The 63,884-nt window shown below is 32.2% G+C and overlaps 7 protein-coding genes across 9 annotated transcripts in view; 1 reads left to right on the top strand and 6 right to left on the bottom strand.

Moving 5' to 3' along the window:
- Nucleotides 1–1,957, bottom strand: part of LOC137838173 (serine/threonine-protein kinase VPS15) — a 9,988-nt gene extending 8,031 nt beyond the window's left edge. For both annotated transcript variants that reach the window (XM_068647421.1, XM_068647422.1), the window contains exons 1-4: nucleotides 1,486–1,957; nucleotides 559–681; nucleotides 412–457; nucleotides 89–249 (exon numbers count right to left, since the gene is read on the bottom strand). In XM_068647421.1, the coding sequence (XP_068503522.1) occupies nucleotides 89–249; nucleotides 412–457; nucleotides 559–681; nucleotides 1,486–1,758 (603 nt within the window). In that variant the 5' untranslated portion in view covers nucleotides 1,759–1,957. The remainder of the gene's footprint in view (nucleotides 1–88; nucleotides 250–411; nucleotides 458–558; nucleotides 682–1,485) is intronic.
- Nucleotides 1,958–3,314: 1,357 nt separating this feature from the next.
- LOC137838172 (DNA-directed RNA polymerase III subunit 2) lies at nucleotides 3,315–20,682 on the bottom strand. The gene is made up of 38 exons (XM_068647420.1): nucleotides 20,541–20,682; nucleotides 20,098–20,209; nucleotides 19,875–19,996; nucleotides 19,664–19,756; nucleotides 19,438–19,510; nucleotides 19,272–19,362; nucleotides 19,103–19,155; nucleotides 18,877–18,941; nucleotides 17,124–17,229; nucleotides 16,916–17,026; nucleotides 16,668–16,727; nucleotides 16,177–16,215; nucleotides 15,996–16,046; nucleotides 14,495–14,593; nucleotides 14,053–14,112; nucleotides 13,852–13,944; nucleotides 12,350–12,457; nucleotides 12,107–12,217; nucleotides 11,757–11,873; nucleotides 10,082–10,198; nucleotides 9,903–9,983; nucleotides 9,597–9,701; nucleotides 9,445–9,525; nucleotides 9,213–9,344; nucleotides 9,059–9,103; nucleotides 8,692–8,769; nucleotides 8,489–8,628; nucleotides 8,294–8,384; nucleotides 7,095–7,222; nucleotides 6,887–7,016; nucleotides 6,674–6,804; nucleotides 6,284–6,409; nucleotides 6,147–6,202; nucleotides 5,403–5,473; nucleotides 4,616–4,700; nucleotides 4,433–4,536; nucleotides 4,021–4,149; nucleotides 3,315–3,655 (listed from the first exon to the last, which is right to left on the bottom strand). Exons 1-38 carry the CDS (start codon nucleotides 20,579–20,581, stop codon nucleotides 3,605–3,607), a joined length of 3,486 nt encoding a protein of 1,161 aa, XP_068503521.1. The 5' UTR covers nucleotides 20,582–20,682; the 3' UTR covers nucleotides 3,315–3,604.
- A 2,627-nt stretch (nucleotides 20,683–23,309) lies between these two features.
- Nucleotides 23,310–31,101, bottom strand: LOC137838171 (arginine--tRNA ligase, chloroplastic/mitochondrial-like). The gene is made up of 18 exons (XM_068647419.1): nucleotides 30,861–31,101; nucleotides 30,698–30,753; nucleotides 30,413–30,561; nucleotides 30,184–30,259; nucleotides 29,966–30,067; nucleotides 29,517–29,735; nucleotides 28,838–28,918; nucleotides 28,060–28,143; nucleotides 27,865–27,969; nucleotides 27,079–27,257; nucleotides 26,642–26,726; nucleotides 26,054–26,240; nucleotides 25,788–25,857; nucleotides 25,215–25,284; nucleotides 24,679–24,768; nucleotides 24,251–24,319; nucleotides 23,949–24,050; nucleotides 23,310–23,630 (listed from the first exon to the last, which is right to left on the bottom strand). The coding sequence occupies exons 2-18, from the start codon at nucleotides 30,707–30,709 to the stop codon at nucleotides 23,520–23,522; spliced, it is 1,791 nt and encodes a 596-aa protein (XP_068503520.1). The 5' UTR covers nucleotides 30,710–30,753; nucleotides 30,861–31,101; the 3' UTR covers nucleotides 23,310–23,519.
- Nucleotides 31,102–41,503: 10,402 nt separating this feature from the next.
- Nucleotides 41,504–49,892, top strand: LOC137838170 (arginine--tRNA ligase, chloroplastic/mitochondrial-like). 2 transcript variants are annotated; one of them, XM_068647417.1, is made up of 18 exons: nucleotides 41,504–41,756; nucleotides 41,873–41,970; nucleotides 42,223–42,371; nucleotides 42,749–42,824; nucleotides 42,977–43,078; nucleotides 43,291–43,509; nucleotides 44,090–44,170; nucleotides 45,458–45,541; nucleotides 45,637–45,741; nucleotides 46,334–46,512; nucleotides 46,765–46,849; nucleotides 47,141–47,327; nucleotides 47,495–47,564; nucleotides 48,033–48,102; nucleotides 48,613–48,702; nucleotides 48,977–49,045; nucleotides 49,243–49,344; nucleotides 49,568–49,892. In XM_068647417.1, exons 1-18 carry the CDS (start codon nucleotides 41,672–41,674, stop codon nucleotides 49,676–49,678), a joined length of 1,962 nt encoding a protein of 653 aa, XP_068503518.1. In that variant the 5' UTR covers nucleotides 41,504–41,671; the 3' UTR covers nucleotides 49,679–49,892. The 2 variants fall into 2 exon arrangements, with proteins under 2 accessions (XP_068503518.1, XP_068503519.1); XM_068647418.1 differs by having other exon boundaries at nucleotides 41,593–41,756; nucleotides 41,869–41,970.
- A 1,471-nt stretch (nucleotides 49,893–51,363) lies between these two features.
- On the bottom strand, nucleotides 51,364–52,805 carry LOC137838169 (protein OXIDATIVE STRESS 3-like). The gene is made up of 2 exons (XM_068647415.1): nucleotides 52,385–52,805; nucleotides 51,364–51,940 (listed from the first exon to the last, which is right to left on the bottom strand). Exons 1-2 carry the CDS (start codon nucleotides 52,660–52,662, stop codon nucleotides 51,658–51,660), a joined length of 561 nt encoding a protein of 186 aa, XP_068503516.1. The 5' UTR covers nucleotides 52,663–52,805; the 3' UTR covers nucleotides 51,364–51,657.
- Nucleotides 52,806–57,765: 4,960 nt separating this feature from the next.
- Nucleotides 57,766–61,955, bottom strand: LOC137838168 (mitogen-activated protein kinase kinase 6). Its single transcript, XM_068647414.1, has 8 exons — nucleotides 61,742–61,955; nucleotides 61,284–61,368; nucleotides 60,161–60,295; nucleotides 59,437–59,661; nucleotides 59,145–59,327; nucleotides 58,772–58,995; nucleotides 58,101–58,146; nucleotides 57,766–58,012 (listed from the first exon to the last, which is right to left on the bottom strand). Exons 1-8 carry the CDS (start codon nucleotides 61,813–61,815, stop codon nucleotides 57,920–57,922), a joined length of 1,065 nt encoding a protein of 354 aa, XP_068503515.1. The 5' UTR covers nucleotides 61,816–61,955; the 3' UTR covers nucleotides 57,766–57,919.
- Nucleotides 61,956–63,598: 1,643 nt separating this feature from the next.
- Nucleotides 63,599–63,884, bottom strand: part of LOC137838167 (profilin-4) — a 1,465-nt gene continuing 1,179 nt past the window's right edge. Inside the window, exon 3 of the mRNA XM_068647413.1 lies at nucleotides 63,599–63,884. This exon is cut by the window's right edge and continues 25 nt beyond it. Coding sequence (XP_068503514.1) covers nucleotides 63,775–63,884 — 110 coding nt within the window. The 3' untranslated portion in view covers nucleotides 63,599–63,774.

The following is a 63,884-nucleotide window of genomic DNA, read 5'->3' as shown; positions in this document are numbered from 1 at the left end:
CAAAAAATGCATCTTGGACGAGCAAACAATTCAAATAAGAAATAAAACAAAAAATAAATGAAATAGACAAGAAGGAAAAAGAACAAACCTCAGGTGCAAGATAACATAGTCTTCGTCCACCAGTGTCAAAGAAAAAAGAGAAATCAGATGGGTCATCATACGGAATGTATGTGGGTTTGAAAGATGCAAAGTCAGCAAGGTAAAGCCAATTGGAGGAGGTAATCAGCACATTCTCACACTTGATATCACCTTAAACAAAATACAAATTTATACAAATAACATCAATGCACAGTCAAGACGTGATAAGAGAAGGTCTAATATCATCAGATAATAAGTCCTACTCTAATCTGTCCTCTATTTTTTTATTGTGTACATCTTTACAGGAAGGACTTCAGTTAAATCAAGACTTACCGTGACATACTCCATTCTCGTGGCACTGGTTTACAGCTACAAGCAACTGCACATTGCCCCCAAACAAGTTAACAAAAACAAATCCAACTCCAACTCCATCCAATGCTAACTAAAAGAGTAGACAAGGGAACGAGTGATGAATAATACCTGAAAAGCCAACCATTTCTTCTCAACAAGACTAAGAAAAGGTCGAGTACTTAACCTATCATGCAGATTATGGAAGAAATACTGTCTCAAAAGGTACGCTGCTTTGTCCGTTTCTTGCCAAAACTGCAACACAAGACTCTCACACGCTCAGTTCCAAACAATAGAGCGTGATTTTTGGATGAGTGTCAACAAATTTTATTTTTAACAAAAATAGGTTTTCCAAAATTAATTTTCGTTAAAATTGTTTTTGATGTCTTTATTCTAAAGCAACTTATGTTGGTTGTGTTTAAAGACACTTCAAACTACAAAATGAAGCAGAAGCTAATACTAGCTGTTTATGCTTTGACGCAAACTACTGCAGTTGGATGATAAACCAAACAGAGATAGGGTGTGTTTGAGACAGTTGCAAACATTAAATTACTTATATGTATTTTTCAACAATCGATTATAATAAAACATAATTTTTATTTACGCAAGTTTGCTGAAAGAGGTCGAAAACAATTTCCTTGAACTGCAACAAAAGAATATCAGCTTTTACACAAGAAGAACAAAAACATATAAATTTGAAAAGGAACATACAAATTTTCAGAAGCAAAAACAAAACTATTTTCAGTTTTCTTTTCACAATTTTTTTCCTACAAAGCAGCTGTAAATTTCAGCAGTCACCAAACATAAACTCAGTATATTTGTTTCATTCACGCAAGAGTCACCTAAATCTACTTCAACTCAATCAATTACAGAGTAAAAATCAATCATCAAAGCGGAGCTAAAATTTACATTTACCTAAAATCACATTAGCTAGTACTTCAACGTTATCAACCTGAATTTTTCAGAGCACACTAAATCGAACATTCTAAAACTGAATTAATACATTGATTAATTAAATACAGAAGAGAATTGAATTAATTGGAGAAAGCAGAGGGAGACCTGAAACGGCCAAACGTGAGGATGATCGATGGAGCTGAAAATTTGTTTGATCTGAGAGAGACGGCGTTCGTAGTCGGAGAGATCAAGAAAATCGCCGCGCTTGAAATAGACCTTGACGAGGACCAAACCCTCGTCGTGTTTGCACTGAATGGACTTGAAGAAACGGCCGCGACCTAAGGCCTCCTTGAGAACGAGATTGTAGGTGGACGGGAGGTCGTGGAGGTAGTACTCCGACGCCGAAACCTGCGTCGTGCGCGCGATTTTGTTCCCCATCGCGCTTCCGCTTGGCGATTAACTTCTTCTACTGCTTCTTCCCATTGTGATTAAGCGATTCTTCTCAGCTGAACAAATAAATATGTTTGGGATTATTAATGGAAGTGTGTGTTTGGAAGGAACTTCCAATTCCGAATGCAAACGCGCTTCCGATAAAACAGAATCTTTGGCATCGCAGTAAGGTGAAATGATTCTTTACCTATGTAACTTACATACATAGACTCGCATACGGATACGAATAAAAAATACGTATATTTTTTAAAATATAAGACATTAAATAAGAATTTATATATTATATAATTATAAATTATATAAATTAATAATAAAAATTTGTTTATATTTATATATAAAAAGATTTTTCATTTTAATCATTACTTATATATAAAAAAATTGTTTTTTGTTATACAGATATTTGTTTTTATTCTATCCTTATATCAATATTTTATTTTATTTTATTTTTTTATTATTTTATTATTTTATAATTACTTAAATTTAAAAAAAATATATATTTAATATTATATTTGAAAGAAACTGTTTGCATTACATTTATTTAAAAAGGATGAGTCAAATAAAAATTTAAATTGAATTGTAAAAAGTGACTCAAACAGAAAAAAGAATAAAAAGAAAAAGAAATATTAAAAAATTTAAACCACAAAAACTTACTTTGTTTTCATTCCCGCTAATTTAAAGATATTTCTATTATAATTTATTTAAAAAGGATGAGTCAAATAAAAATTTAAATTGAATTGTAAAAAGTGACTCAAACAGAAAAAAGAATAAAAAGAAAAAGAAATATTAAAAAATTTAAACCACAAAAACTTACTAGCTAATTTAAAGATATTTCTATTATAGTTTACTTTGTTCTGATCAATCAATATGAGTGGTATAAATTCTGATTGTTTAATTGTTAATATTCCTTGTTCTTATTTCTTTTACTCTTATTTTTTTACAGCAAGTGAAAGCAAAAGAAGATAAAGAAGAAGAATATCCCAAACCGTTTAATTAAATATAAAACATTCAGATTTTTTTACAGTCGACGACGAAAAAGATAGATGCCTTCTAAATACAACATTCTTACGGATTAAATCAATATTAGTGATTTAAAATATTGATATGTTAACATATAACTCAACTCTTAGAAAATTACTTGAGTTGGTAAAATTAATTTGTAAGTTAAGAGATTTTCGGATGAAAACATGTTTTAATCTATACCTATATATATAAAAAGAGAATTTTCTATTATAACTATTTTTTATAAATACAAATTTATTTCTATTTTATTCTTTTATTTTATTATTCTATTTTGATTATACTTTCATTTTATGAGTAATTATTAAAGAATGACCATTGAACAATTATATTTTTTTTTTAAATGACAGGAAAAATGAAATATATCTTGAATACCAATATTTATTTATTTCGTGTCTTAGAATTTATTATGGCAAAACCATGAAATTGTAAATTACTGCTTTGTTATTTAGAATATATATATATTAGAATGTCATTTGAGAAAGAGATACTGCATTAACTAATGTCTATTTTTTATTCTAAAGTACTTTCTTTACAAACAATTCTCAAATATTGATCAATTTTAACTTAGAAATTGACACTTGAACAGTACACAATAGCTTTACAAAATGTTTTTAAACTAAAAAAAAAACATAAATAAACAGGTCCTAAGATTTACAATTTTTTCAGTGTAAAGAAAGGGAGGGTTGAGCAAAATTGAACAGAAGAATATACAAAAGAATTAGCAGAAGTTCATGAACAGTTGTCAATGGCAATTTTTCTGCACTGTAATTTACCCAAACAGTGATATCTGTGCATTCTCAATAATTGGATCATCTCAAGCATCTGCCAGTTTTAAACGGGGAACAATATTCATCGATTGGAGTTCCTGGAAATTGAGAATCAAATCAAATTGATCAAGAACAAAAGAAGTAAGACAAAATCAACAAATCAAATAAAATGCAAATTGCTTGGCATGAGAAATTTTGTAAATTTCAGACAACATTGGCAGCTAAAACAAAGCTTCATTGAACATTAAAAGTAATTTTTTTATGTTAACATATCTACCAGCCTGCTAATCAGATTGTGGAATGGTTTCAATTCGAATTTGAGAGCAATTTCAAATTTACAGTAAGTAGAATCATATAAAGTATGGCTCTCAATATATATGTATATTAGTATAATTACAATGATTCATTCCTAATTATTAAGATGTACTATCCTAAAATAGGTTCTACCAATGATGCATTATACCTGAATCATGAGTTTGCATGCATATGGCAGCTTCATGGTGGAAATCTTGTCTCCATTCTTACAATATGAACAGATACCAGTTTTCAGCTTATGGTTGTAATATCCTAACAACCCACATGCTGTACATACCTGTGTAAAAAGGAAATTATAATCATCAGTAAGTTTGATCTTAAAGTTACTCGAGGTGCCAGCCTAGCTGAAATGTCAAGTTTCGTAGTGATGTCTAACATGAGAGTTTTTATAAAAAGTTTCAGAAACTGAAGAGTTTCCCATCAAAAGAAAAGAAGGTATTTAGTTGAGGCAAGCCACCCCAAATGTGATGGCAAAACTTCCCATTCAATAATATTCATTTTCAAATGAAACAAAACTGGTAGTTGCAGTGATAGTAAGATAAAGTCCACCAGATTATTACCTGAACTTCAAAAGGATCACTAGACAACATAAGTCGCTCATAAATTAACATACTAGCACCATATGCAATCAAGCAATCGCGTTCCATTTCTCCAACACGAAGACCTGAAATAATTATAAGAAAAGAATGATGTGAATCATGAAATAAATTCTAAAACTCATCAAAAAAGTATAAATAGTATACCTCCATTTCTAGCTCTCCCTTCTGTAGGCTGCCTTGTTAGCATGACACGAGGACCGCTGCCGCGAGCATGCATCTTATCAAGAACCTGATTAACACCACAGCTGTTGCTTCAGGAACTAATACAGACAAGTTACAACTTATAAAGAAAAAATATTACTTTGTCCAAGCATTTATACAGGTTAAATTAAAAATAAGTAACAAGTCAATTTTGTTCTCTATGCATAAAAAATATAACAAATCAATTGTTATAACAGTGTTGGAAAAAATGGTGTCTTGTATTAACTGATTTACATGTAAGAACCAAAACTGTAAGTTTCTTGTTGAATTGTTCAAATTGAAAAACAGAGTTTAGCCATAAATTTTTAATTTAACCTATTGTTAACCAAGAATGACAACTCCAGGTCTCTTACTAATAGAAATATTCTACAACACTAATTCACACTAGGAACAGAAGATTCTAATTGTTTAAGAACAATTATACCTAAATAGTGAGATAGTGCTTAAGTATTGTGGGAAATATTGTTGAGATATTTGTTAGAAAATTGTTAATTTATGTAATTACGGGAATTATGCTCTCTTTAATTTCATGCTTCATGAAACAAGCCAATGGTAGTTCATTGTTTCCTAAATAATCAAAGGAGAACAACTACATAATAATATAAAGAAATGGACCAGACACATATTTTGAAACCCTTGTCTGCAAACTGGAACATGGTATATCAGTATTTTATTAGTTTTTTGTGGTAGGTACTCAAGAGAAAGTATTCTTTGAAAGGACTTCACTAACCATATGTTTTAATTTTTGGTAGTAAATTGGACCCATGAAAATATATGCTTGCAGTGGACACCCAGTAATACCTGAAAAAAGAAAATTAGCACCCATATAAGAGGGTAAATAGCATTTCTTGTGTAAAACTTAATGTAGCATTGAAAACTAGAGTACAAACCTTACCCTTATTCTTGTCAAAATATAAATAATTAATATTTTATTAGAAATTTCAAACTCTCACCACTATTTTATAATGCACATATACAACATGTGTATCCAAATGATACATATTGGATACTGCCATACAAATATTTCAAAACATATGATGTGTAAGATACATGTTTAGATATGTAGAAATTCATATAACATAAAAAAATGTATTATTGCAATTTCGCAAATTTAAATTGAGAACATACTTCTTAGAAGTTACTAAAACCAATAAAAACTAAAAATCATTGTCAACATAAATCACTCTCTATTATCTACAAAGAATGATAGTATCAATCTCATTTCTTTCTTGAATTCATCAACAGACAATATTTCTATATTATATATCTTCTAGGCCTCGTATGTTAGTTGTATTGGATTTTTCATTTTTAGAAACTTAGATACTCCACAAATATATTTCGGTGAAGTATCTAAAAGTACCAGTATCAAATACATTACGTAAAGTAAACTGAAGTATTGGTGTTTGATGATGATATTTGCCATAAATACATTGCATACAAATCCAATAGTAATATGAAATAAGAAAATAAAAACCTGAATAAATGAAATCTTTCCCACTGTAGCTGAAGCCTTTACTCACAAGAGTTTCACTGTAAAAGCATGAAACTATTAGAATATAGATATATAGATAAATCAATGAATGTCGTACAAAAAATAATCAAGACAGATACCTTATGGCTTCAACCTTGTCAGCATGTCCACTTCTTTCCCCGAAAGCACTGCCATAATGAAACCTACCACATGAAACCCCAGCTTTTCCTCCAAGAAGCTCTATCATCTTTCCAACCGTCATTCGACTGATACCATTAAAAAAAATAAGTTCCCATCTTAAAACATGTTATATTATATATTTATTCATTTAAAAATAAATTTGTTTCTACTCAATAAGGACGAGAGATGGTAAGTTTTTTGACTAATACTCTGATCTGTGCCAAATAGGCTATCAAATCTAGATAAGTATTCTTACAACAGTTGTAACAATAATCTTTAAATATACTTACTGTTGTGTTCCCTACCTACATAACACGAGGAAAAATGACATGTAAAATGAGTTATAGTACCTTGGGAAACCATGAGGATTCATGATCAGATCAGGACAAATGCCTTTCTCAGAAAATGGAAAGTCTTCTTGCTGGACAATAGTTCCACAAACACCTTTTTGTCCATGTCTGCTGCTAAATTTATCACCAAGCTAATGCAACAAATTCAAACTAGAAATGAATACACTTTCTAACCAATAACACTAAATCATGATAAACCATAAACGACTTTACCTCAGGCCTACGAGTGTGTCGAATCAGAAATTTGATACACATGTTTTTATCCTTATCAGAGCATAGAACCACCCTATCAACTACTTCTCCTCCATGACCCTTGAATGATTGTGAATTCGACCGATATGCACTGCATAAAAGGAAACAATAGAAAAAATGTGAACCAAGAATAGTTAAACCCATATTTAAAAAAAAAAAACAAACAAACCTATCGGGCAAATTTCCAGCAGCTCCTGTTCTGGGAGTCCGTGTATCAATTGGTGATTGTTTATTTATATAGATGTCAAAAGGCTTAAGAATTTCCCCAGGAGCAGCAATACCATCATCATCAAGTATCTACAGGGAGCAGGAAAATACCCAGTGGCATAGAAAACAATTTCAGAAAACTATATAATTTGAATCAATAATAACAGGTAAAAGAGTACAAGGAATTGTGTGGTGTGTTAACACAGTAATCTGGTTTCCGCATATCAGAAGAACATAATTATAGTAATCATAACACTACATATCGACACTTTCATATATGTTATAAATTACAATACTTCAAGAAAGATATACAAATACAATGTAAACAAGAAGCATAAGTAGCATGTGATTAATTCAACCATTCCCACTCAAGATGGGGCATAAATGTTTTATCCATCCTTGCTATTTATAAAACCAACTCAAGGTCATCTAAGACATTAAATATAATAAATACTTATGATTAGTGGCACACGATAAATCTGTACCATAATGACATACAACATTTATATTCAGTACTTAAAACTTGACCAACAAGACATAACAGCTCTGATAAATCAGCCCCTAAAACTACTGCTGAGACCTTGATATCGCATGATAAGTATTATATAATGTGTATTTTGCCTGTTACTTTGTGAGTACAGATCTCACTTCTGTGCTCGATTGAAATCTTGCTAGCCCAACTATTGCTGCCACTAAGGAGGCCTTTTACCACTTTTGTGACAGGGAGTGTGTTAGGAGTCCCACATTAAGATAAAAAATAATTAGATTTTTCCTAGCTTTAACCTCCACTTATATTTTGTTTAAGTACTTAGATCCATTTAAGGGCAGGCATCTCCCAGCAGATGTTTTTCCATACATACAATTACAAACCAGAGATCGTATCCCTGGCCACATGCTTAAGAAACAAAGTTATCTACCAACCATTTAAATTGTATGCAATTTTGTAAACTTGATATACTTTATAAACCTTTAAGTTTAACAATTAGATTTATAAAATTTACTTTTAAGAAAAACAGTTAGTAAAGTGTCACTTTACTAAGTTTAATACCTAGTAATGTCACATTATCCAATGGTTTATAAGATAAATTAAAACAAATTTTAAGCAAATGACTGTAGTAAAATGAAATAATAATTAATTTGGATTCACTATGAAGACATTACCCGCATTCGTCCTGCAGTGTCTGCAGCTCTATTAGGCCTAAGTATTCGATCTGATGTGTCATTCGAATGCTTCTGAATGACCGCACTATACCTATATATATGGGAACATCAAGGTCAAAAGTGCTACCTTAAAAAGCTTAGACAATAAAATATGCTGCAACCGAAAACAGAAAAACACCAAATAAAATTGCATACTTCTTCATAACTATACAACGACCAAACCCGCGGTCAAGAGATGCCTTGTTCATGACAATCGCATCTTCTATATCATAACCACTATAGCTCATTACAGCTACCGTGGCATTTTGACCTGCTCCAAGTTTATCATATCCAACCTAAAATGAAATACGTTAGTTAAAGCCCTTCAAATCAGTGAGAAATTAATCAATTATACTCACCAGCTCAATGGTCTTTGTTGTCAGTAAAGGTCGTTGAGGATAAACAAGTAGGTAAAGCAAACTGTCCATCCGGCGCAGCTACATACAACAAGACAGATATAAGCTCATCAATTACGTTCGAGTGAAGAAATATAGTTACCCAACACACCATAAGCATTCATAAATTACTTTAAATCTGATCCTTTGCAAATATTTAGAATTTTAACTCTGGACCCATGTGAACACAAATTTACAGGCTTGTATTTACTTACTTGCACGCATGCATTATGGTCTAAACATGATGGTTTTTTAAAACTGGGAATAATTTCATTAAGTCTATACCTCATGCAATTGCTAAACTCAAGTCATATAAGAGAACTTTACTGACCTGATTAAATGCTATATTTCCCATCGCTTGCTTACCCATAGCACACTACAGTGAGCAAAACAATAGTAATTTCAAGTTGGCAGAGAACCCACTTCATTCATAGAAGAGAAAAATTCAGGAAGTTGTAGATATAGAAGAAAGGAGGAAGGGGAACCTGATATGTGTTTCTAGGTGACTGATTATGATGAGGATATGGAATTAACCCTGCAATAACTCCCAAGATGGTAAAAGGCTCAATCTCAATATGCGTAGTTTCTGATGTGGCATCTCCTTCATATAAAGCAATCTACAGAGGGAAAAGGCAACTGAGGCTATCAGCTGTCAGGAATAAGATAGAATGTCATAGCTGAAAATAAAAAATTAAATGTAATTAGAGTAGAACAAACCAAAGTGTTGTTTTCTTCATTAACATCAAGATACTCAAGCAAGCCATCTCGTAAGAAATCATCAAATGTGCGTACTCCATCCTGAAAAAAGTATAAAATTGAATTTTCACAAGATACTTTCTTTGTTTCCAGGATGAAAGAATACACTTTACCATTAACTCTTTCATATGATGCTGTTTGATTCTTGATATTCCCTTGTCAGCAATGACCAGGGGACGGCAAACTCTACCACCATCAGAAGCTAAGTAGACACAGTTCTGCAAACATATATGTTTTTCCATTGAGACCGTATTCACATATTTTCAGCATTAAAATAGTTGTTGAAGTACAATAAATATTATGATTTAGAGCAAACTGTAGCCCCTAAAAAAGTAAAATACACAAGATCGAAATAGTATAAAACAGAAAAATTACACAAGGGGGTTATGTTGGGAGAAAACAAGAACAGTATTATTCACCTGCTTTTCATGGACGAAGACACTTACAAACTCGCCAATTTTACCACGTCTCCGCAATTTTCTAATTGCAGTAGCAAAACGCTTGAATAAAAGAAAATGATATGGTTAACAAAACATAATAATAATAATAGAATCATGAGCGAATATTTCTTTAGAAATTTAAAAGAGAGAACAAATACCAGTGGCCTCTTATGCTTTCCAAGAATTAAACCATTTAGAATGACAAGAAAGGAATCAGGTGTGTGAAGCTCCTCTGCAGAGAGAAGTTCCAGGTCTTCAACACCCAATGAATAGCACTGTCACAGAAATAATGAAACACTAAACAATGCTATACATCTACACTAAAAAATGAAGTATATGGAAATCTCCTATATTTTAAATCTATATCAAACAATGTACATTGAAATACAAGCACAGTGACTATTCAATAATTTTATGAGAAAAGCTTTTCTGGAAAAAGAGAGAGAGAGAGAGAAACTATAAAGGACACGGTATTCCCAAAACCAAAGGGTGTGACGGGATACTGAAAATTTTTCAGACTTTTTCTGTTCTACCTCTATATAACTGAACATTTTTAATTGTCTTTTTCCGAATCCAAATTTTTAACATAAAAAAATATTTTCATTCATCCGAAACTATGAAAAGAAAATAACAATTTTCAATTTTATCCAAAATGAACCGAATGCACCCTTTATTGAAAAAGTTTCCAAGTAAACTATTTTACATCTTTGAACACGGATAGAAACACGTCTTAAAGCCAATTATTTTTTCTTTTCAGTATTTCCAGTGTCTCCAAGAACATTATAACTTCTAAGTATCGTATTTCTCAAAAAAATTGAGATTTATTTGTGCCTTTATGTACAATACCTAATACTATAAATATGAGGGTCACTACAGTTTATAGTTCATGCAACTACTTTATCTTTCCTTACTCTTTCTCCCTCTCGCTTTCTGCATGGTATCTAGGGTCTAGTGCCATCTTCAACAGCCTTTCTAGAAAACCCAAAAAAAGAAAAACTCACGGCAAAGGAGCCTGACCAAGACTGTTGGGGGACGAAAAATGTCTGTGCCAGCCCAAACATAATGAATCTTGAGGATTGGGGAGATCAAGTTTTTATTGAGGGGTGAGAAGTGCACGAGTTTGGCTGCCGATGGATTTTGTTAGAAATGTCTAAAGATAATATCTTACAATATTTTAGAGTATCTTAGATGATCTATTAGGATCTTGATAATTAGAAATAGATTTATTAGAATATGATTTATAGGCAAATCATATCATATCAAGTATTTATTGTCATCAACTTATATGGAGTGGACCATGTTGTCTGGTCTACATGCAGTTTTCAGCATCTCTTGCATCAAATTTTCTCTCTTTCAACAGGTTTCATTTACCCAACAAGGTAGGGCATTTTTTAGTTGAAAACAAAGCCCAGTGGATCCATGGCTGCAGCAGTTTGGTGGCATTTGGAGGTGTTATAATGTGCCCTATCTGTTTTTTGAGTCCAAACTATTATGCATTGACTGGATGGAGGATTACAGATGTCTAATTGAAGGCAGCTAAAAGAGACCCATTAGTAAAATCATTACAACTTCCTCCAAACTCACAACTGTCAAAACTTCATGGAGACAATGAGAACTACGTGAAACAGAAGTATTTGGTCAAGGTTAGTCTCCAAGGAATGGGTACAGGGTAAAGTATTAGTATGTAACTATTAAATTGAATTTTAACCTCAAAAATTAGAAGATGCCATAAATCCCACTACCTGGATATAACATCTACAAATATTTACATAAGTAGTTACAATGATAAATAATAAAGGAAAATATCTTGACCTGTAATATAACAAAACATACCATAGAAATTAAGGGGCTCTCCTCTTCATCAGTAGTAACATGAGTCATCAAAGCCAAATTCTTTACCAGTCCACAAGACTCGCCTTCAGGGGTATCACAAGGACAAAGCATGCCCCACTATCAAATGGAAGAGATGAGAAAAGAAGGTATAAATATAAGTATATAAGATTTTATAAGTTAAAGTAAAAAGAATAAAAAGCCTAAGCAAAACAAGAATACAACACAAGTCTTTCTATCCACCAAGCAAGGTCGAGTACAAGGATAATACAATCCCTGCTTTTTCTATCCATAACTCAAAAAAACATGAGAACGATCCATCAAAATAGCTACAAAATTAGACTGCATCTCACCTGACTAGGCTGCAAAGCTCTAGGTCCACTTACTTTCCTGGACTTCTCAAACTGTGGTGAGACTCTTGTCATGTGGCCCATAGCACCAATAAATGATAACCTTTGTAACACCTGTGAAAAGAGAAATTTCATTAGAGGGTTATATCATGTGCTAGATAAATCCAAGTTCCTGAGCAAGAGCAGGTGACTTTGTCATAGTGAGTATCAAGAGAAAAAATATTTGAAAGGGAGACAATATACAACCTGTGTCATTCCTTTTCTTTCCATTCTGAATCTTTTAATTTCAAAATTACCAGTGGAGAGAGTTCTTTCCAGGCCTAGAGTGATGATATTCTGAGTCCGATTAAGAAGCTATGAACATTTCCAAAGAAAAAATGTAAATAGAAAATCGGGCATGCTAAGATCAGATTGAAAAGAACAAAGCAATGAACAACAATTCTTAACAAACATGATAAAATGAAAATCATCACCACTTATGGATTTTACATTGATAACACATGAATAAATACAGTTTCAGCTACATTTCAACTTTGAGATTCCCCACAAATCATCACTCCAAGATAAAAATAACATTCTGTTCAGATGCTGATTACTTGTTAGTCAACTTCATATCTGTTGAAAGCAATGAGAAATTGCCCACTTTTATCTCAAATAACAAAATATTTGCACCTAAGAGAGATTGTAATAAGCTGACAACCAAAATTATGTCACAGGATTTTGACTAACCATAGTTGTCAATCTTATATAATGATGGCCGATATTTTATATATTTAATGTTATTGGAGATCCTACATCGACTAGAGATAAAGCCAATTAAAAATATACAAGTGGGGACAATCATGTTTTAAGAGGATGAGTTAGGTTTAAACTCATTTTTTAATATGATATCAGAGTCTATCCTAAAGTGGTTTGTGGGGTATTGCGCCACCTGCTATCCAGCAGCCGTTGAAAAACCTATAAATATCTAGTCTCACACACAAGATGTTCATGCCTCGGTGTGAGGGGGTGTGTTGGAAATAACACATCAACTAGAAATAAGGTCAATTTACAGTATATAAGTGGGAGCAATCTTCTCCTTACAAGCTAGTTTTGTGAGGATAAGTTAAGCTAAAACTCATTTTTTAATACAAAACAAAAAATTTATACTATGTATTAATAATTAAATATTTATAATACATATTACCCAAAATGCATTAAGATATGAGGGATAAATCACAATTTATCCGAAAAAAACCTTATTTCAGCGGTAGAAAATAATTTTTGAACCCTATATCATGATATTGCTGCAAGAGCAACCAAAGAGCTTCTATAGCTGGAAAGAGAAAACCACTCTGCTATATGAATCCCAAGGCTGCTCCGCTATATCACCACTAGTCTGCTATAGTAATCTACTAACTACTGCATCACTAGCTTCGGGCATTTGGGTTAGGAAAACAACCATGCCTATTAGGCATTGATAAGCACCCAAGCAATGGGAAACCCACCCTCAATAGGCAGCTATTATGGGAGGGAAGCCAAAGACTTGAATACACCACCAGCATTCCTTAAAACTTGACGTGGGACTTAGGTACCCCATAATACCAAAGTCCCTATCAGCATCAACTAGGAACAACAAGCCCAAATCAAGAAGAGAGTCGGATAGAAAGAGAACCATATAAAAGAAACTCTTTAAAGTGACAAGCCAGAGATTCAGAACAGCTTTAGTAAGATTAAATTTGACTCAAGAAGATTTAGAGAGTGCTTACAGTAGATATGTCAAAATTCCTAGCCTTGTCCGGCTTATCTAACATTTTGTCTGTCAAATTTTTAACTTCGGTTGCCATTGACTTGAAGAGATCCTGAACCAGAAAGAAGAATGTCAAATAATTCAATTGAAATTAAAAATGTACAAAGTACAGAGTATCTCTGCAAAAGCATGGGACATGTCAAATTAAACACAATAGTACCTCAAAAAGTAGAGATATTAACTGGCCAGATAACTCCAACCGCTTGTTACCCACATAATCCTACAAGTTTAAAGAAACATTAGTAGATGATATATTGTAAAAATAAAAATCAAATTAGAAGATGATTACTAATTTTTCTCTTCATTGTGAATATCTTTCGGAGTCATCAACCCCACATACTATCTTTAGAAGCACCAATATCAGCTCCTAATGGATTGGCTCCAATCATCAGTTACAGCACATATCCATATGTGAGTCACCCAGTCAGGGGGGGGGTCTTAGTTAGATCAACAGACCTTTTTTAAATATTTAACTTTTTTGTTGTTTTTTGGTTAGTTCATGAGAATTTCTTATTATCTTGCATGTGTATCTTTTTCTTCTACAATAATAGTAAATTCTTTGTTTATAAAAAATAAAAAAGGTAGACAGAAATAGATACTACCTTGTCATCCATTGCATCTTTATTCAAAATTGCATCCATTATGCGTCTCATCATAACAGCAACATATATACATTTTGGCCGAAAATTATCTCCATCCACCTATTTATTACAAAAGAAACAACTCAGACCAAACCAAACACAAGTAAGCCGAATTACATATATACTGATGTAGTGAAGTTTAAAAGATCTGGAATTAAATGCAGAGGTACAGTAGTTTTAGTGTACCTTGAGGAAATAGAGTTAACCTTAAGGTAATAGTTTCAATGCACAAAAGTACAATAGTGTCAATGCACAAAAGTACAATAGTTTCAATGTACCACAAGTTACTTCAGAATGAATCCTGAAGATACTTTTATCTTAATAAACCATTATTTACAATACCTCCCCTCAAGTTAGTAAACTAATATCAATTATTTTCAACTTATCTATAAGATCCTAGAATCTGCCGTGAAGAAGCCGTAGTGAAAATGTCCACAATCTAAAGTCTTGGTAGGGACATGGGTTGTAACTACAAGACTTTCTCTAGAAGATGACATCTTGTGTAACAACTCATGTCCTACAAAAATTCAAATAACAAACATTTTCAGTAAGGAGATTCATTATAACAAATTCCAAGATCGTGTAGACAAGTTGGGGATGATTGATATTTATTTACCAACTAGACGGGGAAGTCTTGTAAATAGCAGTTTTTTAAGATAAAATATCTTTAGGATCTCCACATTGATTAGGTTAAATATCTTTAGAATCTTTTTTTTTTATTTCTGCATACTTTTGTTTTCTTATTTCAGCGCAATTGATTGTTACAAATAAAGAATTGAGAATGTAATTGTTGAGATTGTTATCAATGAAACTATTTCCCTTTGTAGTTCAAATAATTACTTGTGAACTAATTTGGTCAAAACGTGTTAAAGAGTTAGAGTTTTTTTAACATTCGAACTATGACACAGTAAGTCAAGATAATCATGTAGCTCATCATATTGCTCCCAACCCAGTTTTCAATTAGCAAACTAAACAAATAGTAGTTGATTTTCAGTTTATTCATGAGAAGATCACTTAGGGAAAAATTAGCACCTTTAGAAAATCAAAATGATCCATTGGCATATTTGTTCACCAAATTTTTTTAATTGTGTCACCAACAATCTGGCTAAAGTTGATCTCTATACTCCATCTAGAACAGGAGTGTTAGCAATATATTCAGAATTAGTGTTCACTTCAGAATAAATGTTCATTGTACAGAATATAGCAGTTCCAATATACATTAGGAGATAGAGTTAACCTTCATTATCCATCTTCCAATTGCATTTAAAATTTGTTAGCCTTGTAATTTTTTTGTGTATTAATATAACATTCTGCTTAGTGCTCAGTGAACTCAAGCATATTCAAAATCATCTGTCCCACATTTTTTTCATACTTTCTCTTGTGTACTGAATAGAATGAAATCAAATTATCCCAAACAAACGCACAAAATTTAAGAGATGCTGAAGTTTGAAAGAAATCTTACAGGAACATTTGCAAGAAATACATCTCTTAGGACAGAAAATGCTCTTCCTTCCTATATAGATGGTTCAAATGAAAAAAGCACAAAATTGAAGAGAAAAAACATAAATTAATATATTATTTTATCCAAAGCATTATAATGTAAAAAAAATCAACTTCACAAGAGAGACAGAGGGCGAAGAAACCTTCTCAGCTGAATTGCTTGAATACATGGAACGTTTTACCTGGTAGGTGCACAAGTCATTAATAAATACAGAAGAATAAGAAATTACATGCATCTATCTAAAACTAGAAAGTTGAAGAACATGTATAAATCAAAATCAGAAACTGCCAATATTGTCATTTTTATTATACTACTCAAGTACATCTGTGGGTTGGAAAAAATTTAGAAGAGTACACAACAGCTTTTAACAACTTTTTTCATAACAGAATAGTTCACCTAGGGAAGCCAATCAATATAGAATAGAATAATCCATATAATAAGAAGAACAACGAAACAGAACACTACAAATCTGTTGGAACTAACAATCCTGCCCTGAGAAGGTACCCACACATATATGCTGAGCTCTTCATAATATGGAGACTAACTGGATATTTAAGGAAACTGGATACAATACAACAGACAGATATATTGATGTAGGAAAAAAAAACTCAAATAGTAAATCTGCCAGCTCACCATCTTATCAAGGTACTCCAATGCTTGCTCTTGTGTATATACATTGCATTTTCTACATTCCTGATTGTGAAAAACATATTTCATAATTAATTGATAAATACATAACAATAAAATTTACTTAAGATCACTAAAAATAAACAGAGAAGCATTTAATGTATTGTAGAAGTCCTTTGCTTCTTCAACTCCTATAATTTATTATGGATAGAAGTGTCATAATACTTTAAATAACAAGTATGTACTTTAATTACCTCAAAAGAGGGCAATAGTAGAAAACTATAACGAGGATCTCTTCCAACCATCTGTGTAACTTCTTGATCACTCTCAATCCCCATAGCCTTCATAACTGCCATTAGAGGAACCTATAGAATAATTTTAATGGAAAGAGGAGCTAGTTTTAATGGAAAGAGAGAGCTAAATATAAGCAAATAAGTCATTTAAAATGTACAAAAAGAAAACCTTTTTAGGAAATTGATTCAAATGTAACCAAAGCTTCTCATTTTCCATTACAATAATGGTCTTTGTTTTTATTTTCTCTGTGCTGCTTGTAACAGATGCAGCTATGCTGAAAGCCAAAATAACAAGAAAACATTAGCCCAAAAGAGATATCCATTAGGAAACTCTACACTTTTACCATCATATATCTGTGCTCCAAATCTTCATAATATTCTTTGATTCATGCATATAAAGCATAAAATATAATTAACATTTATGAACTGGTTAGAAAATTTTCGTGCAAAAATCCTTTCTTGTAATTCCTCCCACCTTTCTTAAAGAGTGCTACTTCACTTCATGGTAAACCCTTATGGAGTGCATGAAAGTTTCATGAAAATTTACATAAATGACATGAATGTACAGCCAAATTAGATGTAAAGAATAATAGACAGCTAGGAGAAGAAAAAGATAACATCCAACAACATTTAAGCCTTATGACCTTACCCCATTAAAAAATTAGTTTCAATCTACAAACAAGAATACAAATTCGTTTACTCCAATAAAGATGCAATTAATTGAGTGCTGTGCTACTACTTGTCAAACATATGATCTATTTATTTTGGAGACGGAAGGAAAGAATTCATGGACAGATAGAATGGATCACTGAGTACAAACAAGAACTTAAGGCAATCCACCAATAAAAAAATACATGAAGAAAATATTAGCCTAAAAGAAATTTCCATGAAAAAACTTCATGTTTATACTACTATTGGAGATCCCACATCGACTAAAGATAAAGACATTTCATAGTATATAAGTGGTACAAACCTCACTTTATAAACCAGTTTTATAAAGTTAAGTTAGGCTTAAGACTACTTCCTAATAACTACCATATTTTTGTACTCCAAAACAACACCCTTTCCTTTGATTCGTGTATATATATTCACATTTATGAACTGGTAGAGGGTTTTCATGCAAAAAACTTTATTTTGAATTCCTCGTGCCTTGCTTAATGAGTGCTACTTCACTTAGTCAAAAAAAATACAAGAAAATATTAGCCTAAAAGAGATTTCCATGAAGAAACTTCATGCTTTTACTACCATACTTTTGTACTCAAAACTTCACGGTTTCCTTTGACTCATGTATATACTATTCACATTCATGAACTGGTAGAGATTTCAAGCAAAAAACTTTTTTTGAATTCCTCATGCCTTGCTTAAAGAAGAGTGCTATTTCACTTAATCACTAAATGAGTTTAAAAAAATAGTTACAAAACCTAAAGGGTAAATAATGAAATGAGTTACAAGGCGGTTGATAAAAGGAATCCTCTTTATCTATAGTTATAGATACATATACTAACAACATAGTCTCATCTTGCATAAAATCAGAGAAATAATCTATGATTTAGAATATGAGACCAAAGTCAACTCATTCCATATTTCTTTGTCTCCTAACTGGCAACTGGATGTTCTCCTACAACCTACATAACTGAACTCAGTTAATACCAGAGGAATGAACATAAATGGGAACTGTTTACAACTCCATTGCTTGAAAGACAAGTCTTAGTAGATGTATACTTTAATACATGAACATGAACAAATACAATCATATCCTTTTATTACAGGGAATCAGGGATTACAACTAACAGAATTCAAATTCAAATTATCTGCATAAAGTAAGTATCTATATGACATGTAAACACACCTGTATTTATATGCAAAGGCAGATATCAGAAGGAAAACAACAAGGCACTATCACACCAAGAATGATTACTTACTTTCCTTTTTTGTCCGTGTCTATAATTATTCTATTCTTTGACAGCTGCTCTTGTATCAAAATCACCTGAAATTGATAGATAAAACCATCATTTGAAAAGAAAAAAAGAAAAAATATCTGGATATTACATTATATTTAAAAAATGAAAGTTAGTGTCACGGATCCAGAATTAAAACAACTGAAAGTTTAATATGTCAAATTAAAAATCTTAAAAGTGAGAATATCACCTTCTCGGTCCCTTTTACCACAAAATACCCTCCAGGATCAAGGGGGCACTCACCTGATGAAATGAACAATAAAACAGGTAACATATTTTATATTACAAAAAATACAAGAACAATGGTAAAATATATATATGTGTGTGTATAATCATATGTATTCCAAATTCAAACAAACCGAGTTTAGCAAGTTCAGCTTGATCTCTCCCATACAAGACACAACAACAACTCCGCAGCATAATAGGCATTCTTCCAATTTCAACATTGAGCTATGAAGGAAAAACAAAGCCAAAGTTAATAACACAGATTTTCATCAAAGTCAGATAACAGTAGTTTTCAAATACCCTTTTATGTAGACGAGGGTCATCACGACTTCCATGTGTGTACTCGACATCAACACATATAGGAGCAGCATACCTTTATAACCAATAAGTACATTAGAAAAAAACAATAATTTCATAGAACAAGTGATTGACTAGAATGTATTTGCACATTGAATACTTCTATCAATAGCTAAGAAATATCCAATTAAAAACACTAGATCATGTTTTTTAGTGTAATGAATCTCACGTTTGATCACTTAGACGGCATGTTTGCGGAGTAACGTCATCAGTAACTGATTCGTCCATTATACATGGTTTACGAATTTTGACATTTAAAAACCTGCAGAAGGGACCAAGTAACCAAAAGCAAATAAAGCTTTGAAATAGTAGAGAACAAAAACACAAAAAAGTATAAAACAACAAAATGGACAAAGATATAAGCAAACCACCATCAATACCTCAGATATATATGTGGGTGCCTAGTCGCACTGATCAAATTGTTAGCTCGAACTATTTTTTTTATTTCTGTCCTCACAAAATAGTTAAAGGAATCCAAATGTTGCTTAACCAATCCCCTAACCTACCAAATGCCAAAGTGTCAACAAATTATCGAAAATCAACCAGCAATAGCTACATTACCTAATCCCATGTAATTACAATTCATACTACACAGCAAGATACCTTGAGAAACTCAGGAAGAAGCTGGAACTTGTCAACAGCAGATTTTATAGGAGCAGTTAGAATCCTTTGGTCAAAACCAGAATCATCAGGTTTCTTGTTGCCCCCATTGCTCCTAAGTTCACAAAAACCAGCATTAACACAAAATTTCAATTATACTCTCAGTGCAAAATCCTCTTTCAAAGGAAGAGCAAAAACTTTTACACAGTTAAAACAATTAAAAGGAGAGTGATTGACAGTGCAAAATACAACCCATGCACTGTTTTCTCAAACTATTTTCTGAATGATAAAACTCAACCCCACGTGATGTTTGAGCATGAAAACGCAGAAAAGTTGAAATAACAGCACGGCACAGCAGAAACCAACGACGAAAAATTTGCAACTTTGTGTGGAAGTAATGTGTGAAGTGACGAATAAAGAGAGAAAAGAAGAAGAAAAGTAGTTACTCTGTGGTGGGTCGATGCAAAGGATCGTGATTTCGAGCCATTGCAGTGATGGGTGAGTTGCAGGATTATGGTTTCTTCCTATGAATTCGAAAATTGTTTATACAAGGTGGGGGTTTAGGGATTAAGCCCTGTTTGGCTCGAAAAAACCCCGGAATGAATAAAGGGGAGATAAATAATAATATGAAAAAATATATAATTTCTTTTTTTTTTTCGTGAGTTGTTATATTAATATACTAATAGAAAAACGTATATGAAATAAATTAAGTTGATAAAAAATAAATTTAAAAGTGGAAATATTGGATTTAGGTTTTCTAATAATGGTTATTAGGGATGATGATTTTATTAATACTTATTACTATTATTATTATCTATAACGATATATAAAAGGAAATATTTTTATATATCAATAATTAAGATAGAAAATATAATAGAATAAAAAAATTATGCATCTATATATATTTGATAGTATATGTTTGATGACTAAATTGTTAATTTTCTTATATGTAATAATACAGAATAATTATGTGAAAACGATGAGGAATAATGTTAGCAACTGTTGTCAATGATCCATATAAGTTATATTAACATTAGTAACGAATAAGTTATAAATTAATTAACTATAATTTAAAATTATATATTAATTGATACATGTAAAATATTAAATACAGTGCTTTGTATGTATTTTGAAATGTTTATATTAAATATGTTTGTCACCTCCCTCGTTTTACTACTATCTGAATGGCAAAAAAAATCTATAAATATAAGCATTTATTTTTCAATACAAAAATAATATAAATATAAATATCTTAAACATTGTAAAAATAATGTTAAAGTAAAGTATAAATATATTAAATTATTTTTAAAATTAATGGAAATATACTTACAATAATCAAAGTTACAGAATCGATATGAATAAAATATCAGTACCAATAACAATTTCACAAATATCTCTAAAACAAATAAACAAAATAATTGGACAATTTATTTTTTTCATTATGTTATCACTGCATCAAGTTATTCAAAAGAAAACATTTGTTGCTTTAAAGGTTGACGAATTTTGATATTTTAGAATCATCTTAAACTTAAATAAAATTATATATTATTAACATTTGTAAATTCACCTCATATATTAATTTAATAAAATTATAATTATTATAAACGTATAAGTAAAATATATATATATAACAAAGAAAATACAATAACTTTATTATTATTATTATTACATACAAGATAAAAATGGACCAAAATGACCATTTATAATAGAAAAATGTATACTTATACATTAATTTTTTTTAAAGAGTAAAAAATGCAAATGATAATATTAATCTGACTTATTTGATTCTTTTGAAACACTGATAATATATCATGAATGTATTTGATTTTTTATTAGTGCAATTATTAAAAATAATTTTATCTTTATTTTTCCCTGATTTGATTGTTTTAATTTTAAAATACATGGTAATTTGATTTATTGATTTCTCATATAATTTTTATATATCTAAAATTAACACGATTTGTAAATGTTTTAAAAATTTATTTTTTATCACTCAGTCCAATTAAGATTTTAATATAGCATTTAAAAATAAAGTAAGAAGATAAATTAATTGAAATAACTAATTTCATAAGTTTTGAAATTAGTCAATACTTGACAAAAAAAATGAAGTATATTAGTATTAGAAAAAAAAATACTCAAATATTATTCCCTTTTTAATTGATTTTATCTTTAATTCTCTCTGATATGATTTTAAAATGCACAGTAATTTGATTTATTGACTTCCCATCTAATTTGTTATTCAAATTCAAAATTGACAAGACTTGCGATTTTTTTTAGTTTAATTTGTGTCCCTAAATTAATATGGCATTTAAAAATAATGTAGGAAGATAAATTAACTGAAATAGTTAATCTCTTCCGTTTTAAAATTAATTTTAATCTTAAAATTTGAAATGAGCTAATATTTGGCATAGTATTTTTTAATTTCACAATTTAGAAGATAAAAAAAATGGATAGTGAAAAAGGGTTTTGTTTTAAAAAAATGACTTTTAGATTTAAACATTTTTATTTCTTGATTGCAGAAGTTTTTAGATTGTAAAATTCAAACAAAACAAAGCTTCAAACTATAAAAAGAAAGTGAAAATTTTCACATTTATAAGATCCTGAATGAAAATATGAAGTGTTGGAATAAATACCCAATTTTTTTAAAATAAAAAATCACCTGATAAATAATTTTCAAATTATGTAATCCAAAATAAATAAAAAAGTTGTATAATCTAAAAGATATTTTTAACTTCCAAATTTTACAATAAAAAAAGGATAAAATAGGAACTTTTATGTTCATGGAGATGGTTGTTTGATGAATTGGATTAATAAATAAATTAAAAGAAATACATTGACGTATGCCCAAATGTAACATATTCCTCACTCCCCTTTTCATCGCCCATAGTCCCACGTACTACATCTTCGTTCACGATCTGGAAATTAGGGGCATAAAGAACAGGCATAAAGTTATCTTATAAAAATTAAAGCCAAAAAGTAGAAATAATTTTCTAAAATTATTAGCATTATACAAAATTAAATATAAATCGGCCTAATATGCTGAAAAAATACTTACGAATACAAACCTTAAATGATGTCTAGTGCAGGTTATTTTAGGCTCACAAAAAGCTCGGCAAAACAAAATTTAAGAAAACATGTTGCACAGTTTGAAAATTAGAAAAATAAAAGAGAATTAAAAGAATAACAGAATGAAGTACTAATACAAGACCCAAAAATGAAAGGAAACAACCCGTATAGCATTGAATCAAAATTTAAATAACCTTGTGAGTACAACTACAATCAGTCGTACACTACTTTCCTACTTTCCCTTCATACAATAGACAGAACAGCATGGGGCAGATCATTAGAAAGAACAATCAGTTTCCTAAACCTGCGAAGACAATTAATCTGTTGCAAAAATTTGCATAAAAAGCTCTTCAGATAGGTCATAGCCTGTATACAGGTACGATTCCAAGGAGATGAAAGCACTGCCTCATCACAATTAGCGTTGCTTCACATAGCAAGAGTCTGCTAGTTTCCTCAGGCGACCCCACAACCTGCCAATGGTAAAAAAAAGCTCAGTTGCATGGCTTCAATCTAAACATTATTCTTTCACCGAACTTTCTACTGTGAGACACTCAACAAAGCAACATTTGAGAAAGTTTAAACGTGAACAGAGAAATTTCAGGTGATAACCCACCATCAGCTATTTCACAAAAGAATAACTAAAAGTGTGTCTGTATATATTAACCTATCTCCAACATTTTTGGGGATAAACATACAGATATGCTACTTGGCAGTTTTATGTATACCACTGAAATAGGAATAGGAATTGCGTAGAAAATAGCATAAAGGTTATGACTTTAGAAGTATACCTGGCAATTAGTATAAAACTTTTTTGTAAATATTTCTGTCAAATTATAGAGGTATTCACACAGCACATTAGGCAATAGATTAGTCAGTGACTCCTCGAAAACCTGAAAAATAAAACAACAAAGCCAACATATCAACGCAAGTATCTGATGGATTATAAAACAGTATACAGTAATGTCAGGTCGCATAGCCATGACATACCCTTGGTATAAAGAAAATGGAATGCCAGTAAGAAAATTCAAATCATTACTAGCATGGAAGGGTCTAAAGCACAAGAACAACTTATGTGTTTCATGTGTCCTACCTCAGGAAATTGAATCAAATGAAGCCCCAATGCCCGTTCATCTTCATGATCCAGCACTATCTTCCCATTCTGTCACAAAGTTGTTGAACATAGTAAGAAGCAATGAGCACAATTTAATGAACGATATTTAGTTGAGTGACTATATAAAACACACTTGATATGAAGTCGTATCACAAAGTCGTTGAAACATGACATACGTATGAAGGAATGTACACAAATTAAAGAACAATATTTAGCTGACTAACTATATATAAAGCACATGTGAGACAAATTCATATCACAAATACAATTGATGAGAACAAAATTGACTGGCGTCAAGTCAACCATGACAGAGTGTAAACAAATACAACATTTATTTTGAACTGAATCCGTTTTTCATGGCATTTAATAAAGTGGCAAATCATCACCCCGGGAAAAAAATAACTTACTTTCTTTATTTCTTCAATATCTTTACCAGATTTCCTCATAATAGAACAGATCCTAGCATGTGCATACTGCAAATAAACAGCTGTATTCCCCTGTTTCATAACAAATTTAGAAAGGTGAGACAAGACAAAAATAATGTTCGATAAGTTTATAGGAATGAAAAGTTCAACAAAAGCAAACAGGAGATTCTTCTTAGCAGCTCCAACACCCATTGTTAATAAGGAGCTAACAATTAGAAAAGGCTCCAACTTAAAGGGAAGAAGGATACACTTTAGAGGGACCTCCGGAACTGAACCACTGAAGAGAACATCAAAGGATATGAGTTTTCACACTAACGGACAGTTATCAATATACCCTATATTTTTTTTTATCAAAACCGTAACAGTGACATTTACCACCCACGGATACCAACCACACATTAATCTCGAAAGTTACCCTATACTTCATATGATGCTTGCTACGAGGGAAATAAAAATAGCACAACCAATAATTGTCAATAATCTACATGCTGAGCTACACTAGGACACACTAAATGCACCTTATCATTGAGCATCTGATCAAAGCTGAATGTGTAATTTGTTAATCTGTTGATCCTCAAGTCAGCATACCTGCAAGCAAAAATTGAAGACACTAAAATAAGGTGCTAAAAGCCAACAACTCAATTCTTATTCTCATCACAGGCAAAAGTAAACTGCAAGAGAAAGATTTGTCAAGTCAAAAAGCAATATGTAGAAATTTAAGTTAAATAAAAGAGAACCTAAATAGAATACCTAGCCTATCATTTAGCGGGAAAAATCACAGAATGGCAAGCAAACTCATTACATGTTCTGATTCATTTGAGTTAGCACTTAGCACATACAATCACAAACCCCAGTGAATATTAGTATTCATTAATAGGATTCAGATATTAGTTCAGAATTTAAAGTACCCTATAAAAATACAGCTTAAAAACAAGTCAACAGGAAACCGTTATGTGAGATATATTTGTCTACAATTTGGCACATGATAATGCATCTACAATGGAGCAACTACCAACATCTATAGCCAGGGCAAAATGCTGATTTAGCACATAGAAGTAGAGGAAAAAAGGGATTGAGTTAAAGGAGCTTACTTAACAGCCCCGTAACCAACTGCTTCTGCTGTTTTCTCAATCTCTTCCTCGGACCAATCCTTAACAGCATCTGAAAGTATATAGGATTTGGAAGATTAACCATCAATGTATTCAAGATTCTCACAAAATAAGATTAAATAGGACATGAATTAATACAATTTAATCAAGCACAGACTTGACTTTATTGATGGTTGCACTTCAATTCATTCATGCTTGCATGCAAATAAGGAAAAAGTAAAAATCACACTGGGCAGCAAGTACTTTACCACGTTCAAGAAGGGATGCTTTACAGCGTTTTTTGGCCTCATCAAGCAACTCTACCAATCGAATAGTATCACTGCTGCGACTTCGAAATCGTTTTCCATCTTCCCCAAGAACAAGACCAAAGCCAACATGAGTACATTTGGGGAACTCATTTTCATCCTTTGGCAGCCATCCTGCACGTCTAAATGCCTGAAAGAAAAAATTGGAGGGGATATCAGACATTTTGTCTCATCAGACAAAATGCACAGTTATGTCATGGTCCATGAGTTTTCTCTTTTGAAAAATTGAAAAAAAAATGGTAGGCATTGAACATAAAATTGGAAGTGTTTTTAGAATAATGCACATTAGCGCCAGAAACATGTCATGGGTACATGGCTTTCCTCTTTTAGAAAACTGAAAAATATGAAATGAGCAAGAAAAATATTGGGACAGAATAACTAGCCGAGGGTACTGTAGCCAATCAGCAATACAAAACACTCTTCAATAACAAAGGGCAATTCGACTGGAAAAAGCGTACCAAAGAGTTTTGGTTACAACAAAAAAAGGTGGTAGCCAACACAAACCATAAAAAAACATGAACTGAGATATACCTTAAAAAGCATATCAAAGTGTTGCCACTGCCCAACATCAGTAACATATATATTCCAGTCAAGTTTTTCCACATTTAGACGGTACCTACATGATGAAAGTAGCTCAGATAATCATTACAGTTTACCTTCTGAAGTCAGTAAATTTTGTGATCCACATTCATATTATGTGCAGTTGATAGAGAAACAAAGTTTATATGAAATTAAAGAATGTATGCATACAAAGGGCCAATAAACTTGACACAGTGCATTTTTGAAACATATCAAAATTGTGGATCAAACATTCTTTCTCCGTGACTAATATGTAACATATCCAGAAGCTATTGTAGTGGCTTCTGATGGACAATCAATAATAAATTTTAACCACTGAAGTGAGCCAGTAACACTAACAGTAACTCGGTATGAGTTTGTTTATTCAAAAACTGAAAGTGAAAACTAACCAGAGGGATGCTATATCAGTTGAAGAATAGTTGTAGCCACCATCTCTTTTCACAGCAATAATTGGTATATTTGCACCCTCAACAAAAATCACACGAGCACCGTCATCTTCTTGGATCAGCCCTAATTTATCCAATTTATCCAAAGTTGGAGGGATTATATCGTTATAGTAGCTCTCTCCCTGTAACCAAATATATTATCATTCAGTACACAGTCGAATGTAACAGATATTGAATTAAATAAACACATAATTATTAAAAAAAGAAATCCATTAACTCAATAATCTACTTATTGTTACACTTATTGCACATCAGCACATAATTAGCTTAAACAGAGCCTTTTATGCTGGCATTATTGTTAAATTTAGGCTACAAATGTATTGTAAATGATTAAAAAATGCAGAGAAGTTGTTTTTCATAAAAAGTCCTAATTTCAATCTTAGTTATGAATAAAATTGCAACAGAAAGTTATTATGCAGCTTCTGAGGAGCTAGAAAAAAAATATTCAGTTTTCTTAAGCTAATTTGCGAGAACCCAACTAGAATAGAAAAAAAAAAAAGGAAGAAAACAGACAAAAAAACAGACTTGATAGACAGAATATGGGAGATCTGGCCAAAAGACAGAAGTTAAAGCAAAAAAATTCTAAGCATGAATAGAGTTGGTAGTGTAGCAGTGCTCTTGTAACACAATAACAAAACATCTTAGAATACTCCCTGTGGAAGGTAAAAAGGAATTCAATAGACACTACAGGTGAGCTCAGTAAGTCAAAAAGGAAACTAGAAGCCCTACCATTGCCTCCAATCTAACTCCAAGGCGCTGATAAACCTTTTCAAATTCAGCTTTACTAATATCACAAATTCGCTCCCATGCCTTGCGATAAACCTCATCTCCACCCTGAAGCCAACGTTAAACACACATTAAATTTACAACCAAGGTCGTTAAGATCTTACAAACATACAAGACAAAAAAGAAAACTATCAATACCTGGAGTTGGACCACTGACAGTTGTGCCCTCGTCTTAAACTCAGGTTCATTATCAAACCTCACTTTGGAGGCCTTATAGAATGCCTAAAAATGCACCAAGTCACATGAACTTCAGAATCTCTAATAATAATTCACTTATGCAGTGGAACAAAAAGTGTCATAATAGAAATATATTTGACCAAGTTTAAACTAAGTGACAATTAATGAGAATATTATCCTTCAAGACTTATTATAAACATTTCCTTTCCAAAGTTAAGTGTTCATCAGTTGTAAGAATTGACAAAAGAACAACATAAATAATAAAAAATAACCCAAATAAAACGAGTATTTCTGACTTCACTTTTTTGCTAATTAGATTCTTCTTTCAGTAAAAAAAGAAAGGTATAGAGATATAGAACTGATTTCAATCAGCAGATAGTTATGACCAATTTTTATTCACAAAAAAAAACAGAGAATACAAATTTGAATCAAAGATGCAGATAAAACTGATCACTTTTCTTTCAAGCACTGGTTACTTTTTCTTTCAACATGTGAGAAAAAAAAAACATTGTAATTCCTAGTTAGGGTGAACGACCATCCAAACAAATTAGTTAATTGGAAGGCATAGTTATTACTTCCATTAAGGAATTAGAAATTAATTCAATTATCTAGAACGAGTAAACATCAAATGAACTAAAAAACGTCCGGCCTAAATAAGAAATGCTAACAAAACAATGTATGACTGAACATCTAAATCAAAGTAAATGGAATATAAGTTTGATTTCATATATTTTCTCACCTGGAGATCCCCAATAGCTGTTTCATTGAAATCTTCTGGGTTTGGGAACGTGTCAAAGAGGTGAGCTATTAGCATCCCAAACTGTAAACGAATACATGGACTCTGAGGAGTGATATGATACCAATATAAAACGAGAACTTTCCTGATAGAACAATATTATGATTCAAGAAAATATGCCACATATCCCTGTAAAAATAAGTCAGCGTACATTCCTAATTTAGGGACTAATTGAAATGGTTCAATATCTAACTGATTTCATCTAGGGAGAGGGAGAGATACAGATAGAGAGCAGAGCAGTGATCTTAGGACACTAATTGATTTGGGTTAGTGTAAAACAGAGAAGTGGTACAAAACTTGTATCATACCTTCGTCCAGTTAAGAAGGATATAATGTGTTCATGCACATGAAGACAGCTACAAAAGCAACTTACACAAAACATAGTCCTAAGCATACTTAAAAGTCAAGCCTAGTAATGCTAACAAACATAATCTTATTAAATTGCAGTTGCAATTATGTTACTCAATGCCACAAGTTATCCAAAGGAAGCTAGTGTTTTTTTACAGTGTATGTCAAAGTTTTAGTAACAACACAAGTCACATAAACCATCTCACCTCAGTTCAAACATACAGAATTTTCAATTTCACAACACAAATAGCATTCCATGAAAAGATGATTCTACCTGCGTCCCCCAGTCACCAAGATGATTCCTTCGGATAAGAGTGTCCGCACGAGAAAATTCAAGCATTCGAGATAATGTGTCCCCAATAATGGTAGATCTCAAGTGGCCAACATGCATTTCCTTTGCTATGTTAGGTGAGGAAAAATCAACCAGAACTGTCTTCACTGGAAGTCGTGGTGCCCAGTTATCAATACCATCAATCAACAGCCTCTCTAATCTCTGCAGGATGAGTTTTTTCACTTAAAGGACAATAGAGATTTTGAATAAACTCAATAATCCAAAAAAATAAAAAAAAACCATTAGAATCTTATTATAGCACCCTTCCAATAAATGGACAAAATGTCTCGGATACACCCCACCCTCCCCAAAAAAATAAAAACAGACTCGAACAATATCCACATGACATCTCTTGCTCAAAAATTAGAAGATAGAAAAGAAAATGCAATCACCTCTGCTATCCACTTCTTCGACAAAACAATATTCACAAACCCAGGACCAGCTACAGAGCACGATTCTATCATTTCAGACGGCGGAAGATTTTTAACTATTGCCTACACAAACAAAACACACATAAATGATCCTCTTCCAACAACAAGTCAACTTCAATACTCAGAAAGTGAAAAACGCAAAAAGAAAAAGAAACGGAATTAACCACGTCTTCCTATACCTGTCCAACGGCAGGGGGACCCCTGAATCCTGACTGCTTTCCTTTTATCTTAGCAAATATACCCATCGCATTATTACTGCACCATAAACGAAAACATTGACAAGCTAAGCTAGCCTCAAAAAGCACCGGGAGTGCAATTACGTTGCAAACATGCATCCTAATAACGACATACAAGGCGCAACCAAAATTAAAACCCTAAATTCGTTTCCACAGTTCACACGCAACAAACCATTGGTAATCAGCGAATTTGACACCGGATTTGGCAGCGCAGGCATCAACTGAAGGCGAAACCTCGGGTTCATCCGGCACCGTTGTCTTCAGAGACACCTCGAACACCTTCGCCAACTGTTTCTTAACACTCGCCGGACAATCTAATTCCTGCAAGCCATTCCAAACAAACACTCGAGCTAATTAAGACGAAAAGTAAAACGACTCATGCAAAATGAAGCTGAATAGATAATAATTAATCGATTCACTGATTAATTGGAAAATTGAAGAAGCTAGGTTAACTCACGATGTACGCCATGGAATTGGATTGCGGCGTCAAACGGCGACGTTGGTGGAGTTAATCTGTTTGGAAAAGAACGAAGAATTGAAGGAAACTACGTAGTGTTAGCGATTCATGGAAGTGTGAAAATGAAAGGAGAAAAAGAGAGGTGAATTGAAGATGAACGAACCTGAGAGTGATGCTGGAGAAGAAGCTGAGAAGGGAAGAGAAGAGTGAGAGTGTGTTGAGAGAAATGAAATGGGAGCACGATAACGGCGCGAGTGAGCCTTTTTTTTCAACTTCCAGAACAGCCCTAGCCCTAACCCACACTTGCCGGTGGCTGGTGACGTGGACCAATTATGTTTGGCCGTGTTCGTCACGCGGTTACTTGGCCGTCAAGACTTTGACGGTTTCCGGTTAAAAAAGAGGACAAAAACTTAACATTGGTACCATATATTATAGGGTTTCTTTCATTGTATGGAAAATAACACACATGTAGAATATCAAACTTATATGTAATATTATTATGCTTATTCTTCTTTTTACTTTGGCTAGATAGAAAAAAAGTATGAAAAGGTAATAACTTTTATAATGAATTTCAAATATTTTATGGTAAAATATATTTATTTTTTAAATAAAAATAAATAAATTTTATAGTTTATTAAATTAGTTAAAATATTTAAGATTATATTAGTTTAATTTTAAATTTTAAATAAAAAGTGAGAATTTTATTTTGTGATTAAATTATTATGATTACGGATTCATCACTTAATTCATCTATTGATCATTTTATTTTACTTATTTTATTTTATTTAATTGTGTGAATTAGGCTTTAGAGATTAGATTTTGAGGGCTTATGATTTAAGGTTTAGAGTTTTACTCTTGTGACTTATAGGTTATAATTTGAAATTTAAATAAATGTGACTTATTTTTATCTTGTTAACAATATTTATACTTTTGTCTTGTACTCCTTTATAAAAAAAATCAATTATATATGAGCATTCTAAAAGTCAAACGATATGTTTTCACTAATTTTTGTTGCGAAACCATGACAAACTCAAAACACTTAATTTTTTTACTTCATAAGTCACATTTTTTTCTTCTAATAATTATACCATTTTGAGTTCTCATGGTGCTTCAAGCAATAAATTCACATTGCTATATTCTTTTTGATAAAAATGTTTTCAATTTTTCTTGTATTTTTCATCAATACATATTTCATGCTTTGAAGCAAAACTACTACCCAAACCATTTTACAACTTTTTTAGGATGAAAACTATGTGAGAATGAATTGTTAATGTTCACAGAAAAAATGACAACATTACTACATGGAGAGTTGAAAACCCCAACTCCAAAAGCTATCATAACGTAATAGTATTTTTGTGTCTTATTATGTAAAATTAATATTAAGTTTACAAAAGAGAAGACAAAAAATGAGAGAGATAAAAAGAGAATAGAATAAATTGGTGACATAAATAGTAATTTTGACCAAGTTGTTCATAACAATTAATGATAACTAATTCAATAGATATCATAATAATAATATTATCATTAGTACTATAATAACGTTAAAAATGACTATAATAAAAATTCTAGACTAAATAATGATACTAATATAAACAATAATATGCAATACAATAAAATAAAGCAATAAGATAACATAAAATTTGTTTAGGGTTTAAGGTTGAAGTTATTCATAACAAATGATAATTAATTCAATATATATCACATTTATAATAATAATAATAATAATATCATTAGTCCTATAATAACGTTAAAAATGATTGTAACAAAAGTTCTAGACTAAATAATGATACTAATATAAACAATAATGAAAATGATAGCAATACAATAAAATAAAGCAATAAGATAACATAAAATTTGATTTATTCCAATTAAATTTCCATTTGACAAACAAGATATACATTAGGATAATTGTAAGAATCTGAATCAAGTACCGAGAGTGTCGAATATTAAAAAATGATTTGAGGAAGAAGAGGAGTGGTCTCATTGGGTGGATGAATATGTAACCCATATAAATATATTAAAATGACATGGAAATATTTTAAAAATACACTTTTAAAAAGAAATCAATTAAATACTGTGAAACAAATTTAAACATGTGTTTTTTCAAAAACTTTTTAAGAAGGTAAACTTTTGAAAGATCTAAAATTACTTTTTGAAAAGTGATACTAATAGAGAATCTATTAATTTTTTAACAGATAATGAATAAATTATTAATCATCCATAAAATTAAACAGATGAGTTTACATGATTTTTTTTTTTGAAATGGAATAATGAAATAAATTTAAAATTGTAAAACAAAACGATAGATAAATAGATTTGTTGCCACCTACTTACAATATCTATATTCACATAACTTGTGTACTATGATATATTCATATTATTTGAAAAACTTAAAATCTGTGTAGTTGTAGTCTATTAAAATACATACGATTTTGTTAAAGTAAAAATTCTCTTACTCAAATCTAAAAACTCAAACCAGAACAACACTGTTTATGAGTTTCATCAATGAATCTCACAAAAATAATTACTATAAGATCTAGTTTCTGCATACCAAAATAGGTTGTTAAGTTATTAAAATTCCTCTATGAACAAAGTTAAAGCTGTTCTAACGAATTATCATACGAAAAAGTGTTAAGTGAAACACTTAAACTTGAAAATTAAAATCAAATTCTCGTTATGAGAAGCTCGTGGAAGCATGAAATCGCGAATGCGAGAATCACTGCACTCCGAGGATCATATATTTACAACAACAACAAAAGTGCCATGCTACTACGAAATACGACAGATCTATAACAGTCAATAATCGAAAACGCTTCTCCTTCGACTAACTTCACATTATTGAATTAGAAAACCAAGTCTATCGCCAACTATGTACAGATCTGGTCACCGGAAACCACGGCGATCACACGACGGCAATCTCCGCCGGATCCTCGAAGTTCGGATCCTTGGCGTCCATGGCGATCTCAACATGTTCGTAGCCGTTGCCGATCCACGTGAACTTCCCGCCGTGGCCTCCTTTCTTCGGCGATCCGCTCATCCCCGTCGCCGACTTCCGGTCCTTCCGAGCCTCCGGCGACAGCTTTCCGTTCGCCTTGTGGCTCTTTCCGGCGTCCTTCATGCTTTCTCTTGAACGGTGATTTCGCTGTCACAGAGAGTGAGTGAGTGAGTGACTGAAAAACCTCTCTGGTGAGGGCTTTTATATAAAGGAGGTGAGGGTAATAGAGGGATTTCACATGAACAGTTTTAAATTGAATTTTGAGCCTTGTGAATTATACCGTACGTTGAATCTAATCGACAACACGAACACGTGTTGCAATGCGATTGGGAAGTTGCGATCGGATAAGAACGATGGGGGAAGCTTCTGTGCGGCATGGTGCATGGTAGACTATGCGCTAAATTGCAAAACCATTTATTTAGCCCATTGGCCACCCCCATTAATTGAGTTTTTAATTTGACCAAAAACTCTTGGCTTTTGCTTTTGTTCTACAATATTTTGCACCTGTATTGTATAATTTTTTTTTTAAATGTTTAAATTATTTTTGAAATTTTGATTTGAAACAAAGGAGTATAGAGGTTGGTTTATGGTACCCTATTATGTAGTGGAGTTGGAGGCATGACACATTTCAAAAAAGAAAAAATATGAATTCCAGATTTAGAACATGTTACTGGCAATTTTTTTTGTGTTCAATGACTATTTTCTCTTTAAGAACCCAACAATTATCTGATTTGAGCCACCATCGTATTATTGTAATTAGACACATGTTTGGAAATCATTTTATTAAAGTATACTCTACTTAAGAACTAAATCTTGGTATTTAGCATCGAATTAAGTTGTTAATAATTATTTAACTGAAATTGGTAATTCCTATTTCAAGTTAAGGTGCAAAAGGTTGTCTGATTCCACCAATAAATATATTGTAGTCTATTCATTGTTATCCAACCGTCCAAACTTTGTCGTCATATTACACCACCCGGATGCAAGTTTTTACATAGATAAATGACATATGTGACTAACACATATTTCAATTTATAATAAATGAAAATGTAATTATTAATTTCAGTTATCGTTTACGCAATTATTATTTATGCTAAGTAATTTAATTATCAATTAAGTAACACTTAAATAGTAATAAACAATAAATTTCATAAAGTCAAACTAATTGTATATGGTGTCGATGCGTCCTAATGTATACAACCCTTTCTTGAGTCGCTTCTTGGGCTAGTATAAGGGTTATGTGTGTCCTTTCCCATTCAGAGGTACTTTCAACTATATTATCTTTGTCCATTATGAAATGCAACGTCTTTGTAATCCTCCGATGTATATCCAATAACTATGGACAAAATTATATTAAAGTGAAATGAACATATATAAACCATAAATAAATAATGATAAATTCATACCAAAACACGATGTCCAGGATGAGTCTTAAAGGGTCCACTAAGTCTAACATATGCATCTCCATCAGGGGGGTCTCAGTACATCACAATCATCCTCGCGCCATCTGACTTATATATGGATGTTGGAGATCCCACATCGACTAGAGATTAGAGCCTTTCATTGTATATAAGTGGGTGCAAACCTCAACCCTATGAGCCGGTTTTATGGGGTTGAGTTAGGCTTAAAGTCCACTTCGTAATATGGTATCAGAGCTCTTCAAATGAAGAGTTCTGCTGCGCTTTTCTCTGATTTTTATTTCCCTCTTTGTTGTTCTTGGTTATTTTTGTTCTGTTCTCTTTCAAAATCTTGATTGGTTTTAAAAATATTTTAGGCAATGTTTAATGAAAATCCTAGTCTTCATAGTCCTAATAGTAGTCACACTATTACATGCAATTTTTGTGGTAAATATGGTCATACTGAGGCTGTTTGCTTTCACAAAGTGGGTTTTCCTTCTGGTAATGTTAAAACCTCAAAGTTTTCTTTTACTATAAAAGTCTGCACTTTTTGTAATCGTCTTGGCCACATTGTCGACACTTGTTATAAAAAGCATGGGTTCCCTGCTGGCTACAAATTCACCAATTGGACATCTCAAACCAATAATATGATTACTACTGACACTTTTTCTGAGCTTTTTCTTAAAGAACAGGATGTAAAGGGGATTCAACTTACATCACAACAGTGCCAATTCCTTACCAACATTTTGCGTCAACAAAACCTTGAGGATCTTGCCCCTCACACTCAAATTAATCAAGTCGGCACCATCTCTACGGATGAAATCCCCAATACTGAGCATTCTTCAACAGGTAAGTTTCTCTCTTCACTATCTTCTATAAAAGAATCTTGGATTATTGATTCTGGTGCCACTGATCATGTTTGTCACAATTTGAACGTTTTTACTACTTATACTAAAATTAAACCTGTCTAATTAGTCTTCCAAATGGCCAAACCGTTTATGCCACATATTCTGGTTTAGTATGTTTTTCTGATAAGTTTTATTTGTCTGATGTGTTATACGTGCCTCATTTTCAATTAAACTTAATATCTGTTTCCAAACTCACACACCAACTTAAATGCACTTTAACTTTCACTTCAACCCACTGCATTATACAAGACAATCTCACCCAATAGAGGATTGGTACAGTTAAAGCCACCGCTGGCTTATACCTTGTCACTACCTTGCCTGCTTCTAGTCGTTCTAAACCGCATTGTTTTGCTCCTTTTATTAATTGTAATATCACAGACAAAACACTATGGCATTATAGACTAGGACACCCTTCACATGAAAGATTACATGTCTTAAGCAAACAATACTTTTTTATTACTGTTGATACTCATCATGTATGTGACACTTGTAGTCGTGCAAAACAGAGAAAACATCCTTTCACTTTAAGTAATACTGTTACCTCTGCTATTTTTGATCTTGTACACTTTGATATTTGGGGACCATGTTCCATAATTTTTATGCAAGGTTTTCGTTATTTATTGACTATTGTTGATGATTACTCGCGTTATACTTGGGTTATTCTGTTGCATAACAAATCTGAAGTGCGTCAGCACATCATTAACTTCACTGTTTTCGTTCAAAATCATTTCAAAACTAATATCAAAATGATTCGTACTGACAATGGTGTTGAGTTTGCTATGTCAAATTTTTATGCTTCAAAGGGAATTATACATAAAAAATCTTGTGTTGAAACACCACAACAAAATGGCATTGTAGAACGTAAACATCAACACATACTAAATGTAACCCGGGCTTTACTTTTTCAAGCAAACCTTCCTCCTATTTTTTGGGAATTTGCTGTAAATCATGCTGTTTTCTTAATAAATGCTATTCCTACTCCATTATTTAATAACATCACTCCTCATGAAAAGTTGTTTGGAAAACCATATGACATTTCCTTTCTAAAAGTGTTTGGTTGTCTTTGTTATGCTAGTACCATTACTGCACATAGGAAAAAATTAGATGATAGATCTATCAAAGGTATTTTTCTTGGCTTCCCACAAAATACAAAAGGTTATATTATCTTAAATTTAAAGTTTCATAGCATAGAGATATCAAGACATGTAATCTTTCATGAAAACCACTTTCCATATAAATTGGACAGTGACTTGCCTAAGGACCCTAACACTTTATCTCTCCCTATTTCTAATGCATATAATTCTGCTTTTGATTTTTTTTCGGATACTGCACCTCTTGTCGAGCCATGTGCCTCTACTCCTGCATCCAATACTGTCCTTCCACCAACCTCATTATCCTATGATCTTCCAACAAATAGTTCCTCTGCTCCTGCATCCAACATTGCACCTCCATTAGAATTATCACCGCCTGCATCTCCAGGAAGCATCTCACCTCAATTTCCAAGAAGATCAGCTCGTCCTCACCGACAACCTGCCTATCATGCAGATTTCCACACTGCAACCAACACTGTAAGTAGTAGATATCCTATTCATAATTACTTGTCTTACAATTCCTTATCTTCCAATTTTAGAAATGTTATTTCCTCTATCAATTCTCATCCTGAACCTCGGACATATAACGAAGCCTCCAAACATGCTTATTGGCAATCTACCATGCAAGATGAGCTTCAAGCTCTTGTTGCTAACAATACTTGGCAACTTACCCCTCTCCCTCCAGGAAAGAAAACTATTGGTTGTAAATGGATATATAAAATCAAATACTATTCTGATGGCACTGTTGAGTGCCACAAAGCTAAAGTTGTTGCCAAAGGGTTCACCCAACTTGAAGGACTTGATTTCTTAGACACTTTTGCACCTGTTGCTAAACTCACTACCGTCCGCCTTCTCCTTGCTATTGCCACTACCAAAAATTGGATTTTAAAACAACTTGATGTTAATAATGCATTTCTTCATGGTGATCTCCATGAAGAGGTATACATGACTCCCCCGCCTGGCCTCTCTCTTCCTTCTCCCCAACATGTTTGCAAGCTTCAACAGTCTTTGTATGGCCTTCGTCAACCTAGTCGCCAATGATACGCCAAACTTTCTACTTTTCTTTTATCAAATAATTACTCTATTTCTGTTGCTGATCACTCTCTTTTTCTTAAATATAATAATGATAAACTCACTGTTATTCTTGTTTATGTTGATGACTTGGTCTTAACTGGTGATGACACGGAGGAAATCAATACATTAACTGCATCCCTTCACCATCACTTCAAGATAAAAAATTTAGGTAATCTCACTTACTTTTTGGGACTGGAAATTGCTCGCAACAGTACTGGTCTTCATTTAAGTCAACGCAAGTATACTCTTGATCTCCTTCAAGAAACTGGCATGCTTGACTCTGCACCTGTGGCCACTCCTATGACTCACACTTCCCGTCTCTCTCCCGACCAAGGCTCACCTCTCGATGCTGATGCCACTTTCTAATACAGAAGACTCCTTGGACGTCTAATTTACTTAACCAACACGCGACCAGACATCGCTTTCGCTGTCCACAATTTAAGCCAATTCATATCTGCACCCACAACTCATCATTAACAAGCTGTCTCACGTCTTTTGCGTTACCTCAAGGGCACCCCTGGTGAAGGACTATATTTTTCTCACACTAGTTCACTTCACCTCTGTGGTTTTAGTGACTCTGACTGGGCAACATGTCCTACCACACGCAAATCTGTCACTGGATATTCCATCTACTTAGGAGACTCCCTAATATCATGGAAATCAAAGAAGCAACCAACTATCTCCCGCAGCTCCTCTGAAGCCGAGTATAGAGCCCTTGCCACCACCACATGTGAGTTCCTTCAGGATTTACATCTTTCTCTCTCCCAGGCTGCAACCCTGTACTGTGACAACAAATCTGCCCTTCAAATAGCTTCCAATCAAGTTTTTCATGAACGAACCAAGCACATCGAAATTGATTGTCACCTAGTTCGTGAAAAAGTTAACTCTGGTCTCCTCAAACTACTGCCCATTACTTCTGCAATGCAAGTTGCTGACATATTCACCAAGCCCCTTGCTTCCGCACAATTCTCTACTCTCAAACCCAAGCTGGGCCTGACAAATATCTACTCCCCAGCTTGTGGGTGTTAATATATTTAATTTTCTATTTTAAACTATTGGGCTTTGTTTGTTTGGTCCAACTTTCCTTTTCTGTTTCAGCTAGGTCTTAATTTTTTTCTTATATATACATCATGTATTTTACTCTCTAATATACAAGTGAATAAAAGTTTCTTTTATATTTATTTTTCTCTACAATTAGGGTTTATCAAAACCTCTCTTTCTTCATTACGATTACGTGCGATTACGTACGCTACATTAAAGCATCACATCAGACAAGGAATATTCATCTTCATTTACTGTAATATGGTATCAGAGCCATTTTCGAGCCTATTCTAGCGAGTGTTTGTGTTGGGCCTATCGTGCCACCCGCTATCGGGTCGCTATCGGACCACCCATAATATATAGTCCCACGCACGAGTTGGTAGTCTCGACGTGAGGGGGTGTGTTGGAGATCCCACATCGACTAGAGATTAGAGCCTTTCATTGTATATAAGTGGGTGCAAACCTCAACCCTATGAGCCGGTTTTATGGGGTTGAGTTAGGCTTAAAGTCCACTTCGTAATAATGGATGTGATACAAATCAACATCACTCTATATATTATGCAACAAATGCTTTGTGGGATGCAATATGACAACAACATCACGAATAACTTAATCATTAAAATACAACCATAGCTTGTAGACGAATTGCCATTTATGACTACAAATGGGTGTGGAGGTGCCATGTCATCATCGTAAGGAGGTAAATCTCACCTCATATAATCCGATCATATCTAACTGCAACTAAACAAAATCAAGTGATTACTATTGTAAAACTGTATATATTGCAAAACGAAAAACAAAGTGCGATTTTGCGAAACGGAAAAACAAAAAATGTGGCTTTGATTCATGAACCCTAATACAGTTTTGACTCACGAACCTAATGCGGTTTTGATTCACAAACCTAAAATCCAGGGTTCAGCTTCCTTGTTGCACAATTCACAGAAACCCTTGTGCAAGTGTTCCATTTCTCTTCACTCACGATTTGTGCAAGGGCAAATTGTGAGACTCAAACCTTCGAAGACTCCGTTCTTCTCGGGAGGTTGTGCAACTGGGACCTGGAGTAGTGCCGCCAATGGATGAAACGTGGGTTATGGCAGTTTTAGGACTGTTATTTTTTTCCCCTATATAAACAAGGGTTCCCTCTTCCGGAAACACACCTTCTTTGCCTCTCATATTCAGCAACTCAACGTTGCAATCTTTCTTCTTCCTCCCACTTATTCACAATTTTCTCTTTCTCTCTCTTCATTCATTATTTTACTTTATTATATTTATTTTCCTAAGTACATTGGGTTCTTACACTATCAAGAATAACTTGCTAATTCTGATCCTTGGTAATTACCGGGAAGTTCTTGTTGTATCATAAAGGACTTGCACAATACATCGTGGATAAGTCAATTATTCACGCTTCGGATAATCAATTTTGTTTGTGTTTTAAAGCTTATTTTACTACAATTACAACCTACAACATGTTAACTTATGCATCATCAAGGTTCATCTTTCATATACTTAGTTTGCACTATCATATTTATTTATGAGAAATACTCGTATATTAAAGCTTGCAAGTGGTGTTTAAAGATATTAAAAAATATAAATTTATCCCATTTTCGTTTTTTTATTAAAGTTTCCTTATGAAAATGTAGCGCTAAATTAAAATTCTTATTTTACAATTTTGTTAAATAATTATTATAAAAAGTCAATAGTTAAAATGACTATTTATGATTTGGTTATTGTGTAAGAAACTTTTATATGAATATATGTATATTTCCTTAAAATAATATTATACGTATTAATATTTACTGAAGTATTATCTTTTTCAAGTCTTTAACAAAATTCCATGAGAATGAATTTTTTCAATGTAATATACACTTTACACTAATATAAGAGTTTAACTGTCATATATTTTCACATGATTAATCAGAAATAATCATAATTATATATAAATATAAATTTCATTATATAATTATAATTTAGTAAATAATAATATAATTAAATTAAATCATTGATATAAATAAAATACATTTTGAAGTTACGAGATTCGAACACGTCTCTTAACATATCGAATATCAACACTTATAGAAACTGATGAAATATCAAGTTTAAAAAATATTTATTAAATTTATGATAATTTTAGAACAGTTTTAACACTATTTTTAAAAAATTAATTTTTTAAACCACAAATTTATTGTATATTTTTTATTAATTATTTTAAAAAATATTTTTATTAAAAAAAAATTAAAATATAGTTGTGTATAAATTTTTATTCTCAATTTATATAATTATAATATTTTACATAGTTTGAATTTTTAATTTTTTTTGCATTTTTGTAAAATTGGTTTGTTCAGTGGTGGTGGCCCACTGGCTATCTTCAGCGGAGGCCAACACAATGCACACAAAAATGGCTAACACTTAACAATGGTGTTTGGGAAGGTTGGAACCTCAAAGAAGAAGAAGAAGAAGAAGAAGAAGAAATGTTAGGGTTAGGGTTAGGTTGCTTTAATCTCAATCGGTTCTCTCACTTTCCCTCATCTTCCACTCTACCACCTTCTCGTTCCGGTCAGTTAAGCTTCCTCTCTCGTTCTCTTCAATGATACCATCGTAACACTGTTTCAACGCCTGAACTTAATTCACTAACGCGACGTCGTTTCCTTTGAACTTTAATGTGTAGACAGATTTGCTCAAGATTGCGTCTCGGAGATTCGCTTTATCAGTGACCAAGACGCAGCAATCTCCTGTCACCAAGCCACAATCTACGTCCACTGCTGTAACTGTAAGTTCACCAAGTGTGTGTTTGAAGAGTGGTGGCGAAATTGATTTTGAAAGAAGTTAATCGCAGTTCAATTGATTTAGAAGTATGTGATTCATGTTTTTATTATGAAAGCAAGTTGGTACTGGAAGTGCAAGTGTTTTTGTTCAAGGCAAATGAAACCGAATATAAAACTATCTAAACTTTATGTTTATTTATTTGGTTTGGTTTTGTGTGTGTGATATATGGTATTGTATCGTGTTTGGAATGATGTAGGAAATAGATAACCCGGCCAGTGTCAAGAGGCAATTGGCGCAGCTGTTTGAATTGTCTCTGAGGGCTACAGTGCCTGATGAACCAGATGTTGTGCCATTAGTTGATGCTTGTGCTGTTAAAGGTGGTGTGAAGTTTGGAGATTATCAATGGTTGGTTCACTTTTTTTTTCCCTTGTTGTATCCATGTGAAGTGAAAATGAGGTTCTATGACGTGTGGAAAAACTTATCCACAAGCACTTTTAGGAGAGCAAAATAAAAAAGAAATATGAAATAAGTTTTTCTATAAGTTAAAAGTAATCTTTTAGAAAAGTTGAATACTGGAGTACTTTTACAAATTAACTTATGCTTAAGTTTAAGTTAGTTTTGTCTTATGGAAAAATTCGTTTCGTTCTTCCTTATTTCTTTTTCAAGAAGTACTCGTAGAGAAGTGCACTCAAACAAGTCCTTAATTGATTGTGCACAGTTGAAAAGTGGTATTATTGTTATATTTATGCATATGTGAAACAAAGAATATTCTCTTGATGCAGCAATAACGCAATGGGTGTGTGGTCTAAGGTGAAGGGAAAACAGACAGGATTTAGGGGTCCCCCAGCAATTGGGCAGGTATGATCAGAGATAATTCACTCATTTTTTTGGCATTTCTACCAGCTGTGTTTTTTTTTTTCTTTTCTATTCCTCTTTAGTAATTATTTATTTGGAATTAGAGTTGGTTTACTTTTGTTAAAGGTCATCTGTATGTTCTTTTATATGTGTAGGCCATCGTTAACAATCTTCCTCCATCTGAAATGATAGATTCATGCTCTGTAGCTGGTCCAGGATTTGTCAACGTTGTATTGTCAAAGAAGTGGATAGCACAGGTGATGGCATTTTGCATCTTATAATTTTGAATTACAAAAAGTCTGTACTAGTGTCTAAGTCCTTCAACTTTATTTTTCCAGTGGGGGTGGGATCTGAGTTCATTTATGGGAAGGGAGTATATATGCAGAAGTTAAGGTTTTAAATTTGTATGGATGATTGAGCTCTTTCAAACTTCTGTTAGTATTTAAGCCCAAGAAACTTCCTATTGCAGAGGGTACAGAGAATGCTAATTGATGGCATTGATGCATGGGCACCTCAGCTTCCAGTCAAGAGGGCCATGGTTGATTTTTCATCCCCTAACATTGCGAAGGAAATGCATGTTGGCCACTTGAGATCTACCATTATTGGTGATACATTGGCCCGTATGTTTGAATTTTCACGAGTGGAATGTGTAATCCGTAGAAATCACGTTGGTGACTGGGGAACACAGGTAGATTTTAGTTCTAATCTAATGTTATACTGGTTTTGTGCCAAGAGTTTGAAAATAGTGCATGTTTAATCTAATGACAAATGATTTTTACCTTTTCTTGTGGCTACATCTTAGCTATACACTGTCAAAGCTAGGTTTCTTTATATAAGGCACAACTTTGGGTAATTCATTTGGAACAATCATTTAATTTGGCAAGTTTTGTCATCAGCCTTACTGAATGGCTCAAGAACTAAATTTGTTTGAGAAAATAGATGATATAATTTGGCATTTCTAAATTCTAATTGTCTTCATGATCAAGTACATCTACGTCTTTATGTGTGTTTGTTTTCTGTTATTCTTTGTTGAGCAATATTACAAAATTGATGTCCTAAGATACTTCTACCCTTCTTCTCAATATGGGAAAGGCTTTAAGTATTTTTTTGTTTCAATCACTCATCAAATTAGTGTTGTCCACTGATTTCTTATAGGGATATCCATATCCTTATGGCATATTTTCTTGAATAATAAATATTCCATTAGGAAAGTTTTCATTTCAATATTAGTACTATAAAGCTCAAAGGACATGCGTTTTTTTTTGTAGTTCGGAATGCTGATTACATACCTCTTTGAAAATTTTCCTAGCCCAGATGATGTTAGTGAAGCAGCCATTGAAGATCTTCAGGTGAGTAAATATATTAAATTGAATTTAATTCAAATTTTCTTATATTGATATTTATTGTTTTGGTATTTTTTCATTATGATCAGTCAGACATTGTTTTTAATTTATTTGCTGCATGCTCATTGTAATTTGTAGCTGATTTAATTTCAGAATGAGAGTAAAACTATGCATTTAAAAGTTATCTATAAGTTAATTTGCTACAGATGCCATTATAGCTCGGAATAAATTTATATTTTCCCATGGCACATAGCAAAGAGGAGGGGCAAAATATGTAGTGCTGCAAATAACTGTTTTATGCTTTGTTCGTAAATAAACTTTTGATAGGATATATTTGTTGTCTGAAATCAGTTCCATTCTTCTATTGTCACCCTTTTTTCACTGTAGAAAGAAGTAAATCTGAAGCTAAAGATGTGGTTACAACTTACAAGCTTCAAAAACACAACCTTCATTTAAGTAGAAGTTAGACAAAATATATCAAATGTAAGTTTAGAAGGAGACACGTTAATTCTAGCTTTGAGTTGAAGATTAGAGACCATATAATACCACATGCCATACAATTTTATTATCTTGGCCTGTTGTACAGAATGCAAAAATAAAAGATGTAAACCAACTGGGTTGGGTTGAAGGTATAAAATGTATCACTAAAGCGTGTGTGAATTTTTACCACACAGTTATAAGACTTGTGATATTTTATGGGAATAAATGTTGAGCAATAATGAGTCAACGAAAAAGTTATCTCAATGTTGCACAAATGAGATGTCAAGAACTTATGATGAATGAGTGGGTACACAAGTCATCCTAGAATTAGGGATGGATGCATTAAAGAGAAAGTTGGGGGTAATACTTGTTGTGGAAAAGATGGTAGAATCTCACCTTAGGTAGTTCGAGCATGTGTGGGACCTAGAAAAGCTCTTGTAAAGGGAGTTGATGAAGTGGAGGAAAGTTTAATAGTTAGAGGTAGAAGGGACGAAAATAAACTTTAATTTAAGAAGGGTTTTGATTTAAAAGGGGTTGTCATTAGACATGACATATCAATTTTCCATGTAGCTAAGGATTTTCTTTTTCCTTTTGTTTCTAGTCAATGGAAAGAAACAAAGGAGTGAGGTTAGAAAATGTGTGTATTTGGTTATGGATATTGCATTTTGTCAACTCTTATAAATGATCCATCAACTATAAGGGATTATGATCTCATTAATTTTCACTTAGTTTCCCATTATGGTGATGATGAAGCATTTGTTTTCTTACTGAAAAAGTTATGTATTGACCTTGTATGATTTGGTGCAATTTTAGGCTTTGTATAAGGCTTCAAAAGTGAGGTTTGATAGTGATCCTGAGTTTAAGTTGAGGGCACAACAGGCAGTGGTCCGGCTCCAGGTAAAATATATGTTACGATTTTGTATTTTGCTCCCTATTTGTAAGATCATTGGGAAATTGGTTAAATTTTATGTATGTCTTAATTTTTATTTCAGAGTGGAGAAATCAAGTATCGTAAGGCATGGAAACAAATTTGTGACGTGAGTAGGGCTGAATTTGATAAAGTTTATCAACGCCTTGGAATTCAATTGGAGGAAATGGTTAGGTCTAGTTTCCTTTTTAACTGGCTCTTTGGAGTTTAAGTTGTTAAACAATTGTATTATTTTGTACCTTCCAGGAGGAGTCTCTAAGATGTTGTTTCAAGGCATTGTTAGACCACTAAGAATTCTATGAAAGTATGCATTTGTTAATATTTTTTAGTCCAAGTCAACGTGCAGTTTCTGTGATCTTTATTCGATTTACAATGTAGCATATATTCTGTATTTTAACCAGATCTGCCTAATTTGTCTAGTAAAGCTTTTGTCTCTCTTTTCTGTTCTTCTGTGATCAAAAGTTGATTGTTTTGCTCAAATAATGTTAGGAACCTTGTAATTTCTCTTTGGGAACTTTGTTGAAATTAGGGTTTAGGGTATCAGGAACTTTGTTGTAATTTCTCAACTAGGATTACTATCACGATTTTGTAGTGATGATTATCAATATCACAGATGAAAATGCCTGTTTTCTGGCCAACAGTCTTATATATTATGATGTGTATAAAGTTTATCAATAAATTGATTACGGATATGTAATTTATGTTGCAGTAATTGCGAATGGTTTTACTTATATCAGTAACGAGCATTTTTTTTAATCCAGGGAGAGAGCTTCTATAATCCATATATTCCTGGGGTTTTGGATAAACTGGACAATTTGGGACTGATTGAAGAGAGTGATGGTGCACGTGTGATTTATGTAGAGGGTGTAAACATACCACTTATTGCTGTGAAGAGAGATGGTGGCTACAACTATTTTTCGACTGATCTAGCATCACTTTGGTTAGTTTTACTCTTTTAGTTTTTTCAGCCATACTTTGTAAAATTCTGTCAGAGTTGCTGGCTCACATGAGTACCAAACTTGTTATCAATTCTTATGTCAAATTTATTTATATTGCATGTTTATATACTCTTCCTTTCATGTAAAATCTGGGATACCTATTTTTTTCTGTCTGCATTTTTGTCTGAGCATGCAACAGGAAAAATGAGGAGAACAGGCTGTTTTGTCATCTGAAATATACTTGAACCATGTAGGTATCGTCTAAATGAAGAAAAACTTGAGTGGATTGTATATGTTACAGATATTGGGCAGCAGCAACACTTTGATATGCTATTTAAGGTATATTTCAAATGATATTTTCATGGTATCTTATGGTTACTACATTTAGTTGTTGCCAGAACCATTTTTCTACTTGTTTATGCCGGTATCAATTTTACTTGCACCTTGGGTATTGACTTATCTATGTTTTCTGATATTTAAGTCCAAAATGTTTTTCTATAATTGCTCATTTCATATTATTTTTTTGACTTTTAAAGGAGAAATCTTGAACTAAGATATATTTATCGGCCTACTGCTGCCAATATTCCAGTGAGTTAAAATGTCAAACTTCTCCTTTAATTTTCCTTTCAGGCCTATAGACGTGCAGGTTGGTTACCAAAGGATGATAATGCATATCCAAAATGTACCCATGTAGGTTTTGGTCTTGTCCTTGGGGAAGACGGAAAACGATTTCGGACTCGCAGTAGTGAGGTTGTTCGGTTGGTTGATTTACTTGATGAAGCTAAAAGGCGCTGTAGAACTTCCATTCTTGAACGTGGTAAAGCACCTAAGCTCTTTTTACCTGTTCCTTCTCCGCATGCAAGCATCCATGAGTGAATTTTTTGCTTGATTAAGATTCATTAATGCTGGCACCCATTTTAAATTTCATTTAGTGGAAATACTTGGGACTAGACAGTTAATTTTCCAGATACTATGTTCCTTTAGATTCAGCTAAAGATTGGTCTGAGGAGGAGATTGAGAAAACATCTGAGGCAATTGGTTATGGAGCTGTTAAGTAAGCTCCTTAAACTCAATAATGTCCCCCTATTTTTAAGCAAAATCAACATTTTGTTCATTCATGTAAAGTTTGTTGTTAGCTTTTTTGTGAGCATATTTTTGTGTTAATATATACAGATTATTTTGCTACAAATTCCTGTTGACTGAATTTTAAAAATACTGGGTGTTTTATATTCTGAGCAAATGCTCTTAATCCTGTTGACGTGTATTCGTTTTCATTTCACTCTGAGGTTTCTGATTAAAAATGCTCACTGTGACTGATGAATAGAATAAATCCCAAGTAAAGCATTGCATTTTGCTTAGTCTAGGTTAACATTTTTGTAGTTTTAGGACATGGTTTTGCTTTTACTCGATATCCCTTTCCCTTTCAGTTTGCTTTAGTGGTTATGCCTGTGTTGAGAACACTAAATGAGTTGTAGTCTTGTATTGTAGCCCTTTATATGCTTATATCCGTTTGTTTTTGCAGGTATGCTGATTTGAAGATCAACAGATTTACAAATTACACATTCAACTTTGACCAGATGCTTAATGATAAGGTCATTAACTGTATTCAAATTGAGTGTATGATTGTAAGGTTACAGTAAAGAAGCTAGTATAGACATTATCTATGTGTCCTGTCCTGCATTTATTTCACCCCTTAACAAATATCCTCTGAAGTACAAGGTAACTTCCTGGAGTAGTCTGTGGTAGATAACCATGGATGGAAAATATCACTGTTCTTGACTTTGTTGAAATACAAGAAGAACATGGTAATAAACCATTCGTTTGAATTGTCTCCCTATGGTGTTCTCTTTAGTTTTTATCACTAGTCGTTGACTCTGAAGTGAAACCATCACTTTAAGAGTCAGATCCTTTTTTTAGTTTAAACTACACCTAATAAGCCTTTTTTGAGTCAGATCCTTTTTCATTGTAACAATTTCTGCAAAACAGCTAAGAAGTTATGCATATGAAACTTATGTTGGCATTTGTCGAACTCTTCAATCTCGACTTAAATAACTGATCTAAAGTAATTTATGTCTCACCTTCCTATGCTTGTTGTGAAACAGGGGAATACTGCTGTTTATTTGCAGTATGCACATGCTAGGATCTGTTCTATCATCAGGAAATCTGGTAGAGACATAGAAGAAGTAAAGAGAGTAAGTTTACCTTTCCTTCCCAGGAAGACAACTCACTAGTTTATTATACTTTTATTCTTAAAAAAATAATATTCGATATTTTTTTTTGTATCATATACATAGTTTTACAAGGTACAAGAGTCTATGCCTAGGTTCATCAGGGTTGGCTTGATTCAGCACTAATCTATTATAAATGTGATGACTCAGTGATCATGTGCTTATAGTCATCAGTTAGCTGAATATTGACTTGTGCACATTTCTTACGGTCTATTTCATGTTTATCAACTATTAACAGAATGGGAAAATAGTGTTGGATCATGAAGATGAACGTGCTCTGGGGCTCCATTTGCTACAGTTTCCCGAGGTGGGATATGTGAATAGTATATGTTGTTGTTGAGCTTTAGACTTTCGTATACTAGTAATTTTTAAGACTTTGTTATTGGGGCTCCATTTCTTTGAACAAAAAACCGAGATATTAAAGCGGGTGAGATTCCTGCATATTATTTTCTAATCCAAACGATTCTTACCTTATACAAGGCCGTGTTCTGTTTTATTTGTCAGGTTTTTGAGGAGGCATGCACCAATTTGTTGCCGAATTTGTTGTGTGAATACCTTTACAATTTAGCGGAAATCTTTACCAAAAAATTTTACTCTAATTGTCAGGTATACCTTTAAAGGCATTAACTTACGCTATATAATATTTACATTTCTACACTTTTCCCATTCTTTTTTCGTAGTATGCTACTGCAAGAAGATTTTTTATATTTACTGTGACATGTTAGTAGTAAGGTACTATATATCCCTTGAGAATTGCATCCTAGGTAAGTTTGGTGAAAGAATAATGTTTGGATTGAGGCCATGCTATTGAACTTCGTACATTTGGCAGGTTGTGGGGTCGCCTGAGGAAACTAGTAGACTCTTGCTGTGTGAAGCAACGGTAATTGTGATGAGACATTGCTTTTATCTCCTTGGAATTGAACCTGTATACAGGCTATGACCTATACGAAGAGGAGCTTCATATGCAAAGTTCTTCATCATATTTTTTTTTGTGATATACTAGTGTAGGAATCTTCGCCATTGAAAATTGTTCAGGCAAATAATTATCTGTTTTTTATAACCTCTTTCCCTCTCCCATTTTGTTAATTGTATGAGTTGTAACTTGTAAGAAGGAAAAGCAAATAATTTATAGCAATATTGTTGACCCCTTGAAATTTATTTCGATTCTTGATATTTACTTCGATGAGTCATATGGTTTAACTTGTGTTCCGAGAGAAATAACAAGAAAATGAACGTTTTTCCATTGTACTTTTTGTACTATAGAAAAATACAACTCTATCCGTCATTGTGCTCTCTCAATGACATTGACAGTTACAGAACTATTTTTAGGTTTGGGTGGCTAAATACAAAGATAATTTATCTGTGAGCAATGGATGAAGTGAAACAACAAAACATGTTCACATAATAATGCACCACTAATAATCTATGAATCGATTTGTAAAACGCTTGTAAGATTTTTTTCGAGAAACTACAAGAACTTACTGCAGCAACTAAGAAAGAAGCTCCTATCATAAAGCTTTCAATTTTTTGTAACTGAAATGAAGTTACTATTTCACTTTACTCAACGGGTACGGTTGGATTGAACAATTACACTGGAAGCAGTGAGGTCTGTATATAAAACAATTACATATCAAAGTACTACTTTGATATGATGCTGATAATTTATTTTCTAAAAAACCTCCAATTATGATGATTGTTTATTTTTAAATGATTTTATATTATGATATGATGTGATGATGGTTTATATTTAAGCATTTTTTATTTGATTTTATGATGGTTTATTTTTAAAAGCCTTTTATTTTCAAACGACTTTATCATATGATTCAATGTGATAATTGTTAATTTTCAAACAACTTTGGATTATGGTAGTAGCTTATTTTTAAACATTTTTGTACTTGAGTGTGATGATTGTTTATTTTCAAAATGATTACAAATGATGGTAACTCATTTTCAAGTGACTTTGTGTATGATCCGATGTAGTAACAATTTATTTTTAAACAATTTTGACTTGTGATGATTGTTTTATTTTTCAAACTAATGTATTGCTTTGACGATTATGATAGTTGTTTTGATTTTCAAATGACTATATTACTTTGATCTGATGTACCGATCATTGATAACTTTGTTTTTCTTTATGTGATCTGATGATCATGTATTTTCATACATTCTCAAACGATTATAGATGTAATTTCTTAAATATGAAAAAAAATAATATTTCAAAGTTGTGACTCATTAAAAAAAGTTGTTTGAAAAAACTCCTTGAAAACAAAACACTAAGTTAAGAAAAAAAAAATACATCGTTCTTTTATTATGTTTCAACTCTACTTTTGTTAAGTACAATAAAATTTATGATCTCTGAAAACAACTTCATCCACATTACACAGTCGGCATCAAATATTCTTATAAAAAAAGTGCTAACTCTTCCAAAACGAAAAGAGTGATATTCTTTACTTTATCATTCAATCAAAATTATTATACAGTTGGATTTTATATTATTTTATAGTTAAAATTGAATTTTACGATTATTATTATTATTATGTAGTTATAGTTTTAAAACCCTATGATATCATATTTTCTTCGGTGTCTAAGAGCTAACAGTACACATTAAAAAGTTAAGAGATGGTATGTGAGAGATCCCCTTAAATTTATGAAAAATTATATACAAGTAACTGAAGTATATACAAATTGCAGAAAAGAGAAAACCTAAAGTTTGATCTCAAAAAGGATTTGGTGTCAATTGAATTAAGGTAATAACTTGGGATCATTGATGACTGCAAGAGGCAAGGATCGATGACACCACTATGAAAAACAAAGCAAAAATGAAACAAATATGGCTTTCACTCAATAAGATGAAGCTTCAAACTCAAAATTTTCCGGATTTTGTACACGAAATAAGCAAGAACTCCAACATGCTGAAATTCAGAAGTTTTTATGAACAGCAATGGAGGGTCTAGACCCTCCTAGGAAACTCCCTCTTTTGCTTAATGCAGATGCAAAAGACCCTCTTGATGCTTTCTTTGAAATTGTGGCCTTTGGAGTGTACAATATTTTGTGACTATCTAAGCCTCCCCCAAAACTTTTGCATGATTTCATTCTCTTGCTATAAGGTGTGCCTTTCTTCTGAAGATCTTCTATGCTTTCCACCCTTGCTAAAGAAGTGAAAGACTGTGCCTTCCCTTGATAGAACATAGATAACCCTCTCCTGCACAAGTCATGAATAACCACTTAGTTAACACAACAAATTAGATACACCAAGGTTGGTCATGATGATGAGTTATGTAATATAGACACTAATACGGACTGATATAAGATGATCTGTATGCTATGTAGTATAGACACTGATTCGAATTGATACAGACACGGATAGATGGCGGATACAACATGAAAATAGATACGTATAATCTCTAAAATGTAGGAAATTGACAATAAAGTATCTATTCTTTTTAAAATTGTGAACACTTCACGGATACGTGTTCTACTACTAGTGTCTTATGAATTTCAACACCATTATCCGAGGCTACTTGTAAACCAGAGAAATATCTTGAAATTGAATCTGAAACTATTGACTAAACTGATATGCAGATGCATTGGTAAATGGAAAATGAAGAAAATTCAGAAAGGCATGAGGTTAAGGTTAGATGCTTACTTGATAGGAAGATGGTTCATGAGGTCTGATAACTCATACAAGGGTCCATTTGAATGAGTTGATGAGGAAGATGTTAAAGAGGATGCATCCTCAGTCAACTCTGATGAAGAAGAAGAAGAACACACAGAGTCCATTGAGTCTTCTTCTGACACGAGTCCAATGGAGGACGAATCATTGCTATGTTCATCATCTTCCTTGATGACCCAATTGGTGTTCCCACCTCCATGACCATCCATGATCCTCTCCACACAAAAAGCCTGTGCCTTTCTCTGATTCATTGGAAAAAAATGATACCCAAGAGGCCAAGAAATGAAGCAGCTATGGTGAAGTGATAAAATATTAGACCCTTATATATGTAAGATGAGGAAGAAGAAGATTTGGATAACATTGACCAGTTTTATTGTTTTCTATATATTATGTATATTAATAGTAGTGAGTATGAAATGAAGTTATATATGGTGAGAAATTGATAAGTTGTAAGAGACAGCTAAGATAAAAGATAAGGTCTAATTTTGAAGAGATCTAATCCATGTTGTGACTCACCGTCTTAGCTTTGTTTATTATTTTTGGAGGCAGAAAGTGAGGTCCACATCTCCCCAACTTTGCTTCTTAAAGCCATGACAGATAACTATATTCCCACCTTTTTCATCACTCTCTGTCATACCAATGTATATCTAAAGGTTAAAACCCAAATCAACACTCTTTTGGGCATGGAATGGATTCATCTATTAGTGGTAAAAAAAAGTCTCATTTGTTTGTTCACATAAGAGTCATAAACTATATAACATACATAGATATACACCTACGACACGAATACGGGTATAGAAATATATCTATAAAATATAGTATAAAATGTAGAGATATAAAATGTAGAGATATAAAATGTAGAGATGAAGGTACAAATCTATATATTATATAATTATGAATATGCACAAGTATATTTTAGTTTTTTTTAAGCAAAAAGATGTTTCTCTGGTGAGTTTGAAATGATTTGTTCTTTATTTTTATAATCATATTAAAATTTTATACAATAAATTTGAATTTTTAAAAAATTAATGTATTTTTCATTTTTAAAATTGTATTATAATCATGTTAAAATTGTTAGATATAATAAATATTTTTAAATTAAACACTTCTAATACACGTTTTACGTGTGTGTCATACGAGTGTCAGTATACTGTTGATGAAAGTGTAAAACATTCTCTTTGATAATTAATAACCAAGAAAGCTTCTTCTTCTTTTACTTCAAAGTACAACTTTTGTAACATTACAAATACATTGTAGCTAGCAAAGAATTGTATTTAAAAATGTTTGTTTTTTTTGGAAAAAAGTTGCTGTTGTCATAGGTTGCTTGCTAAAATATTCCAGCCACGTAATTGGAGGAAATAAATGGGATTGGAAATGTGTGGGCACTCTGCAATTGGTTTGAAGGTGATGCATTCATTCCTCACCCATTCATGCATCTCCCTCTATTCTTCATCTCTACATACTTTTATGTTCCCTCACATCATTAAAAAGAGAAAAATTAAATTTTTGCATATATCATCTAAACTCCACCTCTTCTTTTATCATTCCGATTCAATGAATTGATATAACATCATTAAATTAGATAATCATATATGAGATACCGTTTAGATTCAAGTTCATTGAGATAACATCATTAAACTAGATAATCATATAGAGATATTATTCGTTTTGTAGTTCAAAATTTCGTCACAGTATTATTTTTGAAAATCATTTTAGTGGATTAAGAGATAAATATGTATATAACATGTCGTTGATCTCAACTCTTTATCAATACGAGACTATATTAGACGTACTATGATATTTTATTTAGAAGAATTATTATTTTTTAATTATATTATTTTTTTAAAGTTTGGTGTGTTAGAATATTTGCATACTTTGTTAGGTAGGTTGATTTGTAGCAAGGATCCATGATGTGTAATTCTTTATTGAAACAATCCATTTTTTCCAAGTGGGAAACACACTTTTATACATGTATTTTGTTGTTGTGAAGAGATACATGTATTTTAAGGTATAAAAAAATATTGTGTGAATCTTTTTGGTAAGGACAAGACAAGATGTAATGTTATATATTAGAATGAGGTGGATTAGTACGAGAAGGATATGTTTGTTGTGTGAGGAAGATAAGGAGATTGACTTGGTCACATGATGCCATGGTGTTTGGATATGGCCAATTCAACTCCCACCACATGCTTCTTTTATCCCATCATTTTCCTTCCACTTTCTACTACCTCAACATTCACTTTCCTTTTATCATATTTCTTAGTTCAAAAAATGGATATAATTTTCAAGAATGTGACAAAAAGTTTGAAAGAGAAAAGAAAACTTTCTTTTTTCAACTTATTCCATGTAAGCTAGATCCATACCTTTTTTAAACCTAATAAATATGATTTTTTATTAATAAAAATAAATAAATTGATAAAGTTATTTCAGATGTCCGACTCTAAATATGAAGTGATAAATAGTTTTTATAAAAGTGACTTAAATTTTTACATAAATTATTTAGTAACTTATGTACCAGGGGTCTAAAAAGTAGCGGTTACTAGTTGAACAATTGATTTTTTATCCTTTGCTCGTGTTTTCTTTTCTTTTTTCTTCTTGTGTTCAGGCTTCGGCTCTCGATCGGGAGTTTATCCGGAAAAGGTTCTCCGAAGCTCAAGTGGGTATTCAGTATTTGGATGCTGTTAGTGTTATAATAAGACGTACTCGTACTTTTACTCTGTCTAATGTGCTTATTTATACAATTTATAATAAACTCTATCATTGATATGAATCGTATTTAATGTGTATCATCATAAAAATGAAATTACCTGATTTATCGTGTATTCTTTCTTATTGAGTTTTTTACACTAACCAGTCAACAACCTCTCGTGCCTGATATTACTGGATCGATAGAATTTAAATTTTGTTCGGAAAGTATAAGTGAAATATTAAATGAAGGGGTTGTTATTTGATGATAGTATAAAGAATGAATGAATGTTAAAATAAGATTAAAGTTGAAAATGATTTTGAAAAAAGTGATCTGTTTCCACGAGTGATTAGATTATGACACTGTTTTAATCCATTGATTGAATTGAATTGGAAATGTTTGGTCCCCTCATTGGTTGCCATCCAAAGGTGCATAGCCACACAAACCACATTAATTAATTAGCATTCATTCAAAATTTTGACCCATTTTCATTAAAGCAAAATGAAAAGTCACCTCATTCTAAATTCAAAATTGACCCTTCTCTCTTTCAAATTAAATAATTAAGTAATTATTTTTCATTATTAAAATTAAATTCATATTTAATGTTCTTTAGATGTCCACGGTTCATACATCTAATGTGTTTTTAATTTTTGAATTAAAATTAATTTACAATAATAAGATTCGTTATTAAAAATATTAATCATTAAATCCTTCACAATCATAAAAGGTATACGAATATTTAAAAATTGACCACTTTATTTTTAAGCATAGTTGACATTAATAAACAAGTTTATTTGCTATTTATTACTGTTGCTACAAAAACTATACAATAAAAAATATAAAATTATGATATTCAAAATAGTTTATATATTTTTATGGTTTGAATCCATTGATTTTTTAATTTATTGTTATTTACTCTTAAAAAGCGTGATCCTTATCAACATAGAATATGTATCCCCCAAAAAAATGTTTTTATTCCGTTTTATAGAAAAAATTGGAAGACTAAAGAATCAGCATGAAAATGATAAAAATAAATTTATAGATTTATTAATTTGAATTTCTTCCCTTAACAGTTAAGCTTCTATAAGTTTGCTAATATTTATTGAAATAAAAAAATAAAAAAAAACAAGTAAAAAATCAGTTTAAAACTGAAAATAAAATGTGATTTCACAAGAAAAATGTAAAAGTAAAAATCCTGATTTTCACACAAAATTTAGGGTAAATCATAATACGGGCTAATTGGGACCATTTTGACCAATTTTGTAGGTCAACTAGGATAAACAAAATCTTTTAAAAAAATTACATGCAAATGTTATAATAATAATTTAAATTTAATATTTCATATTATTTCACTTCATGAATCCATCTTTAACAGTGAAATTTGAATAAATTAATAAATATAAAATTAACATCTACATCAAATAAATATATTAAAATTAAAGATTTTATAAATAAGAAAATGTTTTAAAAAAATTGTTGCCTCAACTATTATAATAATTAATCATTCTTATTGATTTTAAAAATATCATTGTTATTGTTCCATTTTAATAACTTTAAAATATAATAAATATTTTTACTAGTTCGACCAAAGAATTAAAATAATAGTCCATCCCACTCTTTTTATGGGCCTGCCCGCATGGGTTGGTCCTCACTTTTTATGGGCCTGCCTGCATGGGCTGACCGCATGACCATCCTAAGACAAATGCTTCCTGCACCAAATCAATTTCAACATGCACCCAACCTGGTATTGAAAATTATAAAAATGCCCTTTCAAAATGATGAAAATAACCTTAAAAAAGAAGAGTGTAAATAAAAATTACTTCTGGAACCTTTTATCCAAAAATACCGGATATAGATATCCAGAACACATTTTTTAATTCCAGAAATTTTTATCCGAAATGCATTTTTAATTGTGTTCTGGATTTTTTTTATCCGGAATGTATGTTTTTATTTTTGAATTATATTTACTATTTCGGATTTTTAAATATGGAATAAGGATAGTTTTGAAAATTTTGAAAAATGATAGGGTGCAGGTTAGAATTGATATGGTGCAAGAAGAAATTGCCCCATCCTAATCATATCACGCACTCTTTGAACTAAAATGGGAAAAAGGAACGTATTGTAGTGAATGATTGAAAGAAAAAACTAAAAGGTTTTGCGTGTTTCTTGGACCCTTTTACCTTTTGCAGCCCATATTTGCGTTCTACACCCCTTCGTTATATGGGAATGTAGATTATATGTATGTATTTCGGAAAATTTGAACCTGAGATGTGGAATTCAAATTATTCATTCAAATATCCGTAACAAATTTTATCATTTCATCATGAAATTTACGAAAAGATTTCAAACCTAGTCCATAACAAAGTTTTATCCTCGTTTCCAAATTCATCATTGATTTGAAGTTTTCAGACTTGTCTAATGTCACCGAATGTTGTTATTTTGATATTCAAATGCCATGAGAACTTACAATAATGTTTCAGTCACGTAAATCTCCAATGGTGTTTTGAGTGAATATATAAATACAAATTGAACATATTTTCAAATCCTATGTTGTTTATATGTAAATAAATTTTGCATCAAACAGATTCCTATATTTTTCACATAAGTTGAGTAAGTGATCGTGTCATGTATCCATTTCAGAGTCTATGCTTCGTAGCTAAAGAGAATGTCAAACAAAATGATCAAGCTTTTGAATACAACAAATAAGAAACAACTATTATACATATCAGTTTTCAGAAAACTGTAATGAAGTCACCAAGCTTAGGACTCATACCAAGAGTTATGGCTGTCTACCACAAATTTTACACTCTACATTATAACAATTATCTGGGAAAATTTACAGGAGGTTCCAAGCTACCTACCAAAATCCCAAGATCTAGATCTTTATCTTCAAACTTTTTTATGAAAGGGTGACCCTGAAAGTGCAAAGAAATTAGATGAATCAGCAATTGGGAATTTTAACAAAATCTAAGATAAACAATAAAACAGCATTTTGTTACTAACCAGAAGCTCCAAGGATGTTAATCTATCCCGAGGATCCTTTTGGATGCTGTAATTAAACCAAGGAGTTAACTTAGAGACAAAACAAGTCAAAACAGAACCTACAGCAGAAGACTAGCCAACAGATACTAACTAAAGGTACACAAACATGCAATTTGGAGAAGTCAATCAAATGACACTCATTTGTGATAATCAGGTTGCTCAAATCCCATCTTTCATGAAATGACAAAACATATTGAGATTGTTTGTTATTTCATTCAAGAAAAGATTGGGTATGGAAACATCAAGACTGAAATTAATTTGAATGATCAACTAGCAGATATTTTCACTAAATCCTTAGTGAGACTTAGAATTGATTATATTTGTAACAAGCTTGGTACATATGATTTATATGCATGCACCAGCTTGAGAGGAGTGTTGAATGTAACGGACTTAGCCTATAGTTTATATTATTCAGTTATTATGTTATTGATTTTGTTATTATTCTCATTTATAAATAAAGAGCCTTTGTGTGTATTTTATACCAGGATATCAATCCTAAAATACATTTTCTTCATTCTTAATATAATCGATGTGATTTGTTAATTTGGGGTGCTAAACTTCAGTGCCACATTTTTGTTTTTTTACTTTGGTTGATTATGAAACAAAGGAAGTGAAAAGAACCAAATAATCACCAGGATGACACGAATGAACAGAACTCGGGGGAGAACTGATCCGGAGGAGCAGAAGGTGGGGGGCTTTCCACAATTGCTGCCAGAAGCTCATAAAAACTGGGCCAGTTTTGCTGATCTTCGGACTGTATATAAGGAAATCTTCCTATGGCACACTCAAGCACTACCATACCCAAACTCCAGATGTCACTGCTATAATCATAAGTACTCCCACTGATTCTTTCTGGCTAAACAAAGAAATCAACAGAAACAAACCAATGTCAATCATTTTGCAGAAGCAAGGTTTTGAGAAAAGGAGAAGGTTCATAAATATGATTACAAAAGCCAAGCAGTTTCTGGTAATATGGAACATGATTAAATAAGGAAAGTTACACACCGACATGTAATTGTAAGTTCCAACAAATGTATCTCTTTGACCCATTGAGCTTCCCAGCATAGCACTAACACCAAAATCAGTAATCTTTACCTCCCCTTTGTGATTAACTAACAGATTGGATGGTTTGATGTCTCTATGTATTACATGTCTTTCATTGTGCAGATAAACAAGACCTTGCAAGACCTGAAATATGCATGTGAATGGTTAATAAGGAAATAGAGCATGGCATCAACTATTGCAAGGACTAGAAGCAGTCAATTTCAACAAGAAATGGAAACATGGTCCAGCATACCTGCTTACAAACCACAGCAAGATATGGTTCCAGAATTGTTTTGACTTGTTTGATTACATCTGCTAAAGAACCACGATCCATGTATTCTAACACCAGTGATATAACTCCATTATGATAGAACGAGTGATAGCAAACTACAACATGTGGACACTGTGACGCTTGATTTATTTTCAGTTCCTGAACAATCTGTTTTCGAATATCCTCTTGTATATTCATTTGAATAACCTGCAATATAAGTCCAAAGATATTTCCCAATCACAAAAAAAGTAAAACCCAATTCATAATGCTGAAAAATATTTTCATAACAATAGCCTTTGTTTTAAAAGGCAATATATAACAGGTGCAAGATCACAATGAAGAACTGAAACAAAATTAAACTTGGAATACAACAGTCTTGCAGGCTTTGAAAAACATCTAAATTTCATTTTCAGAAAGCATCTATTTAATTATATTCTATACATACACACACAAAAAATAAACATTTATTTATAAATCTTCCTACATTTTCGCATATATCCTAAGACATTTGCAACCATTTGTAAAAAGCAACTGGAAAATCAATATCATTATGTCCTTTTGCATGAATCCATGTTATAGAAAGAAAACTATGTCAAACAGAAAACAAGAGATCAGATGAAGAATAAACAACATAATTTGTGAAAAGACTAATCATACACGCAAATCTACCCATAAGAGGTAATTATAAACACGTGCGCATGACAACCTTTAAAGCAAACAATCTTCCAACCCACTTATGGCGAACAAGTTGTACCACACCACCACTTCCTTTTCCAATTACTTTGACGGTCTCAAGGTCATCAAGTGTGAAGTCAAACTCCAGTTCCTTACCATCCGAAGGCTGTCCAAAGAGAAATTGTAAGCTTAGATGTTAGCAACACAAAATGGAGAGAAAAAATAAAGACAGAAACAAAGAAATGAATCTTTGAATGATGCATGCATAATGGTGATGAAGTATTAGGTTAGAATGTGTAGCAGGGGCCCAATAGCATGTGCAGGATGGATTTGGCTAGATGTGTATCAAACATAGGAGGTGAATGAACCAAAAGACTCGAAACTATCATCTATATAAGATGCCCTTTCAATTCATGCTCTTTGCCAATGTGTTGACTAATTTCATATTACAGACCACTTGTGTATGAGATGAGAAAAACAACAGCAACCATCAAGGTCACTTCGCGTGGTACAGAAGAGTAGTAGAACAACTTGGGTGGAATCTGCATTATGAAGAGTGGCATAACTGAGAAAACCATCATTCTTGCCATGTTTCTAGTATCTACATCCATAGTGATACCATAACCAGTTAGTAGCAATTTTTTATTTCCCCAATTGATGAATTTGAGCCACTAGAGTTAGAGTAATTTTTCTACTTTTGATTACCAATGATAACACAGGTTCCCCACGCTACTGTGAGAAGCAGGATGGACGGTCCAGCCAACAAACCAACTACAGTGGAAGCATACTCTTGAGCACTGTCATTGTCACTGGAAATTCCAGTAGCAACAAGAACTAAAGACTCGGGGAGAGCACCAAGATTATAAAAAACAACGGCACCAAAAACACCAGATCCCAATAGGATTCTCCATGGATCAACAAGTGCTCATGATTCATAAACCTTTGGTTTTTGAATTGTAGATAAGAGTCTTTGGGTTGAGCATCATCAACCCCATCACCAGGGCTAACATACAAATAGGAAACAAGTAGAGGGGAACACAATCAAAATTGAACTCCGTCATTGATTGAGGTATGTAAAAATGCAAAACATAGATTACACAAAACATAATGAATGAAAATTAGAAATCACTAGGAATGTAAAGTGATAGAGCTACCCGTGATTCCTTTTCTTCAGAGATAAGACGCAACCCTTTCTGATTCAAGAGTAGATCTCCATCATGGAACGTTCCACTAGCAGTCCTAATGCCAATTTGAAAACAACCAAATCAATCAATTTCAAACACATAACAGAAGTAAAATAGTTTTTTTTTTTTTAAATGGCAGTAGAAATCAAAATATGAACTTTCTTCCCTTTTTTTGTTCCTAAATTGAATAGGTTGCCAAATCACGATAAGAATACAAAAATTAAAGCTATTCATGAAAATATATCTTTGAATCCTCTGACCCATGTCCACCCTAGCACATCCTAGACACTATCAAAATGCCCAGAACAGAAAGAAGCAACAAATTGAGGGAGTGGGAGTAAAAACGGGAACTTTATCCATGAATTGAAGGATTAAACAAAGAATATGAAATGGGTTGGTAAAGGAAAAAGGAAAAGGAATTAAAGTACAGGAAAGAGGTAATGGGGGTTTCTTGAGCAGGAACGGCGAGCTTCAGCTGCTTCAATGGCGTCTTCGTCTTCATCTTCACTGTTCACCGATATCGTTGTTGTTCTTCTCTTCTGCGTTTGCGTGATTCAGAGTTTCTCTTCTCTCTTACACACACAGAGAGTGAAAACAGAGTGTGCGACAGAAAGAGTATGAATAAATTCAAACGAAGTGGCCGCGAAAATAAAATTTGTATTATATTTTTATTTATTTTTAATTAATTGTTTATGAATAATTTTTATGCTGTAGATAGAATACCGTTTAAGGAGAAAACAAAGTGCTCATTCCTTTCAAAATTTTAAATAATTTCTTAATGCAGAAAAATTAAATAAAGGAAAAAGGTACGTGTCTTATCAAATTTCAAATTTGCTACAAGACTTAAATATGTTTCTTAATATAGTTGTATTTTGCATTTTATTTTTTAGTTTGTGGGAATTTTTCTTTTATTCTGATCCTTTCTTATTTTAGTAGCTTTAAAATATTATTTTTAAACAAAAAAACTTTTCTAACACACTCACACAACTACAAAAGCATTATCAAACAATTTTAATTTACCTTAATTAAGTCCAAATTTACCTTAATTATATTATTGGAGTCAACCTTTCAAATATATTAATATTTCTTCCTACTTTGTGCTTTTATGCAGTGTCATTTCACCAATGATAGAAATTGATGATTATTTTTTGTAACTTATCCCAATTTTGATACAAAATAGTACTAATTTAATTGTTTTGGTAAAAAAAAGGAAAGTAATTAATACAATTGTATAGAAGTACATCAAATTATAGTTTGCACTTCTTAATCACCAAACAATTATTTCCTACACGCAGATTTCTTGACATTTTTTGGCACCCATAAATAACATAATTAATGCACAAAATTACATATAAATTTGATAGATAGACGTTTTGTTTATGTTGCTTTCCAATTAAAATTAAGGTTTCATTTGGATAAATATCTGTATTAAAGAATCGTGTAAATTACCAAAGTGAAATATTATTTCTTCTAAGAAGCTGATAAAAAAAAAATCTTCTAAGAATACAAATAACACTTGTAAAACATGCTTAATCCAAAATTAATTTTTGAAAAAATCAAACATGGCTGGTACAACTGATTAAGTTAGGCTTCTAAAATTTAGGCAAAAAATTTGAACAGTCCAACAAACGATTTTTATTTTATTTTCTAATATACATAAACACTTCTTAATTTTTATATTATTTTTTTTGTTAATTTTTAAGTAACAACTGATTTGACCCATTAATCCAGCATACAAGATTCATAAAATTCATGGAAGTAACTATCGAATACTTCCAGAGATGTCGAAGATACGAATTGTATCGTGTGAATTGTATCACAAATCTTATAAATCGTGAAACGGTTTTGTATCCTAGTTTGAATTTTATTTTGAGTTTAGATGTGAACCGGGGTTGGATCACTTGAATTGATTTTATAAAAATCATAATTTTAATTTTTTCTTTCATTTAACAAAGTAGTTGGACCATATAACCCAACTCAATCCAATCATTATAATATTAATCTAATGTGATTAATAATACAACCACTCTTTTTAACAAGATTTTGATTATTAATTATATTTTTACATGTTTATATTAGATTTTTTAAATATTTATGAGTCTTACCTTTCACTATCCAAATCGATTTACTATTCAAAATATAAACTCTTCGTTTTACTATACGATTTTGAAGAAAGTTTATTGTAGGAATTGATTTTTGAAGTGAATTAATTTATGTTTAGCATGGTTTGTTTATAAATAATATGAAGAGGTAGTGAAATAGAAGTTAAGGGAGAGTAAACAGCATTAGAAAACAAAGGGTAATGAAATTTAAAAATTCAAACAACGAACAAGTGTTTAACTCTGATATGCTTATTGTCTGCAACAACTTCCAACATGCATGGGGTTGAAATGATGCAGATCATAATCGTAAATAACAAATTACAATACCCACAAAAATTCAATTTGGAAAAATGTTAGGTCTACAGACCCTGATCCACAAGGTAATCTCCCAACCTCTCCACAACCATGTTGCATTGTCCAGGAGTAACAGGTTCATCGTACAGACCAAAAACTAATGCTTGCCCAGTTT

This window comes from Phaseolus vulgaris, chromosome 4 (assembly GCF_000499845.2).
Source record: "Phaseolus vulgaris cultivar G19833 chromosome 4, P. vulgaris v2.0, whole genome shotgun sequence".
NCBI classification, from domain to species: Eukaryota; Viridiplantae; Streptophyta; class Magnoliopsida; order Fabales; family Fabaceae; genus Phaseolus; species Phaseolus vulgaris.
This window is presented reverse-complemented; position numbering and strand designations above follow the sequence as displayed.

Bases quoted from the DNA above. Each gene is read 5' to 3' on its own strand.
- LOC137838171 (XM_068647419.1), bottom strand. The intron at 30,260-30,412 runs GTTTGTTGCGTG...TTTATGGTGCAG, and splicing joins AAATTCGCTGATTACCAATG to TAATAATGCGATGGGTATAT. The intron at 27,258-27,864 runs GTAGGGCTTCTA...ATTTGGTTACAG, and splicing joins GAGTTAGATTGGAGGCAATG to GGAGAGAGCTACTATAACGA.
- LOC137838169 (XM_068647415.1), bottom strand. From the start codon at position 52,662: ATGAATCAGAGAAAGGCACAGGCTTTTTGTGTGGAGAGGATCATGGAT. The intron at 51,941-52,384 runs GTAAGCATCTAA...TGACTTGTGCAG, and splicing joins ATGAACCATCTTCCTATCAA to GAGAGGGTTATCTATGTTCT.
- LOC137838172 (XM_068647420.1), bottom strand. From the start codon at position 20,581: ATGGCTCGAAATCACGATCCTTTGCATCGACCCACCACAGA. The intron at 12,458-13,851 runs GTAAGCACTCTC...AAATGTTCATAG, and splicing joins GGAATTTTGACATATCTACT to CTTCTTAATCGGACTCAGAA. The intron at 11,874-12,106 runs GTGAGATGCAGT...TCCATTTGATAG, and splicing joins GAGCTTTGCAGCCTAGTCAG to TGGGGCATGCTTTGTCCTTG.
- LOC137838170 (XM_068647417.1), top strand. From the start codon at position 41,672: ATGTTAGGGTTAGGGTTAGGTTGCTTTAATCTCAATCGGTTCTCTCAC. The intron at 41,757-41,872 runs GTCAGTTAAGCT...ATGTGTAGACAG, and splicing joins TCTACCACCTTCTCGTTCCG to ATTTGCTCAAGATTGCGTCT. The intron at 47,565-48,032 runs GTAAGCTCCTTA...TTGTTTTTGCAG, and splicing joins ATTGGTTATGGAGCTGTTAA to GTATGCTGATTTGAAGATCA.
- LOC137838168 (XM_068647414.1), bottom strand. From the start codon at position 61,815: ATGAAGACGAAGACGCCATTGAAGCAGCTGAAGCTCGCCGTTCCTGCT. The intron at 59,662-60,160 runs GTTGTCATGCGC...CTTATATTGCAG, and splicing joins GAAGATTGTTTGCTTTAAAG to GTTATTCAAATGAATATACA. The intron at 59,328-59,436 runs GTATGCTGGACC...TGCATATTTCAG, and splicing joins TTGCTGTGGTTTGTAAGCAG to GTCTTGCAAGGTCTTGTTTA.